Here is a 60,948-nt window from a genome sequence, read left to right on the forward strand (position 1 = left end):
AACTATAAAATACAAGAAATTATTTGGGAATTTTTAAAAAGGACTAAGAGACAAATCTAATTTGTAAAAATGAGTCGGCTTGAATGTGTTTAGCATTTATTTTTTATGTTTACCCTTATAATACGACTCCCTGTAAAATATTGAAATTGGTATTTCCAAAAATAAAAAGAAAAAAAAAGAAAAGAAAAAAAAAAGAAAAAAAGAAGAAAAAAAAAGAAATAAATAAAATTAAAACAAAAAAATAAATAAATAAAAAAGAAAAAACAATTAAAAAAAATTAAAAAAAAAAAGAAAAAAAGAGGGACTAAACGTAAAGAGGGACTAAACCTCCGAGGTGTTGAACCCGGTTTATGTCTTAGCGATGTAAAAAAAGATTATCCTAATATTTATTAGTATTTAGTACTAGCATTAAGCGTTATTTCTCTATTTCTTATTTTTAAATTAATTTAAGTTGGTTAGGGCTCTGGATGAAGAGTATAAATACAGATCAATTTAATGTTTCCACTTCCTTTTTGGATTTTTTTTTTTGTTTTTTATTTATTAATACCTATAAAAATATGTATGTGCGTGCATACGTGTATATGTGTTATTATATACATACGCATATGTATATAATATCCTTATATTTAATATTGTAGCAAACAGTATTTATTATATATTGTGGCTGAACGAATCAACCAATCCAAAGCCAATAAAAAAGAAAAAAAATACAATTTGTATTTTTTTGGATAGTGAAACATGGAGAATCGGTTGAAATAACGTAGCGGGAGTCCAACGCCATAGAAGGTTCTATGAAGAACTATATCTATATTTGTCTATTCTTGTTTTAAATTGATATAACGTTGAATGCTCGAATAAATGAACTTTGATAAAATGAAAGGCAGATATCGAGGACAGTTTTATTAATTAAATCTTGCCCAAGTACTTTCGTTTCCAGAGCATCTTCAGGGGCAATTTTGGGCTAACAATCGCAGAATGTCATTAACATAAAATTAAACATAAAATTGTATATAACACTACACTAAACAAGGACAAACATTTTTAAATTATTTAAAAAATAGGCCAAGCTACATTCTCTCTCCTGTTGCAACCAGATTGTAGCTTCGACTATTGTTTAAATAATTTTAAACTGTTTGTTTGTCCTTGTTTAGTGTAGTGTTATATGCAATTTTATGTTTAATTTTATGTTTATGACATTCTGCGATTGTTGGATAGCCCAAAATTGATGAAATGCCCCTGAAGATGCTCTAGGAAGCGAAAGTGCTTGGGCAAGATTTAATTAATAAAACTGTGCTCGATATCTGCCTTTCATTTTATCAAAGTTTATTCTTGTTTTGACTATGCTTCTTATTTGCGCCTATGTATAAAATCAAATAACACTGGTTTTTTATTTTAGGTTACGCACTGGAATGCTACCAATGTGATTCTGCGACATCTTGTGAAAAAAACTTCACTAAAGTTCTTAAAGAAAACTGCACAGTAGGTGATTCTTGCAGTAAAGCTGTCATTAAAGGTATCTATTCATTATATTTAGAAAAATTAACTAAACAGAAGACTTACTAGTAGAAGCAATTTTGACAATTAAAAAAATATATAATCAATTAACATTAACCATATCTTTTATTAAACGATATTTAACTATCTCTTGTTTTCATAATTATATCGATAATGCCTATTGGAGCATATCAATGCATCGGTTTCATAGTGACAAATCTTACTACAACCTATAACTTTGATTATAAGTAATTTTCCCATTATTGCTAGTTTTTTTATTATTTTTTATTTTCTTTCCGTGTTATTTTAGTTTGTTGCTAACTAGGCTCCTATCCGGATGAAGGTGGATCTAGCTTTTCCGATGCGCGCTCTTACCTTATGGTTATTGGTCTATTATTTATTTGTTATGGTACCAGGTAGTTGTAGTGCGTCACTATTTCTACTGGAGTTTGGTTGACGTAGAGTTGACCATCTGTTATCTTTTTCTTGCTAATTATCACGAGCTTGGTCTTCTTTACGTTTATATTGAGTCTACAGTGTTGACTGTAATACGTAATTTTCTTCATAAGGACTTGTAGGTCTCAGTTGTCCGCAAATACGATGGTGCCATCTTCATATCTGATGTTGTTTAACCGGTACCCGTTTAGTAGAATGACTCTTTCGGTTTCGTGCAAAGCTTCGAGAAATATTCTTTTAGGGTAAAGATTGAAGATTAGTGGAGACAAAATGCAGTCTTGTTTCACTCCACTCATGATTTTCACATATTCGGTATGTTCACCTTCAACTCTGAGATTGGCGGTTTGATTCCAGTAAAGGTTTCTAATTATTTTTAGATCTTGGTTGTTAATTTATGCTTCTTTTAGTATTTATAACCATACAAGCGTATAAGTTGCAATTGACGTCTCTGCATCTCTAGAATAAGACTTGTGTTGAGAACAAAGAGTTTCTCATACCAACAGCATTTATGAACCCGAACTGGTTGGACGAAATTTGACTTTCAGCCATTCTGTTGGTATTCCTCCAGAGTTCTAAAGTCTTGAGTAGTTCTGCTTGTATATTATCGGGACCTGTTGCTTTGCTCCTTTAGCTGTGTTATTGCAGAATAAACTTCCTGTTGTAATATTCTTGGTCCATCACTAACTCAAAGGTGTTATTTCTTTGGTCTTCAAACAGTTTCTCTAGGTATTTTTTCCACGTTCTTATTTTACTCGATTTGTCCAAGATGATATTTTGATCAGAATCAGTTAGATTTCTTTTCTGTCTCTGTCTTAGTCCATCTGTGAGTTTTTTAATTTTCCCATATACATTATGACTATCGTACTTTAACTGTAGTCTCAATTTCTTCCCATCTTTTCATTCGCTTCTTTTTCTTTTGCTTCTCTGGTTTTTCTTCTTATTGCCATATTTATCGTTTTATATGTCTGGGTCATTTTTGGCTTTTCATCTTTCGTATATTAGTTTCAGGATCTCATTTGTCACCCACGATTTTTTCTTGATTAATTTATCTGCCTTTTAGTGTGTATCCTTTACATTAAAACTAATTCTGTAAACTGTTTAATCGTTTGTTCTTTGTTCGATTCGTCTCTAGTTGCAATCACTTGCAAATTCAAGTGACATGGACCATCATGTTCGTATTAAGGTCTTTTAACATTCGTAGATCGTATGATTGTGATTTCCTTTTCTGTACTCTTTTGAGTTTGACTCCGAATACTCCCCCCAGTGGAACGTGGTCCATCTCCAAGTCCGCTCCAGGATAAGTCTTGACAGATGTAAAGCTGTTTCCGGATCTTTTATTTGCTAAAATGTAATATATTTAAATGGCCAAAAGATTGCTGGTGTGAGCACATATTCATGAATGTTAGGGAAATATACTTATACTCACAATTCGTGTTAAGTTGTTTGTAGTTATTTATTAAGCATGTTATACAGCATCATCAGGCTCTCAAGAAACTAACCGCTGAAATAGATGATATATGGAAGCCAATGTGTATACAACTAAAGTGGTAGGTACTAACAATATATAGGACTTAGTTAATAGTGAGTTACATAAAAATATAAAAATATAAAATATTTTGTCAACAATATACAATATCAATTGACACAAATTTAGTATAAAAGTCCAAAAATAGTATAAAATTATTGATACAACTGATAGATACAAATTAGCTATATAACGTGAAGTGTGTTTCAAAAGAACCAGCTTCAGTCTGATGTTAACTAATGTATATGTTGCATAGTTGTTTTATATGTAATACAAAAATATAATGACTCTTACATATCAGTACAAGGAATTATCTCAGTGTGTCATCAGTTGGATAACAATTATTATATTTATTTTCCATAAATGATTAAACTCTAAAATTAAAAATGCGGCGACGATTACCTATGCATTTTAACAAAGTCTACAAAAGTAGTATTTTGAAAAGATATACATAAGTTGCATACAATAGAACGCATAGGCAACATTTTTTGTCAAAACTTAGCTCTTCAAATAAACAGCTGAGGTTAATTACATTAGCTCAGTCCAAGTAGCTTTAACACGTGGGTATGCTCCGAAATAAATATGAATGTTACCCAACTGATGGCACACTTAAATTATTCCTTGTAGTGATAAGTATCATTATATTATGTCTTATAGAATATTATGTCGCTCTTATAGAAGACACATAATTTTCCCATGTATTTCTTTTGCTTTTTTTATGGGATATCTCGATCTTGCTCTGAGTATTTTAAAACTAAGTAAATCTTAATCTTTGTAAATGGGTATATTTTATAAAAACCCTTAAAAGGGCTACATCAAAAACACGAACGTTTTCGGAACAACAGTTCCATCATCAGGTTAAAAATACCTAAAATAAGTATAAACCATTTAATTAAAGCAAACGTGGTTTAAAATTTTGACTAAGGTTAAAAAAGCAAAATGGGTATACTTACAGGTTACAAAATATTAGGGTAAAAACCCTTTAAAATATATAAAGTTATATATATATATACATATATATATATATATATATATATATATATATATATATATATATATATATATATATATATATATATTAAATATATTACTTATATATTAAATATATATGTTATTTTAACTTTATATATTTTAAAGGGTTTTTACCCTAATATTTTGGTGGCTCAGGCATGGTAACCTGTAAGTATAACCATTTTGCTTTTTTAACCTTAGTCAAAATTTTAAACCACGTTTGCTTTAATTAAATGGTTTATACTTATTTTAGGTATTTTTAACCTGATGATGGAACTGTTGTTCCGAAAACGTTCGTGTTTTTGATGTAGCCCTTTTAAGGGTTTTTATAAAATATCCCATTTACAAAGATTAACCTCTTTTTTGTGATACGTGGTATACAGCCAGCTGCAGGAATTATTTTCCTTGTGGATTAAGTAAATCTTCTTCCGTATTATGTTTTTTAAATTTATTAAACGCACGTTTTGTTATAGATAGAGCTAGTGCGATTTCACTGGTCCAAGGCACTAGTTGTCTATTACAGAGTTTAATTTTACCGATATTAGTTAAGACAGCTTCTGTTATGATATTATTTAAGGACCTAATGTCAGAGTTTATGTCACTGCTTAATTGGGAATTTTCAATTTTCTTTTGGATGTATATCTGATAGGAGTTCCAGTTTGCATTATTTAATTTCCAAGATTGATATATTGGGAATTTAGGAAATTGAGATTTATTAAGTGCTACATGCATGGGGAAATGATCACTGTCACTGTCGTGTAGTGATTCTAAAGTATTCCATAAGAGATAAGTTGATAATGATTGGCGACATAATGTCAAATCTATGGCGGAAAATGAACCGTTGTAAGAGTTAAATCGGGTAGATTTTCCATTATTAAGTAGTATTAAGTCTGAGGAATCAATGAAGTGATTCATTAAGTTACCGACTTTGTCAGTTTTATGACTTCCCCATGCCACATAATGGTAATTTATATCACCTAAAATTATTTTTGGGTTTGGAATTTGATCTATAAGATTTCTAAATTCTTGTAAATCGAGATCGTTGAAATGAGGCAGATATATATTGCACATGTTAATATGTTTTTGGTAAGTAACTGTTACAGCCAAAAGCTTCAAGACTAGTTCTTAATGCAATTGGTTTAATTTATATATCTGTTCTAGTGAAGATAGCTACTGCGCCACTGGCTTGGTGTGCGTTTCTATTTTTTAGAAAACATTGATAATTTCGGAGATTTATAATGATATTTTTAAAATGAGTCTCTAAAATGGTATTTTGAAAATGGTAAACTGGGGAAGACAAAGTATTTTAGGAGATACTTCATTTATTAAAAGTTTTAATTGTTCAATATGGGTGTGAAACCCATTAAGGTTCCACTGCACAATAAAAGAATCTAACATTAGATTTCCGATTTTGATTACGTTTCATCGGATTCTTCAATTGAAGATGTTTTATTGGGGGTTAGTAAACAGGTGATGTTGTTTTTTAGTTTTGAATAATGTGGACGAAGTTCGATTAGTTCAGTAGGTTCATTGAAATAATTTTTCGAGATTAATTCGGGAAGTTGGACATGTAATGTGTTTTCTAGGAAATCGCAAGTCTCATTATAATTTAGAATAAATGCTGGTGATATGTTCTCTATTTTATCCTTTATTAATTCCAGAGAAAGAGTGAGTTCTTCGCGGGAAGTTTTATCTGATTTTTTGGATTTTTTCTTAGGTTTGTTTAGAGTATGAGGCATAAAAAGTTGTGTGTTATTTTGAGAATTGTTTTCAATAATGTCTGGAGAGGACGATATTTGTCTTTTAACTTGATTGGTTAAAATCTCCTCCGCTAAATTTTTGGTAAAATTATCTGAGACTGATGATGTATTGGAAGAAGGGTTTTGGGTAGTGTTGGTTATAGGTGTTACTAGAATAGAGTAGGTTTCCATTGTTAAATTTGCTTGCTCATCAGATTCCTTAACTGTTGTTCTAGGTTGGATAGGTGCTAGGGATTAATGGGGTGAGATCGTTTCTGTGAGGACATTCTGCTTCTTTGTGACCAATATTTTTACAATTTCAGCAGTTATATCCATCTATGGAAAGGTACAGACGATACAGGGTTGTCATGTGATATATTAAAAGAATCGTGGATAGACATATTTTCTAGGGGAGTGATAAATATTTGCCTTCTGAAACTAAGGACATGGCTGTATTCTATTTCAGGTATACCTATTCTTAAGATAGTCATCTTAGACACAGCAATGATACCCATCTTTTGTAGTTCTGCTTCTATAATGTTGTTACGAATTGTAGGGCATGCATTAGATACTATGAGTCTATCGGCTGAAGTGATCAATCTTCTTATTTCTATTTGTGACTTTTTTATGTTTACAAACTTGTAGGAGTGGAGAGGTGAGTCGACCGTGCTTTTTAAAAAAAGATAAATACAAATTCGGTTGTTAGAAATTCTTGATGCGAAAATGACATTACGTGGTCCTACTAGTGATCCTACTACTATGATGTAGTCGTGAATTTTGGTATCTTCCATACTAGACAGGACAATAGCCTGTTCTTTTATTGGGTGTTTAATAGTATATTACTTTATGAGGCGGAGAAGCATGACTTTTCTTGACGCGCCCGATATTACGCGCCGAACGAAGTGAGGCGCGTAATAGAGGGCAAGTAAAGAAAAGTCGCTTCTTTGCCAAATAAAGTATACTATTTTTTCTTCAAACGTAGCAATTTTCAACCATAAATAGTACAATTCATACGCTATTTTTACTCGAAATTAACTGTGACAACTATCAAAGTCGTCTAGATGTTAGAAATTAAAATAATTAAGTCGTCGGTGGGATTTGCGTCTCCCTGGTTACAGTTGTTTGCAATTATTAAAGACAGCTTATTGTTGTTGCAACCGCAAGCGCAAATTTAGTGCGAAAATGGAAAACCTAAACGAAATTGAGTCCGCGGCTAATGATGCAGTAGCACGTTTGGGGCCCTCCAAGTCCGGAATAAAGTATCGGTTAGCGTACAAGCACTTCCAAGAGTGGTGCGATACAAGAGGAGTACGGCAAGTTACCGAAGACGTTTCACTGGCATATTTTAATATAATGGAAAATGAAAATAAATGGAAATCTTCTACAATGTGGTCACGATACTCTATGATAAAATTCGAGTTAGTTATTAGAAAATATGTGGATATAAGCAAATTTTTAAAGTTACGTGCCTTTCTGAAAAAAACAAGCGAAGGAAATACTGCAAAGAAGTCTAAAGTTTTCACTAAAGACGAGTTTGATAAATTTTTGTTTGAAGCGCCAGATAAGTTGTATTTAGGATTAAAGGTAAAAAAAATTATATTGCAAAGCATGTAGTATACTCTACTAAATTATAAAAATATTTCAGATTCCTTTGTTAATTGGGGTTACCGGCGCCTGTCGATGCGACGAAATGGTAAAAATGAAGACTGTGGACATTGAGGATAAAGAAAATGTAATAATTATCAAAATCCCAGACAGTAAAACACGACAAATTAGATCGTTTACGATAATTGGTCAAAACTACATTAAACTGTATAAAAAGTATGCATCACTGCGGCCTGAAAATTTCACAGAAAACCGATTTTTTATTAAGTACCAAAATGGAAAGTGTTACCGAAGCGTCATGGGAATACATTCGATCAGCACAGTAGCCCAAAAAGTAGCTAGTTATTTAAATTTAAAAGATGCAAGCGCATACACGGGTCACTCTTTACGACGAACTTCAGCAACACTTTTAATTGATGGAGGCGGAAATTTAGAATGCCTCAAACGACATAGGGGCTGGAAATCAAGCACGGTTGCCGAAGGATATATAGAGGATTCAATAAGAAATAAGAACGATAATGCTCAAAAAATTTTAAACCCTCATGATTCGCCAACATCGGGAATGATTGTTGAAAGTTGTTCTCGACCATCAGTATCATCAACAATTACCAATGCGTATCAAGAGTCGGGAACATTTTTGCACGGTTTCAATTTTGAAAATGCCTCATTAACTAATTGTACTTTTAATATTATTATAAATAAAAATGATGTTTAATTGTTGTTAATGACATTTGTATTGTTGCTTTGTGACATGTTTCATATTGTTGCCATGACAACATTTTTCCCTCCGCCGTAAAGAAATGGGAAAAAAAACTGCTGCCGGCGGAGACATCAAACTTTGACAGGATCAAGTTAGATAAGTAATGTCATCATTATTTGACGTTTGAAGAAAAAAGAATTTACTACACTGGAATATGAATTTAAAGATGAGCTTTGTGTTTGATTCATGTTGATTGAGGTAGTTTTATTTAAAGTAATATCGTTTATAGTAATGATATTTTTAGATGCCACAAGTCCGGCCCTGTCGCCAGTTCGAAAACTGGTCGTCGTTCCGGATCCAGGCCCAAACTTGTTTTCAAATCTTTCTGTATTTTGCAGGCTATATTTCTGATAATATTGTTTATAATAATATAATTTTGAATGACGTGAGTCTATGTTGGTGAGCACTAGTTTAGCACTGTAACTTTATGCATAGATGAAACAATTTTTGAAAGGTAATTTACCATTCAAAATGATACCATTTTATTTTTGGACGGCTTTAAACGTGGTATATTGTACCTTAGTCAGGACCGTCTTCCTATTAGGACCTTATAATATATTATATTTACGTTACTTTCTATTAATAACATTTAGTTTACTTTTGAAGATAGAACACAATTTATTTATTTTTTCTCAACCTATATACTGGAACACCTTTATATTAATAAAGTATTTCTTATGTTTCAGATAACGACGGAACAAGATATGTAAGAAAATGCTCTCCTTTAACATATTGCGTTGACGAAACGGCAAAGGCGTTAAGGGACAACAGAACACTCGTTAGTTGTAATTTGTGCAACACGACATTGTGCAACTCTGGAAACCATGTTGACATTCCTATTTTAACCTTGATAATATCATTATTGGTTTCACTGAAAGTAATTTATAATTTTTAAATTCTTTTATAAGGAAACTAAAAATTATAAATAATATTTAAAAAATGTATTATTTATTTAAGTGAAAATTGTCATATTTAATTCTAATAAAAATGGAATATCTGAATTATTATTAATTATTCTAAAAAAAAACGATAAACAGGGTGGAAGAATATTCTAAACAAAAGAATTACAACAGTAAATTATGCGATATTCATCTTCTTCACAAGCAATTTTCAATTCCTTCAAGGGTCAATTTTCGATTCCTTCCTATCTTTAATAAACATCAATAATATAAGTATACCAATATTATATTATATTATGCAGAACTGTAAGAACTATAGAGGGATAAATTTAATGTTGCATACGATGAAAATTTGGGAGATAACTGTAGAGCGAAGTTTAAGGAGAGAGACATTGATATGAGAAAAAGTTTGGGATTATGCTATAAAGGAAGACAACGAATGCCTTGTTTGCTTTGAGACAGTTGATAGAGAAAGACAACGAGAAGGAAAGAGTGCTACATTTAGTATTTACAGATCTAGAGAATAATATAGTTGCCAATTCGGGGAAGATAGTCTAAATGATAACGGAGACAGGTTAATTAATATATGTGACCAAAATCAATTACGAATCCTAAATGTTTTTTCTCAGTATCGAGAAATACATAAATTTAGCTGGGTATAACAAACAAGTATCTTGAAAGCAATCATCGAATATGTGGTAACTCGACAAAATACAAAGCTCAAGGTAATACAAGGTGTTAGAATATATATGTAGAGAAAGCACATGAGGAAGTGATCACCACTTGGTCAAAGCTTAAATACTTCCCCTTCGACTAGCCAAGAAAAAAGAAGACGTGCAGGAGCAAAACAAAAAAAAAACTATGGAAATTAAGTACAACTTGGAAACCTCCAACAACGAAAGCTCAAAAATACTGTACAAAAAACAACTAGATGAAAAATTCATATGCGAAAACTTTGATAGTGTAGAAGACCAATACAATTATATAAATGTTTAAAGACTGAAGCAGGAGAAGCGTTGGGCAATTATGAAAAGACAGCACAAAGAAAGCCCTATTGGTGGGATAAGGAAATCGAAGAGAAAATAAAACTCAAACTTAATAAATACAATACATTTTTTAACGTAAAAAGGGATCAAAGTAAACACGAATACCAAACAGCTCAAAGAGGGAGTACGAAGGACACTAACCAAAAAGAAAAGCGAATGCTGGGAGGAAAACTGCTCCAGAATTAATACACCTGGGAGGTAGCAGAAGCACTGAAAGCTGGAAAGTACTTAAATCTCTTCGAAAAGAAAAGACTAAAGATAGTATCTCTCCTATTGGACTACGTAAATGGGACGAATACTTGGAAAAAAACTGACGGAGGAAAGGGTAGAATATCTACAAACACCACAAACACATCCGTATGTACTAGTAGGTACCATAGCATCCCTACTTAGGATTGACAGTAGAGAAGTAAGACATGTATGTCATATGTTGAAAAACGGAAAATCGTCAGGTACAGGTAATATTCCACCAGAAGTACTAAAATACGGAACCGACAAACTATACAGGCAGCATAGTATCAAAAATGTGTAAATAGATAGAATATACCAGAAGAACTTCGGTTATATCAACCATACATAAAAAGAGCTAAAAACATATGTGACAACTACCGAGAAATAGCACAGCTAGGTAATATCTCGAGAGTTTACGGCAAATTAATAAAAACAATAGAGGGAGAATACAGTGATATAGAGACCGAAGAACAGGCTGGCTTCAGAGAAGGTAGATCGACTATTGACCATCTCTTTACAATTACCCAACCTATAGAAAAAAAAACGGCACGAAACCGACAGTGTACCGCAACCAAAACTATGGGAAGCTTTAACACTATAAAAACAACATGAGTAAAATAAAGATAGGCCAAAAGATATCTAAAGGGTTTGTGATAGATAAAAGACTCAAATAAGGATGCGCCTGTGGTCAACTTTGTTTAAGATCTACTTGGAGCAAGCGCTGAAGACGTGGAAAAGAAAATGTAGTGATATGGGAATCCCTCTAAACGACATCACATTGTACACACTAATCTTTGCACGCTACTAAATAGTCTTGGCTCCGGACTACGAAGATTTAGAATATATGGCACATAAACTTATTCAGGGGGCCATCATAATTGGGGCTTAGAAGTAAATATAAAAAAAAACAGAATAGATATGTATAGGAGGAGAACAACAAAATCTAATTTTGGAAGAGCAGCACCAACAAATAAGTCACTGTAAAATGTATAAATATCTAGGCATACACATAATCAATGATAGCAATTTGAATGAAGAGATTAAATGCAGAAATAACCAGGGAAGACAAGCCATTCGGCAATTGAACAGCATACTCTAGGATAAAATAATTTCGGGAGAAAATAAACACAGAATCTATAATAGTATTGTCACATATGGAGGTGAAATATGGTCACTGAAGAAGAAAAACATAAAGACTTTGTAATCAAGATTAGACAGAGTAAGAAACGAGAGAAGTCGATCGGATAGCCAAGCGGGCTGGGCGGCTGGCTTCTCCTTCGCTTCACTGCGAGAGATGTCAGTTCGATCCCCAGCTCGGTGACAGAAAACAAAAAGGCTAACGCAGCAGTTTAAAATTCTAAAATGAATCTGCGGCTTAGTCTAGAATATGCTGGTATCTGATCGGCCTATGGTGGAGCAGTACGGCAAGAGATAAGGGCTTGCGGCTCGGTGATACTCCTCCATAGATCCCTACCGGAAGGGCGTGTGTCGCCTAAATACCGGATATATATATATATATATATATATATATATATATATATATATATATATATATATATATATATATATATATATAGAAACGAGAGAATTCAAGAAATCATGGGGGTTAATCATAGAATCACATAGGACATAAGAATCAATCAACTAAGATACGGGCACGTACAAGACGAAAGACCGAGATCAAGTTGGAGGGAAATGATTTCTTTAGTTTTACGGGTTTGACTCCACGTTGAATAATTTTAGTTTTGATAAAAACCATTATTTTAACGACGTTTCGGCAAGGTCGCACTTGCCATTGTCAAGTCAGGTAGCAGCGCTTCTCGCTGATGCTTGAAGTTGACGACATGTTGGGCAAGGGACGACGTTTTTTCTCTCCTTTCGATGTTCTTCTCGTCTAACATTGATTCTTCGGTTGGTCTGTCCGATGTACGATTTGTCACAGTCCCCACAAGGAATCTCGTATACTCCTTGATTTTCTAACTATATTTTTGTTTTGGCGGATGGTAAAATGGTTGAGATTTTTCTGTCGTAGCGCTGTTTTTACATTATGCATCTCTTTATTTTTATGTTCTTCATCTGTCAGTCTTTCGGATCGTATCATCAGGGTTTTAATGACTGAGTGTAATTGTGCAGGATGGTGATGTGAATCGGCATGTAGGTATCTGACGGTATGTGTAGGTTTTAGGTATACTGCGTATCCTTCCCGTCTTCCTTCTTTATTATTAACACATCTAAAAATGGTAGTTATTCGTTTTCTTCCAGTTCCATAGTAAACTGGATTTTATGGTGTATATTATTAATGTGGTCTAAAAATACCTTTAGTTTTTCTTCTCCATGTGTCCAGATTATAAAAGTATCATCCACGTACCTAATCCAAAGTTTGGGTTTGTGTTCGGCTGTTTTTATTGCTCGCTGTTTTATTTCTTGCATAAACTGGTTTGCTATTACCGGTGACAGTGCAACCCAAGCAACAGATTCCAATTGCTGGGAGAGGAAGAGCATAATGTAGAGTTAGAACAAACATGGCAGCAAGTGGCATTAGTTATAGAACAAGCAGCCAAGGAAACCATTGAAAAAAAGAGGACTCGCCCAAAACGGAAATGGTTTGACAAAACATGCGAGGAAATTCTGGAAATAAAAATTAAAAAAAAGATTGAAAATGCTACAAGACCCCACAGATGAGAACAAATCAGATTTTAACAGAACAAGAGCACAAGCAAGGCGACTATTCAGAACTAAAAAGAGGAACTACCTAGAACAGCAAATCCGGGTAATGGACAGAAGTGGCGAGAGGAATCAAATAAGGAAATTCTTTTGTGAAGTGAAGTCAGTTAGAAAAGGTACAAGTGTTGGAGTAACACAACCTATGAGAAAGGAACTTATAATGATAGAAACGGAAATCGTCGAACGATGGAAGGGATACTTTTGGAATTTACTAAATATTCGCGTCTCTAAAAGACCATAAAGCATTAGGGAATGATGGCATAAATGGAGAGTTGTTAAAAAAAGGAGCAAACCTTTTACACCAAAAATTGTATGACATCATTCTGGGAGTATGGCAACAATAGAAAATGCCTAAAGAATGGAATGAAAGCGTTATAATTCCCATATATAAGAAAGGAAACAAAGAGCAATTCCGAAACTATAGAGGTATATCGCTTATTAGCACATTATATAAAGTGCTATCAATTATCTTGCTAAAGAGACTCAGACCATATTCGGAAGATATTCTAGGCGACTACCAATGCGGCTTTCGTGCTGGAAGGTCAACTATAGATCAGATATTTACCATCCGACAAATATTAGAGAAAAACTGGGAATTCAACCGCGATGTGCACCAAATTTTCATAGATTTCCAGCAAGCATATGATTCCATAAAAAGAAGCGAATTGTAGATAGCAAGAAAATTAGTTTAATTAACGCAAATGTGCGTGACAGACTCATATGTGCAAGTAAAGATAGGAAGCAGAACATCGATGCCATTTGATATAAATTCAGGACTTAGGCAGGAGAACCCCTTGTCACCGTTGCTGTTCAATTTAACTTTAGAATATGCAATAAGTAAAATATCGTCTGAGCTGACAGGAGAATTTGCTGATCAAGGATCTAAACTGTGGCTGGCCTTTGCTGATGATATAGATGCAGTCACCCATTCTACAAGAGACGTGAGAGAGGTGTTTTCACAGCTCGAGGAGAAAACAGGTAGTCTGGGTCTCCAAATAACTGAAGAAAAGACGAAATACACGGTAGTAACCAAAAATCCATGACCAGGAGTTAGGCAGAACATCAGTATTAATGATCACAACTTCGAAGTCGTAAAGGAGTTTAAATACCTGGGGGCGATAATCACAGCGGACAACCACTTAGAAAAAGAGGTCTCAGCAAGGATAGCTGCGGGAAATAGAGCATTATACTCCCTTTCAACATTATTAAGATCGAAGCTGCTAAAAAGAAAATCTAAATTAACACTGTACAAGTCGATTATTCGCCCAATTATTACATATGGCAGTGAAACATGGATTCTCAACCAACGGGAAATCAATAAGCTTCTAGTATTGGAAAGAAAGGTTCTCAGAGTAATATTTGGCCATCAAAGACATGAATTCACAGGGGATTGGAGAAGACACCACAATGCTGAATTGGTGACTCTGTATGGAACTTAAAACATAGTTAGGCATATCATCAAGGCAAACCGAATAAGATGGGCAGGACGCATGGTACGATCAGAGGATAACAGAGTGTTAAAGACAGTGTTTTTTGAAAGACCAGATGGTAGAAGATCAGTAGGCCGACCGAGAAAAAGATGGAAAGATGATGTTGAAGCCGATTTATATCTAGAATTGGGGTACAACAATGGAAAATAGAAGCGCAAGATCGTAGAAGATGTAGAGGATGATCGTAGTGGATGCGGCGAAGACTTACCACAAGTTGTAAAGCCAGTGAAGAAGAAGAAGAAGAAGAAGAAGTGGTGAACCCATCGGTGCCCCTTCAACTTGTTTATATCTTTGTTCCTTATAGATGAAATATGTGTTATTTAAGCCGTGTTTTATTAGATTTAGAGTATCCTGTGGTATTGGATACGTTCTGCTTATAATTTCTAATGATTCATCTATATGAAGATTCGTAAAAAGTGAAACCACATCGAAGCTGACTAACAAATATCCCGGCTCAAGAGTCACATCTTTTATACGTTCGATGAAGTGGATTGCATTTTTGACGTAAGAATCCGCTTCTTCTGCATATGGTTGTAGCTGTTCAGCCAGAAATTTTGCTAGTGGTTGTAGAGGAGATCCGATAGGACTAACTATTGGTCGCAATGGTAATCCTGCCTTTGTACCTTGGGTAGGCCGTAAAGTTTTGGACATATTGACGACTTCTCTTTAGGTATGAGATGTAACTAATGTTTTTTCTTGATGTCTGAGGCTTTGATCTTGGCTTTTGTTACTTTTTCTAGATATGTTGTTAATTATGTAAGGCATCTTTTTCTTCGTGAGTTTCTTTTTGGTGGTTTGACTGTTCTTAATAGTTTTGATACATCTTGGCGTATAATCTCGGCTATTTCTGTAATTAGATTAGTAATAGTAGTATCAACCTCGGTAATGATATTTTCTACGGGAATTGGTGCAGGTACAACAGCATAATTGATACCTTTTGAGAGAACACTATTCGTGGCTTCATCCAATGTCAGATTTGGAAAGTTATAAACTAACTTGTTTGTTTCTGTTTGCGGTTTTTCTTTCTTCTTTTGCTGCTGTTGTAGTAAAAATTTTTAAACTTTTTGATTTGTTTTTTCTTAGTAAGGTCAGAGTCTGTTTCTGCTCGGAAGTTTGTAAGTTTATCATAAAAAAAATTTTACAGTGCTGGATGAACTCTATTACTTAGCTTAAGGTGCAACTGTAATGACTCTGAATTCATTTTGTCGATGTCTCGTCTAGTATCATGGATCGCTTCAGGCTTGCCCTTTTTAAAATGTTTTTGGTTTTGTAGTTGCTTTTGTGTGGAAACTAAGCTTAATACAAGTCGGTATAATGTCACGACAATAATTCGTCACGGCAGCGTTCTAAAAATGTAAGGTTATATTATATATATGAGTGCACGAGATGCAAAACTCGCTTAATGCATGTAAAGTCAATTTGAGAAAAGTGCAAAAAACGTTTTTTGCATTATATTTGTTAATAACCAATTAATGATGTTAGCGTGCCTTTAGAACATATACACCTCTAATAGTTTTTAACATATTTTAAAAAAATAGTGCACATTTTTTAAATAAATGAAGAACAAAGAATGCATTTAGCGAGTTTTGCACAAAAAAATGTTACATAAATAGTTTGGAACAAATTTTATTCACAAAGAAATTAAACAGTTATTTACATATTACATTAAATGGTAAATTAATATCGCAAGGTTTTAAACCACTGCAGCCAGCTTCAACATCGTTTACAGAAGTCTGGTTTTCCACCCTTTGAGGGTTAACAAGATTTTCTTTAAAGAAAACCAAATCAGAATTTTCTTCCCAGGTGTTTCCATAATGTTTTTCGAAAAGAGAAATTATTGTCGATTTATCGCCTTTGAGTTTGCAGCCAATAGGAAGTTGAGTAGGATTGATACGTGTCAATTTTATTCCTCTCTTAACAACAGACTTGGCTTCACCGACGTCAACACAATAATTGGGCTCACCTCGTATTAGTGCATTGGTTTTCCCTTTAGTAAGCACAAACCTTTTAGCCTTATTAAACTGAAAGTGCCATGAGGATGGTGCTTTGGTGTTTACTTGTGCTTCATTCTTCCAGTCATACACCTGCCAATCTAAACCCAATTTTCTAATTGTCGACTTATTTGCTATAATATCTTCGTAGTCAGAAGGTTTTAAAATAATGGATTTCTTTTTTACCTCTCTTTCAATCATTCCGAACAACCTATCAGGTGGTATAAAAGAATGTTCCACTACGGGGAATATTATGTTAATGGTCTTTATGTTTGTGGGAGCTGTGGGAACCAAACAGAAAGCATGGTTATCATTATAATATTCTTATTTTGCCCCCCATATCCATCAGCAAATAAACGAAATGTATCGATTTCATTGGGAAAGTTAAACTTGTTCAGTACATCCCAAACAGCTGAAGCTATCGAATTAGAATTTTTGGGAAAATCCACCTCCATCCAAACATAAAAATAAACATTTTCTGAAACCAACTGTGCTGCTGATGATCCATGAATTAACGTAAACTTGTAATAGTTAATTTGTTGACTAAAATATCTAGCTTGATCCGGAAGCTTAGGCAAAGGCAAATTTTTCTGACAATCAAACGAAAAAACCGCTGTATTTTCTAGGGACTGCTTTAATAAGGCAAAAAATGCCTTTGCTTTAAGTCTATGTATCCGTTGCTCGGTGATAATAATTTGCTTTTCTGAACTAGAAATATTTTTGTTTTTTAACTTTTCCTTGGATCAAATCAATTTTTGGGGTGGCAAATCCGATGTTGTAATTAGAATTTATTTATGTCCTAAAAAATGCCAATTTAACATATAGTTGATTATCGCGAACTTTAGATTCGTATATTTTCCATAATTTTGTAAAATTAAGTTCACATGGTAAATAAACACGAGTACTGATGTTACTTCTACAGTAATGGCTCTCTATATATTGGAGAGATTCAATGAAATGTTTTATTGCTAACTTTTTATCATAGTTTTTATTAAGGATGCGATCACCTCCGCTTGTTTCTCGTGGTATATTCCCTTTTAAAACAAAGTTTTTCATGACTCTCTCAATCCGATCTCTACTAAGGGATGTGATTTTTAAGAATGCCGTCTTACAAACACGGATTTTTTTAGCAGAAGTGGTTACATAATACAAAATGGATATTTTTTCCTTTTCCACTTTTGATCTTTTGCACTTCTGGCCTTCACAAGTTGCAATTATAAAACTATCTTGTCTACATTTTTCCTTAGAAGCATACAGTTTTCTATGAAAATCTTGAATTTCGCTCATTGTTAAAGTGGCACAATAGTACGGCTTACCTGGCTGACCGTTATGTCCACAGGTCGGGTACTCCAGTAAATGTGTCGGAGTGTGCCTAAAATAACACAGTTTTAAAAAAATATTCTAACAAATTGATATCGTTTTTATTACCTTAATCTTTTGAGCTTTTATTTTTTACTTTCCGTCGTAATTTTCGTTCTACACATGTTCTTTGGGGTAGGTTGTATTGCAGAACTAACACTATCATTGGCTGCAGATATTTCACTGTCTATTTGCATTTTAATAATTTTAAAAACGGGAAACTTCAAGTTAAACAAACAATTCAGAATACCGCTAAAACGCGACTGAGTCAAACGATCAAACCACACCAGGAAACAAACAACATGCATGATGCCCTTTCCTAACCACGTGAGTAAAATCCGATGCTGTGATTGAACGCCGTACAAATAGAGAGTTTTGCATCGCACGCATCAATGCATAAAGCGAGTTTTGCATTAAGTCATGATTTTTGGGACGGATTTTTGTGTGTTAAAAAGCTAGTTTTGCTCCAAATACTTGTGTAAAATAATAATTAAATATTGTACGAACAAGATGGCGTGCTTAACTATTTTTTTCAATTTTTGTCGATTAGCGAGTTTTGCATCTCGTGCACTCATATATATATACCTATATATATATATATATATATATATATATATATATATATATATATATATATATATATATATATATATATATACATATATATATATATATATATATATATATATATATCTTGTATATATCTCTATATATATATATATATATATATATATATATATATATATATATATATATATGTATACATATATATGGAAACTTACTAGCTTATAAAATTGTAACAACTTTGCCTAGGGCCTACAGGGTTGCCGCCTAGTATTTATACATATTAGTATTTTTCATATAAAAATACTTGCACGTCATTCAAGATTTGCGACGTCAGAACCTCACAGCGTTGCCAAAACATCAGAATAGTTAGTTAGTAAGGAATTTTTAAAATGTCAACTATTTGTTAAACTATCATATTAACAGTAAATACACTTAAGTTTTAAGACTACTGCAACACACTAAAATACATAAGAAAACATTTTAATAAAAAATTATATATTCTAAATTTTACTCTTTAGGGCTTTAATAGTAAAAACGTCCCGCAATTATTTCTTGTTCAAAATAATCTATCTTATATGAAAGCTTATCAGCTTTATACAGACTATTTATTTGTTTTGGCATAGCACAATCACAATACACAACAATAATGAGTTTTTAAAGGTATTAATCTAAATTTAATATGTATTTATAAATACAATTTATTAATATATATTATATTATGATCAAATTGTGTAAGAAATTAAAACATAAACAAAATTCTTACTCTAAAAAAGCTGCAACACTTTATATACTTTTGCCACACGCTGAACTGTCAACAAAATTGGAAGTATTTAAAATTATTATTTTGTGGAATATTAGACTTACAGAGTTATTTCATAAAATTTATATTAATAATAATAACAAATGTTTTTGGTTATTTCATCAATATAATTCTAAAATTTCCAATATAATGATGATTACCGTTTTCTGATTATTACACAATGTTGACGCCTATGAAAGATCGAGCAGTTCCGTATGGGTTTCGTATTATTAGCTGTGTTAGGAAAATTTGAACTCTAAGATTGACGTTCTGGAAATTTTAAATATAAGTGACGTCACTTTATATAATTTGTGACGTGCAAGCATTTTTATATGAAAAATGCTATACAAATTTATGTACATAGAAAAAAAATATTTTGAAACAATTTTAAACACCATCCCTCCATCTCAGTCTTGGTCTACTTCTACTCCTATTTCCTACTGGTAGCGGTACCATCCGACTAATAGCAAATATGTACTACAATCAGAAAGCAGTAGTGAGAGTAGAGAATAATGCCACTGAAGAAATTGAAATAAAGCGAGGTGTGAGACAAGGGTGTATACTGTCACCAACCCTGTTTAATCTCTATTCCGAAGACGTAATGAATAGAACACTCTCTGAGCAATCCGTAGGTATTAAAATAAATGGTGTTAGATTAAACAATCTGAGATTTGCCGACGACACCGTTCTGATCGCAGAAACACTTGAAGAGCTACAGACATTGGTGAATAAGATAGCAGACTGCAGCGAAGAATATGGACTATCTTTAAGCATAAAGAAAACTAAATTTATGGTAATATCGAAATCAACACAAAATGTTCAAAATTTATATTTACACAATGAAATTATCGATCGAGTTAGCAAATACAAATATTTAGGCACTTTTATAAATGAAGACAACGATAGCTCAGCAGAAATCAAAATAAGAATAGAAAAAGCCAGATCCATATTCACTAAAATGAAGAGAGTGTTCTGCGGAAGAGATTTGAGCCTTGAAATGAAACTTCGCCTGATGAGATGTTACGTACTTTCTGTGCTGTTCTACGGAATGAGGTCATGGACGTTGAAATAGATTGATACCAAAAAATTAGAGGCATTTGAACTGTGGATGTATCGCAGAATCCTGAGAATATCATGGACCGAGAGAGTCACAAATGTCGAGGTCTTGAGAAGAATGAATAAAGAAAAGGAAGTCATATTTACGATCAAAAAACGAAAACTACAATACTTGGGACACATTACAAGAGGCGAAAGATATGAACTGCTTCGAATAATTATGCAAGGGAAAATAGCAGGAAAAAGGTCCATAGGAAGAAGACGAAACTCCTGGCTAAAGAATCTACGGGAATGGTATAGCTGTAGCAGCAACGAATTGTTTCGGTCAGCAGTTTCGAAAATACGTATAGCCCTGATGATCGCCAACCTTCGGAACGAAGATGGCACTTGAAGAAGAAGAAGAAGCGGTACCAGATAGGGGTCGTCTGGGTGGGTAATTTTCATTTGCTCATGATACATGTCTAGCCATTTAAGCCCAGCTATCTTTATGAAATATATTACATCCCTACCAATTAGTATTTCTTTATACTTCTCGTACAGCCCGAAATTATATCGCTTTCACCAAATAACATTCTCGCAGGTTGCGTCCATTATTCTTCTTATCTTTCTTTCAAACACTGCCAGACGATTTACATCTGTTTTGAAGATGGTTTATGTTTCTGAACCGTATGTCAGCACTAATAGGATGAGTGTTCTATATATTGTTAGTTTAGTTTTTTGTCTTAAATTTGTGTTTTTTAGCTTCTTGTTTAGACTAAAATTACATTTGTTCGTTTCCAGTTTTTTCGTTTTACTTCCTCAGATGGATGTGCCATTTCGTCGCTTATTATGAAGGAACCCTGATAGGTGAACTTACTTACTACCTACCTCAAAATTATATACTGAAGTTTTGTTTGGCGTTTCTAGCTCTATCTCTGTATATAATGTACAATTTACTAAGCATATTCACATTTCAACAATGCCTTTTACTATACTAAATATAGTCACTGTATATTTATGAATACCACACAATATATTTCTTTTCCTTTGCTATTTGATTTATACGAAAAAAAATGTATTCTAATGGTAGGAAATGTGTGTCATATAGTTGTAGGAAATATATGTCATAGATACTTATGTTACATATAGTTATATATATAGGTATTATACCAATCCCTAAATTTATCAATTGTTTAAATAAAATATCGTATCTATTTACATTGAAAACAGATAAGATATCAATTGACTGGATCGTTTCGTCAATCTTACAAATACATCTTTAAGTAAGTATCATCAAAATGGCGAGCCTATTGGAGACAATAATTTTATTTGGATTTTTTGCACTGGGTAAGTCTTTCTATATTAAGGGAGATATGTAACCATCAAATTGTGAATTTCTGGTGTTTTGTTTAGTTTTGTTTTGCTATAATATAAAATTTGATTATTTTATTTTTAAACCATGCATAAGTGTGTACTTTAAATATCAAATTAAAAAAAACTTAATTAGTCAGCATGTGTGTAAACAATAATACTTATTTAACAATATATAGAAAGAAATCAGCTTCCCGTCCATAATCCTCAATCCTTAATACTTCCTTTAGGGAAGAGGTAAGGTCATACTAATTACATCACTATGTCGTCATGTGAAGTCGAATGACTATTTCTTAAGATTTCAGTTTAATGCAATAATATTGTTAATATTCTTCTTCTAGACCTTATATCTGTAATATTATCATATATGATCAAATTTTTTCATAGCATAGGTCCTAGTCACGTGGCGAAGATATTTTTAAAAGCCCTAAAATGTTTTTTGTGATTATCTTAATCTAAATTTTATACATTATCGTATTATTCTACTCTAACAAATTACTAAATTTGTTAGAGTATATATTTGTTCTTATTTTTATTTTAATATATATTAAAAGCAGTGGAGGCTCGTATCACTTTAAGAATGTAGTGCCAGAATTCGGGCAAACACGGTATTTATAGGATGTCAAAATAGCTACATTGGCCAAACATCACAATGGCTAAAACAACGCATCACACAACATAAAAGTGATTGCCGCTTGGGAAAAAATACTTGCGCAGTAGTTAAGCACTATGAAAACACTGGTCATATGCTAGACTATTACAAAGCTCACATTTTGGCACAGACTGATAACTACAAAAGTAGATTATTTCTTGAGATGTATTACATTAACAAAAATAAAAAACACTTTAAATTATAAAATGGACACTGTACAGTTAAGTTACATATATTGTAATATATTGAACAAAATTTATAAATATTCAAAATAGCCAACATTCACCTTAATATCAACTAACCTTAATAATGTATCAAAGAAATATCATTCTTCTAACGTTTCTTTTATTGTTATTTTTATTTTTACATTTGAAGTAACTTTAATTAATAATAAGCTTAAACCAACATTCAAATGAAGCCATCGGTTAAAATTAAATGAACAATAGTGTTCTTACAGTTTTTCTTGTATTTTTTTGTTTCGTTTCTCTCGTTTAGTTGTTAAAATTTTAATGTTAAGTTATCGTAGAGTTTTCATAACATCTAAAAAATCCTACAAATTGTTTTTGTAAGTATGAACCCTGTTGGTTGTTTACTTATATTCTAAAATCTTTTTTATTTGTAGTGAACTGATGATGCTTTTAAAAATAAAAGCGAAACGGTTTCGAATAAATCAATAAAGTAGTTGACGACTTTCATTTGTCAATTATTGACCGATAAAACCTTTGCTATTCAACCATTGAATATATTTTAAATATATATAAATATATATATATATATATATATATATATATATATATATATATATATATATATATATATATATATACTTACGTTATAGCGCCTTATATTTAATAATACTTTTTTTAGGGCTTGCAATTCAAGAACCAATAGCCTGTTACAATTGCGATCATAACCCAGACAAACCTGATGAATGTGCTTATCCAGAAAAGAACCAAGTTCCCGTTACCAACTGCCCATTACCAGCAAATGGAACGGCAGTGTGCATTTCGTCTTACGTTGAAACAATAAGTGAGTCATAACATTGAACGATTTGTATAATTTGCTGACATAAAGTTTTAAATTATTTTGTTTATTAAATATTATCTTAAAATTACAGCGAAAAAATATTTTTGGCAATTTTGCGAAAAAATTAAACAACAGTATTATTAAATATATTAATATGTAATTAATATTATTGGTATTATTAATGAAAAAAATATGATTGACTTAGTAGATTGAAATGTCAGTTGGTAGTTCCGATTTATTTCCTAGATGGCGTAGTTACCCTACAGGACACACAGTGTGACTTGTCGTCCTAGCTTTTTATATAGATGGATGTAACATTAACCATAGTTTATAGACCGAGAGCTGGTATACAAAGTTTTAGAAAATTGGTGTGAAACAATTTTACCAATATCTGACTAGAACTGGGGATTTCAAAATTGATTTGTAGTTTAATTTAAGTTGAGAATTGGACAGTTGAGTTAAATTTTTTCGAAAGATTATAATCTGTATTGAAGTACGTATTAAGATACAAGCTCTATTATGATTGTGTGTTAACAGTTTGTGTGTTTTTAATCAAGTGATGGCAAAATAATCAGTTTTATTTAAAAATTATTACAGAAGAGCCATGAGGTAATATCAATCCGTTAAAAACATAAGTTTATTATTAAGATATCGCCTTACAAAAAACGAAATTAAATGAAAAACAAAAGTTATCACGCACTATGTTACAAGAATTTTACACAGATACACATTTGCTGTATCAGCTCTCCACCTATTAACATAGCGTTTCCTGTTTTTGTCGGAGCTCCTTCATAAATTACTAATCCCATGTTAAATAAAACTGTTATTAATTTTTAGAAGATATTAGTTGAAGTACTCCCTCTTGGGAGCAGCAGCTTTTGTAGCTTTTGGTGAGCTTCCCTTGGCGGTCTTTGGTTTAGGTGCTTTGTTTTTTTTTGGGGGGGGGGCAAGAGGAATGCTTTATTTGATTTCTTTGCTTTGGTTGGTGTTTTTACTTTACCTCTGCGGCAGTCGGAACTGCGGATGAAGATGACGCGATTATAGGTGCTGATTTCATTTCAACTCAAGGTTTTTTCTGTCTTTGATACGGCTTTTTTATCTTTAATCACTTTCTTTACAAATGTTGCCTTTTTGCCAGTGGCTGAACGTTTGGCAACGGCGACAGTTTTTTTCGGTTTAGTTGTTCCTCCAGCTTTCTTTTTTTTTCTGAACTAGGTTAACTTTTGACGTTTCTTTTTCTTTCGCTTGCCCAAACAATTCAGTAGCAACTGCAGCTTTTAATTATTTTTTTATAAACGGTGCAACTTTTTCAGTATTTACTTTTTAATTTTTTACTGTTTCCTTGAAATCTTTTATAGCATTATTCACAATTTACGTGTATATTATACAGACCAACACTATATAATATTAGATAGTACATATTTAACTTATATTTAATGTAAGGAAAACTATACATTTCTATTTTTAGATCCTAATAAGACTGGAGTCTACAGAGGTTGCTTTAACAAAACAGCAGAAATAGACAACGTGTGTGATTTGTTTGTGGAAGAACTCTCATCTAATAGATCAACAATTAAATTTTGTCGTTCATGTACTACAGATAGATGCAACACAGTTTATTTGAATGAAAAAGGTGCAGCCAATTATAATTACAACCTGAAATCTTTAATATTCGTTAACATACTAGCGATATTGGTAGGCAGTATTTGGAAATAATTATTTAAAGTTACATAGAACCAATTATGGCATGTGTTTGATTTTTGTATAGGGTTAAAGATAATATATAAAAAAAATTAATAATTGCAATATTTTATATTTTTTATTTTTTTATATTAAATTTTTAATATTTTGCATTACATGTAACGTTGGATTAAAAATTTTGTATATGGATTAAAATAAATATTAAAAAAATATATTATTTGGAACATTAAAATTGAATAAAGAAATATTCTTAGCTTTGTGTTTTTTTATTTTTTTCTCCTTTATGAGTATATGTTCCTTTAAGCACAAATATGCATTGCTTTACCAAAAAACGAGTTAGTAGATATGACGACTTCCGTAAGCCACATTTTAAAAATCCTTTTGAAGGTACTTTTGAATCGTAGTGTAGGAGACTCGATAATTTAGTAATGGACACTTTATCAAATATACTTTTATATTTGCTTTTTGCTGCTTTATATTGCTGAAATTTTTAACAACCATTGAAAATAAACATATTAAAAATCAACTTATGTCCTACCCACAAAAAAATGTTTCACTTAAAAATTGTATAACATACTTTAAAGAAAATTAGATAGTTCTGGTACTGAGTAATAACCCCATTTGTTTTTAACTAATGTTTCCCTTATTATAATATTTTTAATAGGTATCCTCATACAAATAAAATAATATATCTTCTTTTTGTGGCCATTTCCAGTCATTGCCTGCTTTTTCCATTGACGAAACTTCTGCACCTTCCTGGTTAGCTTTTATTACTTTTCCTATAACAAACGAAAAATTTGATCATTAAAACATAATTACCTTGTAACTCTAGGAGACGGAAAAATAAATATATTATATTTATAGAATATTACCTGGATAAAGGTTTCCATTGTATTTGATAACACCAAAATCTCCATAATGAATATTCTTGATTATATCATTTTCAACATCATTCGCATCTATACTTCATCTAATTTACTTACCGTTGCACGTCATCCGCCTCATAACACGTGACGTCACATGATACCAACACGAAATATTTAGGCGTTAGGTGTGTTCTTTTTTAGAATCACTTTGCCGAGTACACTGGTATTACAGCCACTAGACATATTTTATTATATACGCGTAGAAATAATATTTACAGATTTTTATTAATGTTAACCTAAAGAAATACACAATAATATGTTTCATTTAATTTGTATAAATGCATTATAAAGCGTTTTTATGAACAACATTTATTCGGAACACACTGTAACTGTAATCGAACGAAGGTGATATTTTGGCATAAATTGGTAACACTTATTTGACAGTTGCGGTGTTGACTAATGTTAATAAGTAATGAAAAAAGTGTTGTTTTTGTTTAAGTATTCCATTTTACATCTTTATACGACGCATACAAGCGGCTCAAATTGTTTTTAACAAGATTATTTTTTAACTCTTGTTTTGTTTCTATTTATTTACATTAAATATTAATTTGTTTTGTTGTATAATCCACTTTTGCAATAATTATGTGACCTATTTGATTTAAAATGGATTCAGGATTTTTTTATACTTTGGCAACTATGTCAACTTCGATCTCTGTCAATGATAATGACGTGCAACGGTAAGTAAATTAGATGGACTGTAGATCTTCATCACAGTAAGATACATCATCGTCGGAAGATTTAGATTCGCATATTACTTTTCTCTGTACTGCAGGCTTTTTTACTTTAATTTGTGATTACTTTGAAGGACCACTGTTAGATATTATATTATTTTTTATAATATAATTTATATTATTATACATTTTTTGAAAGGAGTGCTAACCACATATCCTTGCTCTTCTTTGTTCTTATACAGCGCAACGTTTTCTAATTTATTCAGTGAAGGAAATAACTCGAAAACATTTAGTAAACTAGTACTTTTATCTTGTAAAATAGTGGTGTTGCCATTCTATGACTGTTCTTCATTTGGAAGAATTACCGTTTCTTCTTTCTGCTCACTGATTGGAGTTGAAGTTGACATTATTGAAACTGAAAACCATATTGGCATTTCTTCATTTCCTTGAGTTAAATTAGAGTCATCCTCCCCAGTGATATGTTTATGTATATTTGTTACTAATAAAGCTTCATCCATAAATTCTGCCCAAACCTCATAAAGTTTCTTAAATTGTAAGTCTCCCTTCCAGTCATCTTTATTGTCAAAATTTGTTCTGAAATGATTCAATTCAAGTGGTGGGACTTTTTCTTAAGTTCGAATAATATATTCTCTTTTGTAAAAGTTGTGTTCTTAATATCTGATAGATTTTTAGGATCTACAGCTTTCCGAGTGGAGACACATTTCGTGTAATCAACATTACTTTTTTCAAAAGGAAATAGTCCACATTTTCTAAAACCGTTGCGTATTGTATATATGTCCGTTGCATATTTTTTAAAAGCTGTGCTCGAATGGTTACAAATGTATATTTTATTTGTCCTTTGGATTTCAAATAAATAAGTTGTCAAATTTCCATGTTCTTGCCATTGTCTGCCAACCAGTTTTTAAAGGTTTAAAAATTGAATCATCAGCTGGTTGGAGAATATGAGTGGCGTTGGGGAAAAGAGCAATCAGGATGATACCACTTGCTTCACTAGATGGGACCTATGTCCACCCACGAAAAAGAGAACAGGTTGTGGTATATTTTTTTCTTTGAGATAGAGCAAATAAATGGTTGCCGATATCATCATAAAATAATTACTTATGTTAGTTATCTAGGTTGTGTGTGTTGTTGGTTTCGTTTGACTGTGGACTTATTATCTAGGTTCATAATTATATTTTTTCTCAATCAGATTATTTTTTTTTAAGTTCAACAGTAATTATAAGCAAAATAGTGGTAAACTGCAAATGATTAACTAAAATCAATAAGAATTTGAATACAAGAACAAGTACTTTACCTATAAGTTTGGTACAAGTAAAATATATAAGTTTATTGTGATTTCTACAGAAGTAAATATAATTTGATGAATAATACCAGGTTATTATTTATCATGTATTGATTATAAATACTATTATTTACAATAGCTAAAAGCCTAACACTCAGGTTAAGTTGCTGTTTTTTCTCTTTTTTCAATTTCAATTTCAGCAAGCCTTTTGTGAATATCAGTTGTGTCTAGTCCATGTTCTGTATTGTATTTCAATGATTCTCTAAGCTGAAATTCCTCTAATCCTTCAATCCGGCTATATAAAGATCGCGACAATTCTGCATCTATATCATTTTCTTCTCTTAGAATTAAGAAATAAATTAAAAAAACTGACAGACTTGCTATAATCACATAAGGTTCATACCATAACCTAGGTTCGTAATGTACGCCAGTTCTACTAGACTCTGCTTTGTAGTGACTAGCTGGACTGGCAGAAAATTTAACAGGGCGATCATTTGGAAATTCTTGATTAAATCTTGAACCACAACTTATATTTCTTTTGTTAATGCTAAAAATGTAGATTATTAATATTGAAAAATAAGGCTACGAAGAATCTTACTTGTTTGGTATTTTAACCGCCCTTAAAAATCTATTAAATATTAGTCTATACATAATTTATTTTTAAGTTCAAATTTCAAATCAGATAAAAATAATAATGATATTATTAGGTTATGTTCATCTTCTTATTTGTTTTGTTTGAAGTAATTCCATAGAATAATCGAACACACATTATGTGTTCGGTTGTTCTCTGGTAATTCGTCGGGGACTCGGGGAATTTGTCTTTTTAAAATTTGAGGGGTTTCATGTTTATTAAAATAGAAGAAGAAAATAGTTGTCATAGCAGCCGATTAAAGTTTCAAATTGTTTACAAATGTCTGATTTAAATTTAAATCATATAATTTTAACACTAAATTAAATCTCAATTGATTTCCCACAACATGGAAAACATTGAAGGAGTAAATAATGAAGAAAAAATATCGTCTATCAAAAAAATGTGTATAAGTTTACAAAGTGAAAACAGAAAAGAAAGAAAACAAACATTGATTGATTTAGAATCATTTTTAAGTAGCAAAGAAAATGTATTCAGTAACCAGGAATTGCAAACTATATTTGTTGATATACATATACACGTTATAAATGGCTTAAGAGATAAGGCCGAAAGCGTCCGTGAACAAACTATTCATTTTTTAAATGTTTTTCTAATAGATAAACTTCCAATAAATGACTATTACCTAACTTATGTAGTTCCAATACTAGTTGAAAGATTGGGATCTGTCGAGATTATAGAGGAATCTGAAGAAATTAGACTTCAGCTAGTTCAGTTTTTAAATTCCATAATTGCAAAATACGCTAATACTGCCCAGCTTGTTCCTTTTTTAAATGATTCTGTTATTATACTAGCAGAAAGCGTTAAGGATAAGTATCCGGCTATAAAAGAACTTAGCTGCCAAACAATAGTAAATCTTTCCATTGCATTACCTAAAGATTTCCACAAACAAGCTGAATCGTTAGTAAAACCTGTACTAACATGTTTCTCTCATCAGAGATATAAAGTAAGGATAGAAGCAATAAAATCAATTGGAGAAATTATTATGCATAGCAGTTATAAAGCACTAGATGAAAGTGTAGGACCTCTTGCTGAGAAACTATTTGACCAGATCCCTATGGTAAGAAGAGCTGTTGGGCAGGTAGGTAATTAAGATGTGTTATAAAATAAATTGATTTATTTACTATCCTAACATATCAGCCAATAAAGAGGTACCCTAAAACTGAATTCTGTCAAACTTACAGGTCCTAACACCACATATTGTATTCACATTACCTAGCATTTCCTGTACCCTATCATTTTCAGTAGATTCCACATAACTCATCTGTCTATGGAATATCTAGTGATGGGTACTTAAAGATTGGATATTTTAGTTCACTATTTGTTTTTATATTATTAAAATATATTCTATGTCTTTAACATGTAAAAATACTAACATTTATTGACAGTGGTGATGTCCTAGCCAGAAGCAGAACATATGAAAACACAAAAACAGTTAAGACTTTTTTAAGAGGTGATGCTCTTGCTTACCTTAGCAGCTATACTTTTACTCTATGGTAGTGTGTGACTTTAGGTACTTCACACGTAGTGTATGTTGCTTTAGTCTCTTTCCTATTTGTTGAGTTTCTTTTATTCTTTTAGTTTAGCGTATTTTGTAGCATCCTCTCATAATCTACTTTACCTTTTTTATTTTTATAATTTCTGTAATAGTCCTTACTGTTAAACTATTCTTTGATAGGTATGGATTTCTTTAATGTGTTTTCTGGTATTATCCTTCCTATTTTTTTTTTTACCAGCTATACCCTTTCCTGGCCTAATTGACTACATGCAAAAAGGCAATGTTTGGTTTGATCCTCCATGCCACACATTATGCACCAAAGGTTGATTGTCATTTGTCTTTCCAATTTTATAAGTATAGATCCTGAAAGACCATGGCACCTCAAACATTGTGAGAAATAAAAATTAGTGTGTCTAAATTTGCAGGGCTCTATGTTGGGGATAAGTAACCTCATTCAATTTTCTTTAGTTTTTTGTTAAGGCCACTCTCTCCCTTCCACTGTCTCACACTATTTTTTCTGCTTTTTTCCTTGATCTTCTTTATATATCCCCCTTCTCTTATTATACATTATTCTCTATTATACATATAGTCACCCTCTCCTTTACAATTAACTGGGTTAGTACAACTCCTACCATCACTTGTTTAGCAATTGTTGAGGTTGTCCTAAATGCGCTTACCACCCTTATAGACCACATGTAGAACTGTATGTTCGTATGTACATCTTCGTTCTGTATGAATTAGCCCCCTCTATCTGGCATGATGTTTGCTAAAGCAGCTAACTTAAGACTTATCTAAGAATGATTAATGAAATGAAAATGAAATACATGAGTGTAAACAATTAAACAGGATGTTTCGTCTGCACCACATAACCATAGGAGACAAAAACACGGAAATCATGAACAATGTTTTATTATTAATTTCACTAGACACTATTTGTAAACAAAAATATCAGCAAATAGGTTAAAAAAGGCATTGCATACCAAACCATGTATTTGACTAATTAAACATTTAAGATTTTATATTTTCAGTAAATAAGTGTAAATGAATTTATTTTATTTATTTATTTAATTAACGGATATACCATTTTTACAGAAATATGAAGTCAACCTTTACAAAGCTTATATATAGGTTGCGTTAATAAAAAACAAACCAAAATTAAAATCAAACAAAATTCAATTAAAGTAGTAGCTTAAGTTATTAAATAATGCTCAAAATCTCTCAAATGATTTCTTAAATGTTGCTGTAGATATTCCAAATAACTCTAAACTATTGCTGTGCTCATTGGCAGTTCGTAAAATTCTTGTAATGGGTTCATTTTGGCCATAATTCGTAGTGTGGAATGGAATGTTGAAAATCTCAGTGTTATGAGTTCTTCTAGTATTAACATTAAAATTTATTAAACTTAGTAACTCTGGATCTTGAACATATCCATTTATAATTTTAAACAGGAAACATAAATCCGCTTGACATCTTCTATCATGTAGTGATGAGATATTTAGTATTGACAGTATATCATATGTGTATTGATGTCTAATAAAACCAATTTTGTAAGCACATACCCTCAAGAATTTATTTTGAACTCTCTCGATACTGTAGATGTCACTGTTATATGAAGAAGACCAAATGAGAGAACCATACTCCAAAACTGATCGAACTAAACTACAGTATAACATTTTTAAAGTTTGTACTGAAAACTGATTACAGTTTCTAAGAATAAATCCCAACATTTTTAAAGCTTTAGCTGAAGTTTCGTTAATGTGATATTTAAAAGTTAGTTTAGAATCAAAATTTATACCTAAATCTTTAATATTATGACGTGCCTCTAAAGGTACATTATTTATACAATAATCATAATTTACAAACTCTCTTGTTCTTCCAAAAGTAATTTTAAAACATTTTTGTATATTTAAGTATAGCATGTTTACCTCACACCAACTAGCTAAGCTTTTAATGTCATTCTGTAACAAAGAGGCATCAACTAGGTCATTAACTGTTCGAAATATTTTAAGGTCATCAGCAAACATTAGAAATTTACTATTTTTAATCACTGAGGATATATCATTAACAAATATATTAAATAAGAGAGGTCCGATATGAGACCCCTGAGGAACTCCTGAGGTTACAGATACTCGTTGAGATAAACAATTTCCATATTTAACATACTGACATCTACCAGATATATAACTACCTATCCACTCAATTATTTTACCTCCAAAGCCATTTAATTTAGCAATAAGCAGATCATGGTTAACTCTATCGAAGGCTTTTGAGAAGTCTGTGTAGATAGCGTCAACCTGACCCTTCTGTTCCACTGAATTAGCTATAAAATTCGTATACAATATTAAGTTCGTGCATGTAGACTTACCTTTAGAAAAGCCATGTTGTCCAACATCAATTAAATCTTTACAATTCCCTGTCAAAAAGTTATTTACAAGACACTCAAAAAGTTTAGGTAATACAGATTGGTTACAAACCGCTCAATAATTTTCAACATCGTTTTTATTACCAGATTTGAAAATTGGTGTTAAATAACTAGTCTTCCAAAGATCAGGAAAGATGCCGGTACTCAATGAGGAATTAAATAAGTAGCAGATAGGTTTTACAAGAGTAAAAATGCAATGCTTGAGAACATAAGCTGGCAAACAATCTGGTCCAAGCGATAATTTCCAAGGCATCTTTAAAACACTATCAATTATGTCAGAGACCTCAATACTATAATTATTCACATTTACACTCTGCTGATAGTTAAAAATTGGGGTCTGATTAATTTTAGAATTAGAATATGTAGTTGAGAAAACCTTACCAAATAGATTAACTACGTCTTGAGCATTATCACTTGTACTATCACCGTAGAACATATTAGATGGCAGATTATAACTTTTACGTTTATTATTGATATACTTCCAAAAATGTCGAGGATTAGATAGAATCCCATTCTCAATATTATTCAAATAGTTACTATAACATTGAGAGGAGACTTGTTTACATTCATTTCTTAACTGAGAAAATCTTAAATAATCATCCCTTCTACCAAATAATTTATACTGCTTATGTATTTTCTTTTTTAAATATATCAACTTCCTTAATTTACCATTAAACCAAATCGGAAACGAACTTGTTTTAAATTATTTGATCGGAACAAAGAAGTCAAAACCTATAAACATAAAATCATAAAATACTGCTAAGCTGTAATTTACATCATCTGATAAAAGTAAGTCCCAATTTAAATTTGCAAAGTAATCATTTTGTCCAATGTAATTTGTATTTTTAAAATCATAATAAAATTCCTCGTAGTTCAGTTGATCATGCTTTTCAAAACCAGTTAATTCTACAATTATAGGTGAATGGTGGATACTATTATCAACTAGTGAATCAAGTGGAATAACTACATCAACAATATTTAAATTAGTAAATACTAAATCTAGAAAGACATTACGACTATTAGGTAAATTGTTTATTTGAAACATATTAAAATAACCAAAAGAAATAGCCAAATACACAGCAGGATAGTCCTCAGGGCATTCAACATTTAATCCAAAGTTGTCATTACTCCAGGAAGCATTTGGCAAATTATAATCACCACACAGTAACAAGTTTTCACACTTCTCCATCACATGTTCAACTGAACTGCAGAGCAACATGTATACATTTAGGTCGGATGCAGGAGGGATATAACCTCCACCCAAAACTATGCACTTATTATTAACTTTCAGTGATACAAAAATTTGTTCTACTTCACAATCAGGGATTATCACTTTCTGCGCACTTATGTCATTTTTAACAGCAATCAGCACACCTCCACCCCTAGTTTTTCCTGTAGAAGCAGGATTACGATCATTTCTAAACACGTTATAACCAATAAGTCCTAATTCTGCATCGCCATATTCACAAGTTAACCAAGTTTCCACCAAAATGATTATATGATAATTACATTGAGCTATGGCAATTTCCAGAGACTTTAGTTTTGTTCTTAATCATTTCATTCAATTCATTAAATATTTTTGGCAGCCCTGTATAAATAATTATGTATGTTTATAACACTGGAAAGAGAATTGAATAACCTTTCTATAAAGGCCCTATACCTATAAACCCTATAAATAAGCTAACACACAACCTCTATTCTCATATAAATAAAACATTTATTACAGCATCATGCTCAGATACATAACATCACTAATGATGTATAGGGTGTTTAGAAAAAAGGTAACACTGTCTCTAGGATACATAAAAACCTGAAAAATAATTGGGGTTTGCTTAGTAAAAAATGTTTATAAGACCAACCGTTTTCAAGATAAAGGGTGTTGAAGAAAAAAAAAATTTACATATTTTTTATAATTTTGCCTAAACTGCTGGAAACATTGTAATAAAATTTTATACGAATATGTTTTGGAAGCTGATTAGCTGATACAAGGTTCATACAAGTATTATTCAACACAACTTTTTTAAGGGCAGAATTATTAATCAAAATTCCAAGTAAACTTAAACATTATACAATTTTACACCAAAAAGGTACCCTTGGTAAAACTCGATACTGTGTTTTGAAACTTTGTTTTTTATAAAATTAGATATTTTTAATCAAAATGTACTCAAATTTTGAATACACCGACACGTTATTAACATTAGACGACTATTTAGGAAACTCTAGTGCAGCTTTTACATGTTATACAGAAAAGTTTCCTAAAAGAAACTCACCAAAGAAAAAAGCATTTAGAGCTGTTAAATGACGTTGTGGAGTAACTGGGAATGTGAGACCAAATAAAATAAATTCACGAACAACAAGAACAATTGATAAAGAAAATATTATTTTAAATTTACTTGATCAAGATCAAACAGTTTGCGTAAGGAATATGGCAAGACAAACAAATACGTGTTTTTTTTAAATACTTGGCGGATACTTAAAGAGCAGCAGCTACATCCTTATCATTATAGACAAGTCCAAGAGCTCCAAGATATTCGTGAAATATTGCAAGAAAGGACCTCATTCTAAATTTTTTAAAATGCATTCTTTTTACGGACGAGGCCACCTTTACGCGACAAGGTGTATTTGACTCTCATAAACACTACCGGTGTAATGACAATCCACGAGTCCAGCTTCTTCTTCTTCTTCGTGTGACTAGGATTACTCCTGTTTGTCTGCCTCTTATTCTGTTTCAGTCGTTATTGACTGAACATTATCTTTCCACCTTATTGGCGGCCTTCCAACGGTTCTTCTGCTATACGGCTTGTTGTTTTTACAGATGTTCGCTAATCTATCTGGTCCCATTCGGTTACATGTTTGTTCCAGTTTTTTTTTCTTGTTTTTATCCACCTGTTAATATTTTGAATTTTGCATTGTTCGCGTATACTTCTGTTGGTTTGTCTGTCTCTTAATGATATGCCCACTATTGATCTTAATACTTTTATTTTGATATTGTTGATTTCTTGTTTCGTCTTTCTTGTATCAGTCTTTGTCTCCGCTGCATATGTTAGGATTGGTCTTACTGTTGTCTTGTATGCTTTCATTTTGCTTTCCGTGGTCAGATATTTATTTCTCCATATGGTTTCTTGGAAGAAACCACTTACTCTTGCCGCTTTTGATGCTTGCCTTGTGGTCTCTGTTCTTATATCCCCGTCACTAGTGATCTCTACTCCTAGGTAATTGAATTTCGTTACTTGTTCTACAATTTTGCCGTCTATTTCTAGTTTGCATTTACTGCTCTTTACTGATCACTATACATTTAGTTTTTTCTACTGATATTCTCATATTAAGTTTGTTTACTGTGACATTGAAGGAGCCCAGCTTTAGGTAACAAATTAATATTTTATCATATTCTACCTGGAAATTTAAATGGTGATATGTACTGTCGCCAGGAGTGACCAATCACGGGACAGATTGTCACTCTGGCCGGCCAATAACAAACAGTTTTATTAACTGCTTTGTTATTGGCCTCCCGGCGGAAGATCGCTGCTAAATTGCATTGCTAAATCTTTGTGCCCTCCAAATAAAATTTGGCAGGACCCTGGTTTACCTGGCCTTTCGGCATACAACCGTTAGCGACTCCACTGCCCATACGAGTCCGACACCAAAATGAAGGTGGCACGATGTATACGCATACGCGTACACATCGTGGGGCTCCACCTCCGCCGTAGTACCTGTGTTACGATTACCTCACCCATCGGCTATCCCCCCCCCCCCCACGGGCGGACAGATGACGCAGGCAGAGGAATTTCCACCTCGCACGTAGACAGGTCGCCGCCGAGGATCTCTCTTCTACCACTCTTAAATCTCCAGGCGGGTACGTGCCGGGGCACCGATACCCCGATTGGTGGTGTTAAGTCAAAAGAGGTGTGTACGGGCCCAGCTCGTTCAATCTCGCTTGGTTATCTTTAAATGAGAGTAGAGTGGTCCCCGAGAGTCTCGTCTCAGATACTAGGAATATAGACCGGTGACCGTGACGCCTAAACGTTTCGAGTGCGTTTCTACAAACCCGACACCTCAAGCGACGGCTCTCCACCTCTCGATTCCTACCCATTAGTCGCCTCTTACGACAGGCAGGGCCTTCTTGCCTCGGCCGTATTCTTATCTCCGCTAGCCGAACAGAGTACAACTCGAAGTGTATAAAAAGGCAGCGCATCTTCCGATCGGGAGCTAGTCGTCTTACACCACTAGCCCCTGCTAGACCTTATTGGCCGAGTGCCTTTTTTGCGATTCGGCGTTTTATTATCACCTGAGTGAACATTTCTTCGGTTTAAGAAGACTTCGCTTCGAAGATGATTCCAAAAGCTCTTTAGTGTTTGAATAAACACGAAGCCGTGTGGCTACGATATTATTCAGGTCTACAAAAAGTATAGGAATCGGCGATTGCCGACTGTCGGCCTATCTTTTGTCAGGGTAAAGAAAAGTCTGGCAACGGACTTATAATTACCTAACAGTTTGGAGGGAACACTCCCTGGCCAGATAGACATCGATCTTTGAAATAGGGATAGGCAAGTTGTCTTAAAGCTATTTCAGATCGTGTCAAACTGACACAGCGTTCCACTAGACCAGCGACAGTTAGGACTAAATAAAAGCCCCAGGTGGACTTAAAATTACTCCTCAATCGGTGGCCGAGCTGAAGTAGCACTTCGTCGCCAAAATCATTCGATAGAAATAATAAACGTCCCTATGGAACTTAAGATTATTTTGCGAGAGGTGGCGCTACGTAGTGAAGGGCCGTTGAAGAGTCAACACTACCGACGTTCATATACCTCTCGAGGAGTGTGAACTTGGCCACACGTTGAGGCGTGAAGGGGCCGGCATCTCTGTGAGATTCGAGGCATCCACCGTGCTCAGAATAGTAGACAAATTATTCATGTAAGACAAATATATCTCATTCACGTAAAAAAGCTCGAACTGTTAAAGTATTTTGTATTGCCGATGGCACCTTGCTGACCACAGAGTCTCCGGTGAGCTTCTCGCCGAGTGGAAGCCTAGATCACATGAACTCCACGAGCAAGAGGATGGAGTCGAAAAACCTTCGGTTGGAAGTCATCAAGAATCTCCGAATAATTCGGAGGATGGTCCGACCGTACGACAGTACCTTGATTTTTTAAACAAACGCTTATTTGATATATTAGATGATTTAACGCTAAACGAGCGAAGATCTTTATTTTTTATGCTCGATAGAGCTCCACCGCACTTTAATAGAAGGTGTCGTAATTGATTAAATAACCATTTTCCTAATCGGTAAATTGGTAGCTCGGATTCATTAGCCTCCTCGGTCATGCAATTTTAATCCTTTGGGCTACATAGTTTGGTCGTATATTAAGGAAAAGTCTATGCTACAGAGTTAAATTAAAGTTAAGAGTTGGAAGACAGATTTATTTGGGAAGACAAGTTTAGAAAATTAATGGATTCTTTAGAAAAAAGGGTAGACTTGTGTATTCGTGAAAACGGAAGACATTTTGAACACATACTCTAATTGAATTTTATTTTATGTTCCTTGTCTTTATTTTAATTTTAGTCATAACACTCAATAAGTGTCAGTTTCCCATAGCAAACTTAGATAAAATCGAGATATAGCTATTAGAACTTTATCTTTACTTTATAACAATATCGGTTATTACTTTATAATTTTCAAACCAAAGTATTCCGAAAACGGTACACAGTATCGAGTTTTACCAAGAGTATCTTTTTGGTGTAAAATTGTATGATGTTTAAGTTCACTTTGAATTTTGATTAATGATTCTACCCTTAAAAAAGTTATCTTGAATACCACCTGGTACAAACCTTGTAACTAGCGCCTTCTATGAGAGTAAGATATAAAGACAAATTCATGGTATGTATCAGCTTCCAAAACATATTTGTATAAAATTTCATTACAATGTTGCCAGTAGTTTCGGCAAAATCATAAAAAATGTGAAACCCTTTTTGTGAAACATCCTGTATATGCTAAAAAATCGTAATTTAAATATAAAAATCGATTGGCTTCGGGATTTGTCCAAAAAGTCACCTATTCTCGAAAAAATGAATATATATGGCCCTGACCAGAAAAGAAAAAAGAAAAACGAAGTAGCTTTAAATACTAAATAAAGCTACTTGGTCTAGAATACGCTGGTGTTAGATTGACCTATGGATGAGCAGTAAGACAAGAGATGGGGGCTTGCTTTTGCTTCTACATGTAGCAAGGCATAGGTTAGGTATACTATAGTATACCTAAGTACTAAGTATACCAAGGTAGCGGTCAGGTATACTAGCCCTAGCAGAAGGGCTAGTATACCTAAAAAACCAGAGTATAGATATTGGACCTAAAATCATTATACAATGAATCTGACGTCAATATTTATAAAAATTTGATGTGTATGTCCAACAGATGCAGAAGAATTAAATCCCAAAGAAGGTAATATAACTAGATAGAACTAGAAGATACTAATCAGACCCAAACTCAGATATATGGAACAAGTGGGACAATAGAAATTCTGTAGACAAAATACTAAATACAGGTGGATAAATAAATTGGATAAAGGAATTTTTTACTTTTTTTTACATGATTTTTGAAATTTTATGTTTAGGTAAATCATTTTTAACAAAATTGTGTGAAATTGTAATTAAGATTAAAGAGAACAAATTACAATATATTACACCATTTTCAAATTGTATTGTAGTAAATGCAACTTCTTGGATGATGTTTAAATCACATATGCTTTGTAGGTTGCTGCTAAATGGCTACTGGAATACAGAGATCGATATTCTTTCTTTCATAAAATATTACCATTATTACTGACTGGTTTAAATGACGAAGTACTTGAAACTAGAATGGAAGCTGCTACATTGTGGGAGAAAGTGGGCCTACAGTACCAAAAGGAAAATGAAAAAGATTTTAAAGATGAACTAGGTAAAACATAAATATTCATTATTTTCTACTAATTTCGTGAAAAACTATTACATTTTTGAACCTCCAATCCATTATACTTTAACCCTTTAATGCTTAGTGGTTACATTTGTAGCCAATAAAAAATACTCTGAATGCACATTTTTTTTGAAGATATACTTCTATACGGGCGGTCGACGTTGGAAATTTGCACGGGAGTGAATCGGTGAAATCATTACATATGTAAGATATGAGTAAGAGAGAGACAGAAGATATATTTTCTCTCCCTTTGTCTACCGGGAATAAAAATGTTCCTTTTGTATATATATATTTAATATTATGTATATTATATATAATATAATATATACTCGTATTAATATTATTATTTATGTGATATGTTTTGTCTTATTTATTAAATGTTCATAATTACTTTAGGCTTTTGTATTTCAAAATAATAATTACAATAAATCACTGTATGACCGAGAACTGTCAATTTTGAAATACGTTAGTGTCACGTCTAATTGGCAAATTTCTTACGTGTTTGGTTTATACGCTGGTATATGTGAGTTCGAATCCCAATATGAATTTCCTTTTTTATTTTTGAAATAATTAAAAACCCCACGTTAGTCTTATTAAATATATATATAATATACGCAAAAATGCTAAATTTTAAAATAAAATGAAAATTTACAACATAATCCGAGTTGTTGGTTTTTTTTATTTTTAACTTCCACCCTATACCTAACATTAATTTTAAACTAAATTAGAACACTACAATTTTAATAAAAAGTATATTCTAATTAAAATAAATCAAAACAAAAGAAATACTATTAAAAACAAAACTTATAATTTTTTTTTAATCTAATTTTTATGAAAAAGTCCAGAACCTCCAGAAAGGTCCTTTTTTTAGTGCTACAAAACGCAAATCCATTGCATTTACCCTTTTCAGGTAAGTGTTCGCCAACATTGGAAATAAGTCTGTTATAGGTTCTACCAGTTTTTTTCTTTCTCTTTCTATTCGTAAAGTCTTCCAATAATAATTGGTTAGCTCCTAAACATTAAATCGGACATGGTTTTTTCAGTTAGTGGTGACAGTGACATTGTTGTCCTGTATAAAATAAGAGAATTAACTATTGCACTATCCACCAAATAAAAGATACTTTCTGTTTGACATCATAGTTCCACTAATAAATAAATCAAAATTGAGCAGTTTACTCAATAAAGGTATTGCAGTAAAAAATCTGTCAATAAAAAACAGAAAAGCAGTATCCATAATTATGCCTGAAACATCGAACTTAGTGTCAGCACAACAATTTCACTAAGTCCAAATTCTTCATTAACAATACTTCCTTTTCCCTGCTATATATCAAATCCTAAAATAAATCCAGTAACAGTACAAGCTATGGCCCACACTTTGAAGCCCCTTTTAATTGGTTTTAAAGGTGGTACATATAACAACATAGTGCAAGGAATAAAGAGTAATATAAAAAAAATTCAAATATTTCAGAAATGTACATTTTGCTAGCGCAAAATTCCGAGGAGCTGGTGGTTCTGCTCTTGTAGTTCCTCAGGATGTTCGTTGGAATACGTTATTGGGCTGCTTAGGAAGTTACTTGAACAACTGGCCAATATTATTTGATGTTGGATATTGCCAAGATATAATAAAGCTTGTAAATGATACAAATTTATAAACGAATGCCCAAGACTTTAAAATAATTTATATTTTATTTGCTTTGGATAAAATCCAAAGAAATACTTGCACTATAGGGGAGGCTACAGAGATATGGCTAGAACTTCTGGAAGCATTCGAGACTAATCATGCAAATGGCGAATTTTTGGTAAGTGATACAAATAAAGTCGAGGAGCGTATGGAAATGGATTTGACACTAGCTCATTTTTGGTGTATCATTTTTGATCATCGCGGTAATGGAAATAAACCTAGTGAAGAGCAAATAGTCAGTAAGCGCGAAGTATTAGAAACACAGCTTTTGGTTAACCAACATCCAATTGACAGAGTGGACAGCTACACATACCTTGGTACCAACATTAACAGCCAATGGGATCACTCCAGTGAAATAAAACAACGCATAGGAAAAGCGAGATCCGCGTTCATAATGATGAAGTCTCTTTTCAGAATTCACGATTTACCAATTGCTACCAAAATCTCTCTCATTATATGCTATGTATTTTCTACGTTATTATACGGAGTAGAGGCCTGGACACTTTCCGAAGCTTCTTTAAGAAAACTCGAGGCATTCGAGATGTGGTGTTACAGACGTATTTTAAGAATTTCATGGGTGAATCGTGTGACTAATGCTGAGGTCCTACGTAGAATAGGCAAGGAATGCGAGATTATTAACACCATCAAAGAGCGCAAACTAGAATATCTTGGCCATGTTATGAGGAATGAACAGAGATACGGCTTGTTGCAACTCATTATTCAGGGCAAGGTATTTGGAAAGAGAGGACCATGGAGAAGAAGAATATCTTAGCTTCAAAACCTGAGAAAGTGGTTTAATACATCGACAACCGGACTATTCAGAATAGCAGCAAGCAAATTTAGGATAGCCATGTTGATCGCCAACATCCGGAACGGATAGGCATCGTAAGAAGAAGAAGAGCAAATAGAAACTGGCATGGCATATGTAGAAACTTATCACCCAGAAGCATTGTCAAATAATATTTAAACCATATAAGTTTTCTAAACATCTAATTGAGAATGCAATACTATTGGCTTGATGGAGTTATATGAAAAATATAAATATGACACCATTGGAATTTACTCAACAGCTTCACACAGCTATTGCATCGTCAGCCAACATGGAAAGATTCTTTTCATAATACGGCTTAGTCCATTCTAAACTACATAATCGGCTAGGCAATATCAAAACAGGTAAGTTGGTTTCAATTTTTAAAGAACTTAATTCCATCACTGATGATGCGACTTATCAGATATCAGATTGATGACTTAGATTACAAGATTACTATTGTAATCAAATATATTGTGTACAAACTGAAAAGTTTGAGAAACTTATTAACTCTTGTATGCAAAATGTAGTAAGTTTTCCAATTTTTGTTGTGTTCCTATTATTAATAAATAAATAATATGTGTGTTAAAAAGTTTGTAGAATGTATATGAGAATTTTTCTCATGTTTATTTATTATATTATTAAAGAAAATGAAAAAAAAAAACGCTTGTTTAATGTGTTTTAAACATATTTTAAACCTAAACACATGTTTAAAATAGTTAATTAAAACAAAATGTTTAAAACGAAACAACCCTGGTACTTAATCTGAAGTCGGCTGCGTTCTGTTTCCACTGGTGGAGCCTCCTAGGAAACCGCACCCTAAAAGTACATACTTTGACTAATAACGGTGTATCTTCAAAATAGGTATGTAAATCATTTTGTAAAAATAATAAATTTTCGATTTTGTTGGTGAAATTGATTTCCCCCTCCTCATTCCTTGAGTCCTTGTCTACGCGTGGTGACCTCAAATTGGAGTAAAATTTATGTTGGTTTAGTTATCTGATACCCTACACAATTAACAATCCGAAAATATACAAAATAACTGGACATGAATCATGTTATACAAAACTAAATTAATTTATTTTTTAGATTACATGACTCAGCCGCCGAAATACTATTCAGAAAACATAGAACGTCCAAATGTAGGGTGTAGGGGTCTAGTCAAGCGAAACATATGTAAAATAGCACCTGCAATAGCCAGAGAACTTATGAGTTGGCAAGAAGATGTCAGGCTGCGCTGTGCGCAGTTATTGTGTTCCATAGCCTTGCATGCCGAAGAGGGGATAACACAAAATCTACAAGAATTATTATTATCTATGTATTCAGCAGCTAGAGATGATGACTCCAGAGTAGTTACCAATATAGAACGTGCCAGCGAAATCATTGGATGTTTTGTGAAATGTAATACATGGTCACCACTCGTATTACCCATTATTGAAGAAGGACCACATTATGGTCATTTGACAGTTTTGCAAGGATTAGTAAAAGGAGCTCCTCAAGAATACATACATACTTACATTGAAAATATTTGTAAAGTTTTAGCTGAAGATTCGGTTTGTTGTAGCAGAAAGGTAGGTTACTGGAAATTTTTTCTTCAGGAAAGTAATTACTTTTTCAGCTTTTTCTTTTTAACGTGTTAAAAATAATTTAGTTGTTTCAAAAATTTGTAATACCTTGATATTTTAATATATCTGAACAAATAAAATTATGTAGATAGGATATAATATCAACTTTACGCCAACATATTTAAGCTCTCAAGAAATTGTTTAAAACTGACATTTAATTTTTTTTCTAATCTGCTTATCTGTGCCTTTATCCTGATATAGAAATTCGGCTATATTTTGACGTGTTTGTGGCAATTAACATTATGAAACTAATGGAGGTATATATAGCTATCGGAAAAAAACGTAGAGTAGTTTTTGCAGTAAAAATAAGGCAGATTGGGATTTTAGCCACTTGCGCAGAGTGGTATATACATAACCTAAATTATTGTTTAAAATTTTGGAAGAATAGTTTTCTCATCGCTGGTTACGGACGGAGCGGTGGATCGCATATAGAGATGTGAAAAAAATAAAACTGACTGTAGCGACTGTAACGGCAGATCGCGCAACCTCCCACTACATGGAGTAGTAAACGCAGTCCCATTTGTGTTCATTCCAATGAATCCAAAAACTCCGTAGGATAATTAGCTACGTCATTCTGATTTATAACTGTATCAACTGATTTTAATGAAAACAACTTTCCTGGAAGAAAATTTAGAGTAGTATATTCAACCGAATATACATATAAAATTTCATAAAAATCGGTCAAACCGTTTCGAAGGAGTGTGGCAAAAAATATGGGTTGGTAATAAAAGGATGAAAATTAAGGGTTGTATGTATTGTTTAATGCCACATTATAAAAAAATAAAAATTTTGTCCAAAAAATTAAAAAAAAATTGAAAATGAAAAATAGATCACGACCGATTCACATACCTACGAATACAAATATAAAATTTCGTCAAAATCGGTGAAGCGGTTTCGGACCCGTATGGCAACTAACTCTGTGACACTAGTATGGCTATTAAAAAATAGGGTTAGTAATAATAGATGGGTGAAAATTAAGGACTATTGTATTTCTTAATGCCACATCATAAAAAAATAAAAATAAAAAATTTTGGGGTGAACCACTCTTACCCCTTACGGTTATGAAAAATAGATACGACCGATTATCAGGCTTGCCGAATATACATAGAAAATTTCATAAAAATCGGTCAATCTTGCGAGTGGGGTTATTATTAATCATCATTTGGCGTGAAATTCAAATGGACAAGTATTAATTTCATCTCTTAAGCGCCTCTTGCGGGCTATTTCGTTACTAATTAAAATCTTCTGGGAAATTGAAAGTATCTTAATTTCCAATGGACAAACTGGAAATGTAAGTGCATGAATCATATTCTCAAGTTACAAAATATATTTAATATTATTATAAGTGATAATTATTTCTTCTGTCAAATTTATTTATGAGGAAAAGGATATATAAAAAAGCACATTTTTTTTTCTAGATGTTCTTCTTAAGGTGCCTGTCCGTTCCGAACGTTGGCGATCATTCTGGCTATGATAACTTTGTTGGTTGCTATACGGAATAGCTGTGTTGAGGTCTTTCTATAGAATACTCTCAGGTTAACAAGCTAGTATATTCTTCTTCGTCCTGGAGCCTTTTTTCCTTCAATTTTAACTTGCAAAATGCATTGGAGTAGCTCGTATCTGTCTTGATTTCTCATTATATGTCTCATGTACTGCAGCTTAAGGCTCTTCACGATGTTGACCAAATCCGCGGTTGTGTTCATCCTCCTGTTGTTTAAAATAAAACAGTTACAAACTAATAACATATTTATTACATTGGTGTAATATACTTCGATCATTTAATAACAACATTTTAAAACTGATTATATATATATAATAATAGTCTCCCGTTTTATACCGCTTCGCGGCTTTGGGAGTATAGCAGGGTAGTCTGCTATATCTAGGGCCTACGATATACAAGAAAGGTAACATGGCCAGTGCTACGCTTCAACCGCCTATTATTACCCCTGGTTTTACCCAAGGTACTCATTTTTTATTCAGGCTGAGTCGACCTGGGGCCTATAGACATTTTTTAAAAATGTCTAGTTGTTCTTGCCGGTTGTAGGATTCGAACTCCGGACCACCGGCATGCGAGGCAAGCATCCTACCGCTTGCGCTATCATAAATTTACATAGCCCATGAATTTTTTTGTCGTATTTCCGTCAGTTTTTCTAGCTAATTTCTGATTATTATTAATTTGGCAATTCAAATTTGACATAACTGCAATACCTATATAAAATCATATTAATAAAATATTATTGTTCATTAATTTAGAACAAGAAAATAGTTATGAGTTTCAGTGACAACTTACTTCTGCAGTCAGGAGAAACCTATGCATTTTTGTAATTTATCCATGATTTGAACCCAACGGAACACAACAATAATTCACCATGTTTAGTTTTTTTACTAAGACAACACAAAAATTATTTTCTACAATAGGTAACTAAAACTAAACTTAAAAAACTAAGTTACCAACTTAAATTAAAATTACTAAGAATAAATACAAACGAAAGTTAAAGATAATAAAATAAAAATGAAAGATATAAACTAACGGAAAATATATTTTAACTGTCATTACTTTTGACAGAAATGACATTACGGAATTACGCTTCGTTTCATTATTTTATTTTTGACACCCCCAGATTGTGTCAAAATAAATGATTGGTTAAAGTATTCGTGAGCGAGATAGGCTGTCATTTCTCTTTATTAACTAATTGGGGTCAAAGTAATGGGGGAAATTTTCAAAGTTATTCATATGTTTCCGGGCCATGAGTATGGCAACTAACTCTGTGACACTAATATGACTATTAAACAATAGGGGTTGGTGATAGAAGGTTGAAAATTAAGGGCTTGTGTGTATTGTTTAATACCAGACCATAAAAAAATAAAAATAAAAAATTTTGTCTAAAAAATAAAAAAAAATGTTTGTTGGGATGAACCACCCTTACCTCTTAGGGATATAAATAATATATTAAGACTTGTTCACAGACCTACCGAATATATGTGTAAAATTTTATAAAAATTGATTCTGCCATTTCGGAGGACGAATAAGGCTATTAAAAAATGGGTTACTAATAGAGGGGTGAAAATTAAGGGTTGTATGTATTTTTAATGATAAAAATTAAAAACTTTGTTTAAAAAATAAAAAAAAATTGAGTTGAAATACCCTTACCCCTTAGAGGTATGAAAAATAGATAACAACCTATTTTCAGACCTACATAATACACATGTAAATTTTATAAAAATCGGTCCTGACGTTTCGGAGGAGAAAGGTTTTACATAGCAACAAAATGCGGTGTTCTCAAGCGGTCACCCATCCAAGAACTAACCGCAACCGACACTACTTGATTTCGGTGATCGAATGAGAACCGATACATTCAGTGCATGGTACAATGAATCATTCAGTGAGGTATGGCTGTTGCGCAATCTATTAATACTGACATTTTTCCTTTTTTAGTCATAGTATGGCGCCATCTATTAGATATATAGCGATTTAAAATGACAGAAAAACTGTTTTTGAGGTCTTTTCGTACATTTTTTCAAAATTATCTTTTACACAAAACGTCTTCTGGTAATAACAAAGACAACAAAAAAAGAATTATCTGATTTGGAGCAATCGTTCTGAAGTGATGCCCGTATAAACATTTCGGCGATTAATTTTTATTAACATAGATTAAGTTCCGATTGCAACATTTTTTAAGTTAAACAACTAGTTTTAATTATTTCCAAACTCTTTAAATTATTGCTTAATTTATGTATATTTTAGGACAAATATCAAGTCGAGATCATTAAATGTATAAAAGCATTAGCAGAAAAACACAAGGCAAGTACTGAAGACCTAACAGGGTATTATCTCTTTAAAATAGCAATTTCGATATTTGCCTTGAAACATCCAGAAAACAATGATAAAATTAAAGACGAAGAAGTTCTAGATGTAATAACGAAATCATTACGCTTGGAAAATACTCAACAACTGTGGTCTTTGTATTCTCCAAGAGTTTTAAATCACATCAACAAAAATCCTAATTTATGGGTCACCGTTAGCGAGGAAGAGTGTATATTTTTGACGGTTTTAACGAATATGAAAGAATCGTTTGGTCGAAATTTGGAAGTTATCAAAGACATACTGGTGCAGGCCCTCGATATTGAGTGTGATGCCGAAAGCCGCCTCAAAATATTTTATGTATTGGCAACACTCTTTGAGAAAAAAGAAATCATTTTTGGAAATGGACAGGAAGTAACTGGGTTTTTGGAAAAATTAATACAAGGTAGGTAAAAAAAAAGTCGTTTTCATCTTTCTTGGCGTGTGCATGTAAAAACACTTGCAATAAGTTGTTTCATCTGTCTGTCCTTGTCTAAGCTCGATTCGTTTACCTCCTCCAGTGGCGGAGCAAAATGTAGCATGTCAAACGAAATAATAGTTATAAAAGAAGATTATAAATTATTTTTCATTAAATTTCTAATAACGGAATATACGTATAAATTGCGAAGAAGTATTTTTCTAGCTTGCAGTACAATAGGACAGGATATAACGAAAAGTACATTTTAAAAGGATTTTGAAATATACCCAAAAAAGTGTTAATTATTTAACCCACTTTAATTAAAAAATGATACAGATTTTTTAAGTTTTAAGCACTGTAGCGAATTCTGAACTGTTACAACGTACTGACCTTGATTAATTAGCTAATCAGTCAGCGTCTTCACTGGAACTGTCTTCATCATTGGAATCTTCCGCCAAATCGATGATAATCCTACTTTCATTTTCATCATATGTGACCATATTTGCCCAGTCGTCCTGAATTAATTTTTCAGTATGGTTAACACAACTCGCCCACACTGCAGGTGTTGCCTCAGCTAATGCATCGCCCCAAACTTTTTTCACTGTTTCATCTCCACGTCCATGTTCTCCAATATGACGATCATAGTATTATTTAGAAATGCCCCAGACCAACTCAATCGGATTATATTGACAGTGATATGGAGGCAATCTCAAAACCTGATGCCCATGTTCTTGGAGTAGCTCGTCTATAACGTACCTGGTATTTTGTGGTTTATTCTGGCGACAAAGACTCAATAGCTCTGTCTTGCCCGAATCGTCGTCAAAAATTATTTTTTTCGCTCGTAACCATTCTTGTAACTCCGATTTTTTCCAACTGGCATTCGGTAACTTTTCTATTAAAGAGCTATGGTATGAGGCATTATCCATAATAATTAGAGATGGTTCCTCCAACATTGGTATCAGCTTTTCGGAGACCCACTTTTTAAAAGACTCATAATCCATAGAATCATGAACAAATCGTTTAAAACAACAAAACGTTTACCTGTATTTTCGTGTCCTTTTCTGATGCTTTTCACACAGCCATCTTGCCAAGTACGTTTATATGCCCCTTTTAGGAATATCCATGTTTTATCTAAAAAAACGAACTGAAGTGGGCTTGGACTTAAAAAATTTCTCATATAATGCCTCAAAAAATACAGTCGTTTGGAGACAATACATGGTTTCTCACATAGCACTCGTCTACTATTTTCTAGTTTGTATAAAAACCCACAATTTTTCATAAGACGCCACAAACTTGTATCAGAACCGTCATAGAGATGCTTGTTTCTTAATTGTGTATTTAGAACTTTAATTGTAACGTGCTCTCCTTTTGCTTTCATGTCATACAGTACATTTCTAATCTCTTCTTTTATAGTATCGCTGACATCATTAGTCTTTTTTTTTTGTACATTACGTGACTCTCCTGGTGTAGTAAGAGCTGCCCCTGTCTTGTATTCACTCTTTATTCTTGTCACTGTGCGAAGACTGATTTTCAAAGCGTCCGCTACTCGTTCATGTACCGATGATAACGAAAGCAAAGGTCCGTTGTTTTCTTTTTCTTTTTTAAAATACTCCAATAAATGAATGCATTTCTCCTGTTATCGTTTTTCCCGGCATTTTTTTTATTAAATAGAACAATTAGTTATTCACAACAAAAAATAATAAGTAAAACTGTTCTGAACAAATTCCAACAATGACTGACTAAAATCGACTAAAACAACATAAAATATCAATGGTAATTGCTACAATTATATACCTATTAGCCAGCTCATTCAAGAACAATGCCACAAGTCATTATTGCAATGGGTATCGGAAGAGGGAGAGTTAATTTATGATAAACTGGAATTTTTAAGGTGTCGAGAGTATTATTTTATGTAATGGAATTCCACACAGTAAGAGCTCAAACTATTAATTAATTAAAAACTGTTTACTTATAAAAACTATTTCATCAGCTACTTCAAACCTGCACAGATCAGGGTAACATGTTACAATAAAAAAAACACGTCACTGCCAGCTATCTGTATTCGTAAAGAGGCCGAACTTATCACCGACACCGTATCGGCCAAACGCATCGGTGTTATTGCTACAATACTGAGAGACGTGAGTGGTCTCTTCATTCCCTTCTCATCGCACTTTACCATGACGAACGTGACTCGCACAATTGAATTACACATCTGTGTATCTGAGAGAGACGAATATTAAAAATTCCGTAGTAGCTTATTTCAGGCACACGCCAAGAAGGATGAAAACGATAGTATATATATTTTTTATATTATATGCCATATTGCAGTGTTTTATGTTAAATTGAATAATAATAGTCCATGTGCTCTTGCTTGTGTTGTATAAGGCCATGATCATAAACATTTGACTTTGCCATTTTTTACTATTTCTTTACGGTAATTATTGAATATATGACATTATATTCTCTTTTTACTACCTCATTTCCTGATATTACCCAGAGCTTTCCTTTGTCATTTACTTTATCAATTTTCTACATTTTTAGTGTATTTTACATTTTAGGATTTAAAATAAAACGTACCTCTGTGGCGGTAAAGGTAGCGTTTTTAACCTACTCACATATAGTGCGTATAGAGTATATCAGTTGGGACTGATTTCAGTGATGAGAGTATAGCATTTGTTGTTAATATCGTGTATTATGAATAGAATAAAAAATATTTTTTTTTTAGTTATTTTTGTACCTTCCTTGGTCTGGCATGCAGGTGCGACATCAGAAGCCATAAGAACAATGGCAGCTTCATGTTTACAGAGTGCTTTAGTACCAGCCGAAGGGGTAGAATTGTTTACACAAGAAACTCTACAACCAATTGTTGATGAACTGCTGCCTCTTCTTATATCTTTACTAGAAGATGCTTCCTATCGTAGTAGACAAATCGCTGCAGATTGTTTAATTCTCTTGAAGGATAATTGTTACAGGAAAAATATTTGGACCGTTGATTATTTGATCAAAATTTATCCAGGTGATTATAAAACTGTTAATTTACTTTTAACGATGCTGGACTTGTACAACATTTTACTTGATTCCAGACATATTTACTTGTAGACCAGGGAAATATGAATTTTTTTTGTGACACTGAACCGGCCAGACAAAAGACAGTTGTTTTAAGTAGGATGACAGTGTGTAAGAATAACCTATATGTTTGCTGCAGTCGACTTTTTGGACTTAAACAAGTTAATGTCAAAAAACGGCAAATTTTCAATGTTTTCGTCTCAAACAAATCAACAAAAAGTGAAACATTTGAAACAAATTTAAGAGTAATAAGCTTATATATAAGTCATCTAAAAACCTTCAAAATGGAGTTTTTTAAATGTTTTTATCCGTATTTATTGTTTAGAAAATTGCAAAATAAGTCGGAACTTTCTGTTTTTTACAAATGTTAATAATTTTTGGTCGGTCAGATAGCCAAGCGGGCTGGGCGGCCGGTTCTCATTCGCTTCACTGCGAGTGGTTCAGTGGTTCGATCCCCAGCTCGGTGTACGGAAAACAAAAAGGCTAACGCAGCAGTTTAAAATTCTAAATGAATCTGCGGCTTAGACTAGAATATGTTGGTGTCTGATCGGCCTATGGTGGAGCAGTACGGCAAGAGATAAGGGCTTGCGGCTCAGTGATACTCCTCCATAGATCCCTACCGGAAGGGCGAGGCGCCTAAATACCGGTATATATATATATATATATATATATATATATATATATATATATATATATATATATATATATATATATATATATAATATTTTTTTTAAAATTAACTTAGAACCTTCATATTACACAGAATCCAGCTATGTTTATAACAATCAAGATATCTAATTAACGTTATTTGAAAGAACATACTTTTAATGTGACAGTGGAGTTTTAATGTGACAAATTTGAAAGAAATTATCTTTCAACGGAATCGTCCACCAAGCATTATGGTCCTCAAAATCGGTCGGTTTGAAACTCCCGGGAGCGATGGAGGAGGAAGGAGCTGTTAACTGTTACACTGGTTCTTGTTTATGGATTTCGACGTTTCTTTTTTGACTTTGTATGTCCTTTTCGGTACATTACGAATATGTAGTATTCAAATAAAGAAAATAAACTGTCTAATTTGTTTAAACAATTTTTTTTCATTTTTTTATTACTTTTTTTTTTCGTAATATTTGTGGTAATTTTTACTGTAAAACTTTAATGATTTTTACTATTTATTTATTTATTTGTTTATTTAGTAACAGAAGTTAGTTTAAAATATCCATAAACAAATTAATATACCGTTGCTTTTCGGAATATATAGACATCTAAACTTTAACTTGTTTATTTCTTACCCACAAGCTGAATCTGGTTTTAATCGAAACAATATGATGCTGCAGTATTACAGTAAAAAGTTTAGCCAACGATTACCTCGGGAACCTGCTTATTATAATCGAAAGAATCAATTGGTTTCAAATAAACAATAAATTTTTGTATTAGTTGAAAATTTGTTATAAAAAACAACCTCCTGTGGTAAACTTTGGGTAAACTTTTTGCTGTAATGTTGTAGCTACGTATTCTTTCGATTAAAATAAGATTCAACTTGTGCGTAAGAAATAAACAATGGGTTTCGAACGTTGAAGTTTAGACGTTCGTCAAGTCTATATCCCGAAGCGCAACGGTATATCAATTTGTTAATGGATATTTTAAATTGACTTATGCCATAAAATCGTAAGTATTTTACAAAAAAAAAAAACACAAGAGCAACTTTCGTCTTAGAATAACTCAAATTATTAAAAAAAAGGCATATTAAAAGTATTAAAAGTATGTTCGAAGCAAAAAACATTTTTTATACTTTGGTAATTTTTAAATAAATAAATAATTTATTTATTTATTTAAATAAAAATTTAAATAAAATTTTTAAATAAATTAATAATATATAAATAGAAAAAATCATAAATATTTGTTTAAAAAAATTGTTCATACAAATTAGATGGTTTCGTTAACAATTTATTTATTTGAATAATACATATTCGTAATGTTGTAAAAAGTACATACAAATTATAAAAAGAATCGTCGAAATCCATAAACAAGAACCAGAGGTACAGTTCTTCCCCCTTCATCGCTCCCGTGAGTTTCAATTTTGAGGATCACATTTTGAAGCTTTGTGGACGATTCCATTGAAAGGTAATCTCTTTCAAATTTATTACATTAAAACTTTAAAGTATGTTCTTTCAAATGACGCTAATTAGATCTAATTCCATCCATCCAGACTAACTCCATCCCAAGTTGTCAACAACTTTTCTTTTTTAGAATTTTTAAAAAAAATGCAGGGTTTCCAAAGGCTGAAAAAACAATTTTCGTGTAGGCAACAGTTAAGATGTTATTCTAATTGTTCATAAGCAACAAATCGACATTATTTTGCAATATTTAGAATCGCTTTTCTTAAATTTTTTAAATAATATTGATAGAACAAATATTCTTCTTTTATAAGCTATTTGTAGAATTACTTTAACTTCATCATTTTCTGACTAAATATTGTTGCAAAAAAGTTTAATTTGGCATAAACAAATTTAATAACTTATTTGACCGATCGCTTTGAAATTTTAGTCATACTTTTACCGCCATAAGAACCAACAGTCTATGTAATATGAAGGCTCTAATTTTATTTTTAAAAAAGTTATTAATATTTATAAAAAAACAAAATTTCCGACTTATTTTACTACTTTCTAAGCAACAAATAAGGATAAAAACATTTTAAAAACGCCATTTTGAGGTTTTTATATGATGTATAATCTTATTACCCTTAAATTTGTTTCAAATGCTTCACTTTTTGCCGATAAACAAAAACAGTGAAAATTTACCGTTTTTTGACCTTAATTTGTTAACAACTATCGACTGTAGGAAACATATAGGTTCTTGTTACAGAGGTCCATTCTACTCAAAACAACTGTTGTTTGCCTGGTCGGTTCAGTGTCATAAAGGGGGTACTTTTTTTGCTTATTTCACTGGCCTATTGTTATGATCTTCTATATAACACAAAACAACTTTGTATTCTGCGTTTCATTAATAAAAAACATCTTTGATGCAGTAGTGTTGTGGAAAACCCTGTATACGAGAACCTTCCCATATCAGTTGGCCCAACGTTAGATTGATAAGAAAATTAAATTTTAGAGAACAAAAGTAAAAGCGCAGCGTAAATTTTAGAAGTTTTAATGCATCAAACATTTTTGAATTTCTAAATTATACCAAATCTTTTATAACGTAATGAAAACTATTGATTAAACAGAATAATAATAAATTAAAAAAAATAGAATATGTAATATTAACAAAAAAAATGTGAAAGTTTACCACTGAGTTACATCCCCTTTATTTTTAAAGACACCCACAATTCTTCTAGGCATAGTTTTTACAAAGTTCTGACAAAATTCTAATGTAAACGAATCTCATATTTCTTTCAATTTTTCTTCAATTCGTTGACGGACCTGGCAGGATGTTTTCGGGGACAAGTCGGGACTGTTAGAAACCCATTCCAGAAGTGATATGCCATAGTCTTCAATCCATTTTAAACTCTTTTTGAGGCAGCTGGCAATATTATTGTTTTGATGTCATTTTTCCATAGCTACCTCTGGATTTAACGTAATTATGAAAAAATCAACGTATTTTGACATAAGTGAATGCACAGCCAGAGTTTAGTGATTTTTTTTTGTTGAAAATAAATAAAAAAAAAACCATAAGGGTAATGTTTTTAATAAATATTAATAAAAATACCATATTAATTAATATGGGAACTTATAAAAACAAAAGCAGAGTATAATTTGTTTATGGTAATGGACTTAAACTGCAAATTCCATAGGTGGGCCAACTGATATGGGAAGGGGCTCGTATTTGTAACTAATTTTAAAATGTGAAGCTTTCAGCTATATCCTAATTTTCCAAATAACTTTTTTGGTATCCACAAGGAAAATGAATTCCTGTAGTTGGCTGTATACGATGAATCACAAAAATTTTATTTAAAAAAATCCTTTATAAAAGGTATAATAATAAAAACCCTACGTTTTTGGAATGAGTATTCCATCATCAGTTCTATCCTAAAATAAGTATTACCATTTTAATTAAAGCAAACATGAAAGTTAAAATTTTGGCCAAGGTTATAACAAAAAATGTCGTTTAATACTTACTGGATTTACATATTTGAAGCGAATAAATACATAGGTAAAAACCCTTTAAATATACATAGTTGAATTAATTTTAATTGGTACCTCCTATAATTACATATATATCTGACTTTGTCACAAAAGTTGATCACCTGTATAGAGTTTTATACTTTTTGGGTCTACTGATTGTGTAAGGTGGGCATGATATAGTTTCATTTTGCTTGTCTTAAATAGAAGATGCAATGGAAATGCTTCACTCGTTAATACTTCTGCGCAGTTGTTATAATGGAAAAACTTTTTAGGTTACTAAAACTAAGTAAATTTAATTTTATTTTAGAAATACTAAAAAGACTGGACGATCCAACTGATAAAGTACGGCTATCAGCACTCAGAAACTTGCCTTTGCTCTTCAAAGATGCACCTGAAGCTTTTAAAAATTTAATTTACAGATCTCATCATGAATTAATCATCGATACTTTGGTAATCCATTTTGATGATGATGAAGAGTCAGTTCAGACAATGGTAAAAGGTTAGTTGATTGTCTTATATTATTAAAATTCTTATTTTATTTTACAAATCTTGCAAGTTCTTAGAAAGTACTTAAAAAGATTAATTTTTTGTACCCATTTACGAAAATTTAATGAAAGAAAAACTAGATAAAAGTGTTAATGTTTTAATTTCATATCTTGCTAGATCCTTTACCCCTTAAGAATTCATGTATGTTTATGAATCCAAATCCCTCGAAATTGATCCATTGTAATTTTTTATGCATTCTAATTTTTGCGATAACATTTTTGTCTTTCTGTTCTTAGATAGACAATCTTAAAACAATATAATGGAACACATTTCTAAGAATAAAGAGGGTGGAAAAAAGAAGGGATTTCTTAAAAAAATTATGGCTAGACAATAGAATCAGGAAATAAAAAATAAACAGATGGATATAAGTTATCTCAATTTCAAGCATATCTTCACCTTTATTATATTGGTTGATCTTTGTCGATAGATTAGTACATCATTACCAACGAATATAAACGTTTATAGAAGATTACCTCTTGTGGAGATGATGTCCTTTGTTTTAAACGTAAACAAGATTTGTAAACCAAGTCGCTAGAGACGCGGATAATCAAATTATTTGCGAAATTGGTACAAACTGTTTGAAAATATCTGTGAAAACAAGATTTGGTCGAGTGGTAAAACAAGCAATTGATTCTTATGGATCTGGGATCAAATGAAAATTACGTTTTATGGTAGTTTATTTGACGTTTCGATTTCCACTCCGGAAAACGTTCTCAAAAAAGATTATTTTAAAATAGTGAGGTGTTATTATAACCAAGTTGTTTGACGGTTATTCTATTCCAAGTTGACGGTTGACAAATTCTGATTGTTTTGTGTGTTTATGTATTATATCATTTTGAAATTTTGCATTTAGTGTAATGAATACACCTAATGTTGCACATGCATACTAAAACCGGTATAAACGTATAGATTGTAAAGGTAGTAGATTATCTAAACCGCTAACTCGGGCATGCACAAAGTACAAATTTACGCTTCGACCGTAGGAGAGAATGGGCCACGTTGGTTTATCATATTTTTGATTATATAACCTGTTTATTACCAATTTTTTAGTTCAGTTATTAAATCTATCTATTAATAATAAAATATATAATCTAAATATATATCTAAATCTATTTATAATAAAATAAAATAGCAGTCTTGTAATCACAAACTAGGTTTTGTTTATTAATTATTTTTAAACACACTTCTCAACCTAGCCCAAGACAAATCCAAAACAATTTAAATTCTTTAAAACAGTTGTTATATATTTGAAAATATTAAATGGCATATATACATAAACTTTAACAAAACGAGTTAAATCAAAATTCTCAACGAATGTCTATATTACCGAACTTGACGCCAAATGAAATTAAGGACTTCTGACGTTTTATATCTCCGCAATTAAGAATTGGTGGTAGTCACTTTTAATAATATTCGGTATGTCGTCAACAGCGATAAACAAAAATGTGTTTTGTTTCCCGGTGTTTCCCGCTGAAAACGAAGTCGTTGTCGTTTACTTCAATAATTTTCCCTACATAAAAACTGATTTTTTTATCACGAAATTTCACCAGCACATAAGAATTAATCTCAGGCAAATCCTGTTAACGACTAAACTTAAAATCTATGAGTGATTCGGCATCTGACGAGTCAGACACAAATGAATCAGTGTCACTGGATGATGATGATGCAACAGCAACTCTCCGTTAATTGTCTCTTGAAGCTTTTAGAGAAAGCAATCGCTTCCTTTCTTTTTCTCATGACGCTTTTCTCGATTTCTAACTTCTTAGGCGTATCAGTTACAATCTTGCTTCGGCCTTTTCTTCTTATTTTGAGATTTTTTCGGTGTTCTGCTTTGGGATAACCAAACAATTGTTCTGGATTTCCAAAGAGCTGACGTTTCTCATCAATTTCGACAATTTTCTTCATCGTGATGAAAACCAGGCTCTTTATTTGTCAAATTTTTGCTGTAACTTGGCTGACATTCTTTACGATTTGTATCACCCTCCCCTAATATTTTATTCCCATCGGTTACGTTACTTATCAAACAGTCCTCGAAGATGTGTTGATTAAAAGACACTATTTCGCATTTTTTTAAACCTGCCCTTATGTTACTGAGCGTCATAGATTTATCAAACGCATATCCGACACATTCGGCGATTTCGAAAAATTATTATTGACTTTCCTGGAATTTTCATCATCCATGAGTCCATAGCACTATTATAGTATGTTTTAAATGGAGCATAAACAGCCACATCCAGTGACTGCAATTTGTTGGAACAATGTGGCGGTTAAGTGAGCTTGTAAGTAAACGACCAAGAGGAAGACCACAGATGAGATGGGTTGATGATATTAAAAGAATAGCCGGAACAAATTGGAAATACGTTGCTCAGGATAGAGACCGATGGAAGGAGTTGGGAGAGGCCTATGTCCAAACATGGACGACAGAAGGCTAAGAAGAAGAAGAAGTGAGCATGATAACTCCGTTGTCTTTTGCTAAATTTAGTGTCTAAATGGACAAGTGGCTTTCATGATTATTCAAAATCAATAATGTTGGATTAATTGTAGAACTATTCAAATGTTGTATAAAATGTCGCATAACAGCTACACATAATTCAGAGTTTATCTATCCTGAGGGATTGGGAAATCCTTATGTAGCAGCAGGTGATCCGTTTAACATGTGATTCTTAAAATTAACGCTTGGGAATATGATGACAGAGGGTAGTATATTTCCTGAAACATTAGGAAAAAAGTTAAGCATTATAGCAATAGTACAAGATCCCACTGAAGAATACTACGCTACGTTCATAACGTATCGCTAGTTCATCAAACTCATATTTTTACATACATTTGAAATTAGGAGAATACATTGATAATAGGTTGCCAGTCAAAACGTGGCCGCAAATATTTTTAATTCAATTAATATTAATTAATTTTTGACAAAATTTGTATTTCGTTCATTTATTAATTAAATAAAATACGCTGCTCATGACGTATTTGCACGTTTTTTTATACCAAAATAAATATATTTTTTTTAAACGATGATATAAGGTTGTCTAAGAAAAAATGATCGAAAATTAGGGTTGCCAGCTGTTGAAAACGCGATCTATCAAAAGGACGCAACGACACTGGTTTGACAAGTGATAATATGTCTATTATTATATACCTATCGTTGCATGCTTTGAAAACTCACACAACTGACACTTCAAACAAATAGCCGTACGCGCTAGCTCCCTTTTATCTTATCTTTGATACCTCGTGTTTTTAACAGCTGGCAACCCTAATTTACGACATTTTTTTTAGGCAAACTTATATTATATTAAGAAAAAAAATAGCTTTATTTTATTTTGATATAAAAAACGTGCATATACGTCATGAGCAGCGTATTTTATTTAATAAATAAATGAACGAAATAATTTTTGAATTTTTGTTAAAAATTAATTACTATTAATTGAATTAAAATTAATTGCGGTCACTTTTTGACTGGCAACCTATTATCAATGTATTCTCCTAATTTTAAATGTATGTAAACATGTAAGTTTGATTAACTACGTTATGAACGTAGTGATCATGCAGTGGGATCTTAGGCTACAAGTCATACTTTTGTAAAATTACGTTAACTTTACAAATCTATTGAACTTTAATGCAGCACGTTGTAACCAATATACCTGGCTCGCTGCTTGTAATGTTATTTATTTGTTTTACTCCCCTTGGTGCAAGAATCTTTGATGACTTTTGTACAGTTACGGTAGATGTTTCATCTAAATTAAAAATTCGTGTCTTCAGAAAATCCATAAAAACGTTTCCTATAAGTTTGCTCCACATTACAACGATTAAATAATGTAGCCCTGGATAAGCTGCAACTTTCCGGTTGGCGGATACCGAGTTCGGGATGCCTCTTTCTGATACCATGAAGCCAGTCAAGTCCAGCAGACTTCATTTCTTTCCATTTCTGAGGCATATGAATTTTGTTGTCCTTCTATATATGTTGCGGTCATCATTAATGGTCCATCATTTAATAATATTGTGAAATATTAAATAAAATCGATAACTAACAGATTATCTAGAAGTAGTAAAATTTAATATATATTTTTTTTTGTTTTAGATATTCTATATGAAGTTGCTAACATCAACCGAAAAGAACTATTAAATAAATTAGAACGCCATAAACCGGTTTTGCGGAATCAAAAAGGATGTGACGAAATTATAGAATCCATCGAAGGTTTAAAAATTACGGAAATTGAAAACTAGTTTTATCATACTTCCTACAGACCGCAATACTTTTTCAAATATATTATTTGTTTTACGTTACGGTTAAAAAAGTAATTTTTTGTACAGATTATTTAATTTTTAAAGCATTTTTATAATTCTAGTCGTTTTATAAAGTAAATAAGTTGTTTATATTGTAATAGTCGTTTTTATTTATTTGGTATACCTAGCCTTTTTTCCTGGTTTTATAGGAACATCCGTTATTATAAATTAATAATCTGAAACACGACTATTTACATGCGAAAACCATACGCGCAATCATGCCTAATTTTATATTTCACTGCTGAAGAAAAATCTTAACAAACATTTGTAACCTCTACATTGATTTCTTAACTTTTCTCTTGATCTTCTAAAATCATTTTATAGTCCAGACGGGATCTGTTTTGAATTGGACATTTTCCATAGGAGTTTATTTCTTTGCTGTAATTGCTTCAGGATTTACCTTGTATCAATAATCACGATATGCGCCAGTCGCAAATCTTGTGTTTAATTTTTTATTTAATAAAATCTGAAAAAAATCGAAAATGTTTGCTCTTTGCCCGCATATTTTCGCCTATAGCTCGAGATATATTGCTCCTACAAAAAAAATTGTACAAGGTAAAAGTTTAATTTTTTAATTTTACATATTTCGCTGGCTAGAAATTAAAAATTTAATGTTTATGATTTAAAAAATAGCAATAATTGGGAAAAAATGGAGTTTTTCC

The 60,948-nt window shown here is 32.2% G+C and overlaps 4 protein-coding genes and 1 long non-coding RNA gene across 5 annotated transcripts in view; 3 read left to right on the forward strand and 2 right to left on the reverse strand.

The window, feature by feature from the left end:
* Positions 1 to 9,591, forward strand: part of LOC140432497 (uncharacterized) — a 21,490-nt gene extending 11,899 nt beyond the window's left edge. Inside the window, exons 2-3 of the mRNA XM_072520417.1 lie at positions 1,397 to 1,513; positions 9,277 to 9,591. Coding sequence (XP_072376518.1) covers positions 1,397 to 1,513; positions 9,277 to 9,485 — 326 coding nt within the window. The 3' untranslated portion in view covers positions 9,486 to 9,591. The remainder of the gene's footprint in view (positions 1 to 1,396; positions 1,514 to 9,276) is intronic.
* Positions 9,592 to 21,920: 12,329 nt separating this feature from the next.
* On the forward strand, positions 21,921 to 25,736 carry LOC140432498 (uncharacterized). Its single transcript, XM_072520418.1, has 3 exons — positions 21,921 to 22,078; positions 23,622 to 23,783; positions 25,249 to 25,736. The coding sequence occupies exons 1-3, from the start codon at positions 22,030 to 22,032 to the stop codon at positions 25,494 to 25,496; spliced, it is 459 nt and encodes a 152-aa protein (XP_072376519.1). The 5' UTR covers positions 21,921 to 22,029; the 3' UTR covers positions 25,497 to 25,736.
* Positions 25,581 to 26,571, reverse strand: LOC140432499 (uncharacterized). The gene is made up of 2 exons (XR_011949808.1): positions 26,354 to 26,571; positions 25,581 to 26,260 (listed from the first exon to the last, which is right to left on the reverse strand). It is a non-coding gene; the product is annotated as an uncharacterized lncRNA (long non-coding RNA).
* A 1,903-nt stretch (positions 26,572 to 28,474) lies between these two features.
* On the reverse strand, positions 28,475 to 29,122 carry LOC140441183 (uncharacterized). Its single transcript, XM_072531706.1, has 2 exons — positions 28,980 to 29,122; positions 28,475 to 28,928 (listed from the first exon to the last, which is right to left on the reverse strand). Exons 1-2 carry the CDS (start codon positions 29,030 to 29,032, stop codon positions 28,541 to 28,543), a joined length of 441 nt encoding a protein of 146 aa, XP_072387807.1. The 5' UTR covers positions 29,033 to 29,122; the 3' UTR covers positions 28,475 to 28,540.
* Positions 29,123 to 29,232: 110 nt separating this feature from the next.
* On the forward strand, positions 29,233 to 60,378 carry Dnaaf5 (Dynein axonemal assembly factor 5). The gene is made up of 7 exons (XM_072520419.1): positions 29,233 to 30,108; positions 39,695 to 39,878; positions 43,472 to 43,953; positions 47,753 to 48,254; positions 50,992 to 51,282; positions 55,761 to 55,952; positions 60,081 to 60,378. Exons 1-7 carry the CDS (start codon positions 29,359 to 29,361, stop codon positions 60,224 to 60,226), a joined length of 2,547 nt encoding a protein of 848 aa, XP_072376520.1. The 5' UTR covers positions 29,233 to 29,358; the 3' UTR covers positions 60,227 to 60,378.
* The last annotated feature ends 570 nt before the right edge of the window (positions 60,379 to 60,948 follow it).

Source organism: Diabrotica undecimpunctata, chromosome 1 (genome assembly GCF_040954645.1).
Source record: "Diabrotica undecimpunctata isolate CICGRU chromosome 1, icDiaUnde3, whole genome shotgun sequence".
Lineage (NCBI taxonomy): Eukaryota > Metazoa > Arthropoda > Insecta > Coleoptera > Chrysomelidae > Diabrotica > Diabrotica undecimpunctata.

Coding starts and splice junctions, on each gene's coding strand:
- LOC140441183 (XM_072531706.1), bottom strand. CDS start 29,032: ATGTATAGACTAATATTTAATAGATTTTTAAGGGCGGTTAAAATACCA. Junction 28,929..28,979: donor GCGGTTAAAATACCAAACAA/GTAAGATTCTTC, acceptor CTACATTTTTAG/CATTAACAAAAGAAATATAA.
- LOC140432498 (XM_072520418.1), top strand. CDS start 22,030: ATGGCGAGCCTATTGGAGACAATAATTTTATTTGGATTTTTTGCACTG. Junction 22,079..23,621: donor ATTTGGATTTTTTGCACTGG/GTAAGTCTTTCT, acceptor TACTTTTTTTAG/GGCTTGCAATTCAAGAACCA. Junction 23,784..25,248: donor GTCTTACGTTGAAACAATAA/GTGAGTCATAAC, acceptor TTCTATTTTTAG/ATCCTAATAAGACTGGAGTC.
- Dnaaf5 (XM_072520419.1), top strand. CDS start 29,359: ATGGAAAACATTGAAGGAGTAAATAATGAAGAAAAAATATCGTCTATC. Junction 43,954..47,752: donor CGGTTTGTTGTAGCAGAAAG/GTAGGTTACTGG, acceptor TGTATATTTTAG/GACAAATATCAAGTCGAGAT. Junction 55,953..60,080: donor AGTTCAGACAATGGTAAAAG/GTTAGTTGATTG, acceptor TTTTTGTTTTAG/ATATTCTATATGAAGTTGCT.